Source organism: Bufo gargarizans, chromosome 5, assembly GCF_014858855.1.
Source record: "Bufo gargarizans isolate SCDJY-AF-19 chromosome 5, ASM1485885v1, whole genome shotgun sequence".
Classification (NCBI taxonomy): domain Eukaryota; kingdom Metazoa; phylum Chordata; class Amphibia; order Anura; family Bufonidae; genus Bufo; species Bufo gargarizans.
The window spans coordinates 309,715,929-309,788,017 of record NC_058084.1 but is presented as its reverse complement, the minus strand read 5'-3'; the positions used below and the strand labels follow the sequence as shown (position 1 = coordinate 309,788,017).

General features: G+C 43.1%; 1 protein-coding gene across 3 annotated transcripts; it reads right to left on the bottom strand.

Annotated features, from left to right (window-relative positions):
* Window positions 1-18,666: 18,666 nt before the first annotated feature.
* On the bottom strand, window positions 18,667-71,579 carry LOC122938395 (serpin B6-like). 3 transcript variants are annotated; one of them, XM_044293871.1, is made up of 8 exons: window positions 71,467-71,579; window positions 47,754-47,931; window positions 40,052-40,189; window positions 37,756-37,873; window positions 36,037-36,179; window positions 34,835-35,002; window positions 27,696-27,935; window positions 18,667-19,299 (listed from the first exon to the last, which is right to left on the bottom strand). In XM_044293871.1, exons 2-8 carry the CDS (start codon window positions 47,919-47,921, stop codon window positions 19,135-19,137), a joined length of 1,140 nt encoding a protein of 379 aa, XP_044149806.1. In that variant the 5' UTR covers window positions 47,922-47,931; window positions 71,467-71,579; the 3' UTR covers window positions 18,667-19,134. The 3 variants fall into 3 exon arrangements, with proteins under 3 accessions (XP_044149806.1, XP_044149805.1, XP_044149804.1); XM_044293870.1 differs by lacking the exon at window positions 27,696-27,935 and having other exon boundaries at window positions 18,667-19,539; XM_044293869.1 differs by lacking the exon at window positions 18,667-19,299 and having other exon boundaries at window positions 27,011-27,935.
* Between the last annotated feature and the right edge of the window lie 510 nt (window positions 71,580-72,089).

The following is a 72,089-nucleotide window of genomic DNA, read 5'->3' as shown; positions in this document are numbered from 1 at the left end:
TCCTATATCTTCAGTAGCTCTGATTTTCCGTGTGCATGCTTTGTTAAATTTGTGTCTCTTCTTCTACGTTTTAAAAATATTATATCTTGACAAAATTATCACTTTCTGCAGGGGCGGGCACAGACAGCAGAGGGCCTCTGTGCAAGGAATGTACCTCCCCCCCCCCCCCCAACCACACATACAAATATAAATATATACTGTACGTGCAAATAAAAAAACATCTTGCCCAAAGCATATCTATACACAACCAGTCCCCTTAATGCCCCCACATAATAATTATTCCCCCTTTGTACCTGAACATAGTAGTAATGCCCAGACTGTGCCCACTTTACAGAAGTTATGCCCAGAGATGCCGACTTCACAGCAGTTATGCCCAGATCTGTGCCCATTTCACAGTAGTTATGCTCAGAGATGCCCCCTTCACAGTAGCTATGCCCAGATATATGCCCCTTCACAATAGCTATGTCGAGATATGTGCCCCCTTCGCAATAGTTATGTCCAGATATGTGACCCTTCACAATAGTTATGTCCAGATATGTGCCTGCATTGCTGAGAATTTTTTTTAATTATATGCAAACGGGGGCGTTACTATGATATGGCCAGTTGCGATGACATTTTCGCTGCCATTTCATGTCAAAGTAGACAGGGAGTGGCAGTTGCAAAGAAACCAGAGCCTCTTAGGTGTAATGGTAACGCCTCCATTGCTCCTACAGGCTAATTTGCATTAAAACATCATTTTTCTCAGCAATGCGGGCAAATATTTATATGGGACCAACACAGATGGCTTCAGCTGCCAAGCGCACATGTAACAGGTCAGCCAGTGTCATAGGGACAGAACTGCTGACAGATGCCCTTTAAAGCAGTTGTCCAGGTTCAGAGCTGAACCTGGACATATCCACTTCTCCCCCCCACTCAGCCCCTCTGACATTTCATACTCAGATGCTCTCCCTTGGCCTGTGCTGTAAAGCGTAGGGCAAGGGCTGTTTTGTTTACAGCCCTAGCAGTGTTCCTAGTGACGTCACCGGCACTGATGGGCGGCTTTACAGGCTAAGGCAGCGCTAAAGCCCGTCCACTGTTAGACTCACTGCTAGACGGAAGCCCCCCCCCCATAGTACCCCCACAGTGCCCTCAGTACTAATAAGGCACCCCTAATAGGAATAAGGCCAATCTATACAGCACTCCTATGGATCCCTCACTAGTAATGAATGCCGCTATCACTGCCCATTGTATTGATAATGATCCCTGCAGTGCCCCCTGTAATTATTATTCCCCTTGGAGTTATAATCTTCTCTGTAGTGCCCCCATAAATTATAATGTCTGTCCTCTCCCTCCAGTCTTCTATACAATACAGTCCCATGTAAATAACATCACTCCTCTCCCTCGTCTTCTATACCATGCAGTCCCATGTAAATAACACCAGTCCTCTCCCACAAATCTTTATGATGCAGTCCCATTTAAATAACCTCTCTTCCTTACAGTCTTTCATAACATACAGTCCCATGTAAATAACTTAAATGCCCTCCTTCAGCCCCTCCAATACATAGTCACATGTAAATAACATCACTCCTTACCCTCCAGTCCTCTATAATATCCAGTCCCATGTAAATAACACCAGTCATCTCCCCCAATCTTCTGTAACATACAGTCCCGTGTAAGTAACAGCCATCTCCTCCCTTTAGCCCCTCTAACATACAGTCCCAGTTAAATAACATATTTCCCTCCCACTAAGCAGGGAGGAGGTATAATGAGGAGCACCACATCTCCCAGCATTTATAGAAACATACAATGTGTCGGAAGATAAGAACCATTTGGCCCATCTAGTTTGCCCAATATACTGAATACTATGAATAGCCCCTGGCCCTATCTTATATGAAGGATGGCCTAATGCCTATCCCATGCAAGCTTGAACTCCTTCACTGTATTTGCAGCTACCACTTCTGCAGGAAGGCTAGTCCATGCATCCACTACTCTCTCAGTAAATTAATACTTCCTGATATTACTTTTAAACCTTTGCCCCTCTAATTTAAAACTATGTCCTCTTGTAGCAGTTTTTCTTCTTTTAAATATTCTCTCCTCTTTTATCTGGCACTTACATTTATTCCATCTCCACTGCTGAGCGCTGCCTTTTTCTGCACTGGTCACATGATGATGACCTCATCACAGGTCCTACCACCACTTCCAGTATTTAAAAGATCACATGATCGCAGGTCCTTCAGCTATGGAGTATAGCCAGAACGGGCAGCAGATTCACAGTAAGTCCTAAACAGCCCTCACCCAAACAACCCCCGACCTCTACCCCAAGGCGACCAGGTTACTCTGGCAGAGGAAGGGAGGGAAAAAATAATAAAATAAAAAACACCTCAGCTGGCAGTGGGAAGGCCCCCCCTTCCTCTCTGGGCCCCTGTGCATCTGAACCAGCTGCACAGGCAATATGTCCGCCCCTGACTTTCTGCTTGCATGAAAAATCTCTCTCATTAAAGAGGACTTGTTACCTCTCCTGACATGTATATTTTCATAATTACTTGCATTTCCCATGCAATAACAATTCAGGATCATCTGTTCATATAAATGCATGCTTTTCCTCTATTTTTTCTACTAGAAGTTTAGGAACAAGGATCCTTTCAGACGAGCGAGTGTCACGCTGCGGGTCAGCAGCGCAGCACCCATCCTGAACTTCGAGCACTGGCAGGGTCAACAGAGATGACAAATAGGGGTGGATTGGCCATAGATCCTACAGGGAAATATTCCGGTGGGCCGATGCCTAGTAAGGCCACCCAAGTCCTCCTCACAGCTGCCAGCCTGGTACATAATGATCTGATTCTCTCCTACGCACCTGGCCAGCAGCCACAGGTGTCCTGCTAAATTCAACTGTATCTCTGTCCTCAGTTTAGTGGAGGCGGCAGTATTTTGTGCTGCACTGTGGTTCAGCTGGGGCAGTATATTGCTCTGCACTATGGTATTGCTGGCTCTGCCTACTTTTGTTGGCCCTGCCTAATTATGTTGCCCCTGCCTAATTATGTTTCCCCACCTTCTGTCAGTTTGGACCTAACTACAACATAGAGCCACTTTTATGGGTTTATTTTTTTCAGGGCAACTTTTAGTCCGCAATCCACCCCTGATGACACGTGAGTGGAAAGTTTGCATGTCTTCTGTGTTTTGTACTGACTTCTTTTGGCTTCCAAATTATGAGCATATCCTGATGCAAAAAAGGGACCATGTGATACAGGCCTTACAGATACTCTAAAGACATTGTGTTGTCCTTCTGACAGATCAGCAGAAGGGTAAAATAAATAGTGATGTCAACAACATGACAGCAGAGGCAGCAGGTGTGTGGCATCAGGCGTCTGGGAGCTTCAGAATAGTGGCTGAAGCAGGTGGCCAGAAGAAGCCTGTCTATTTTTAACAAAGTTTTGGTGTGGCATCTTGGATGTGGGGTGGCAGGGTACAGTCCAAGTATGCCACTACTTGCTGATTCAGGTTCTGCTCCATGTCTTGCTGCTGCTGGTGGGTGGTTTCTTCAGTAGGCAGGTGAAGAAAAGTGCTCATTTTAGACTCCAGACTTAAGTTGCTGCTGATTGAACTGGTGCTGTTCCTGCTCCTCTCCTCCAGCAGTCATGCCAGTGGAACATAAGTGCAGAGGGCCCTCCCGGTCAGACCTTCGTGAGGATGGGTATTGGCGCACATAGGCAGCGGCCAACTGACTACATAAGATGTCTCGATAGTAGTTGAGTTCATCCTCTCTTTCAGCAGGTGGAAAAAAGTCCCCCATTTTGGAGCAGTAGCGAGGGTCTAACATGGTGGAGAGCCAGTAGTCATCCCTCTGCCGAATGGTGATAATACGGCTATCACTACGCAAGCAACTCAGCATGCATCTGGCCATTTGCACAAGAGACTCAGGGGGACTATCTGCCTCCATCTCCACTTCATACTGCCGCTGTATGTCAGGGTCATCTATCTGGTCTTCCTCATCGCTTTCTAGCTCCTCCTGCTCCTCTCCTATCACTTGTGTAGAAAAACCACCCATTTCTGTATATATTTCTTGTGCGTGAATGTCCTCCACCCTCTCCTCCAGTTCAGCCCCCACATGGCTCAGGTGGCAATTAGATGTAGGCGCCACATCTCCATTCCCCTGGCCAGCCAGATTTATTAGCATCTGCTCCAGGATGTGAAGGAGTGGAATGACGTTATTCATCCTTTAGTGCTGGCGACTGACAAATAAAGTGGCCTCTTTAAAGGGCCTGAGCAAACGGAAGGTGTCACGCATAAGCTGCCCCCTTGTTCTGAAGAGGGGAGGGTGCCTGGTTCATAGGCAGAAATTGATGGAAACACCACTGAAATGGTTCTGTAACAGCATGGGGAGGATGTCTGGATGCATCTTGGACTCGCAGGTCGCTGCTGGGAACCATGTTGTCCGAATAGTACGCCACTTTTACAGACTGACAATAATACGCACCAAACCAAAGAAAAAAAAATGGATTTTAGAGGAAAAATTGATAGAAACATTCGTTCCTGTATATTTACTTGTATATAAAGTGCAAGTTCAGCCAAAAATGTTGTTGATTTTCTGAACTGGGGCCATGATTAAGAGGGACGGCCGGTCGCATCTGTATTGCGCCGCTATAAGTGAAATTCGTGGACCGGCGCAAGACGAACCACAGTGAAAGAATTTGCCAAGAATGTTTTCATTAATCAACAACGAAAGGTTCGAAGACGATCCGACAGGCGATCCGGCGGCGTTATTCCCATCACCCGCCGAGCAGTTTCCGGGAAACCAAAGTCTGGGTTCCAGGGGGAGTATGGTTGCAAAGCTGAGACTTAAAGTAATTGACGGAAGGGCACCACCAGGAGTGGAGCCAGAGGCTTAATTTGACTCAACACAGCAAACTTCACCCGGCCCAGACACTGAAAGGATTGACAGATTGATAGCTCTTTTTTGATTCTGTGGGTGGTGGGGCATGGCCGTTCTGAGTTGGTGGAATGATTTGTCTGGTTAATTCCGATAACCAATGAGACTCCTCCGCGCTAATTAGTTACGTGACCCCCGTCGGTGAGGTTTGTGTCGACCAGACTCTTATGGGAGTGTGCCTGATGCTTATCTGACCATCAAAAAAAATTAAGTTTGAGGGCCTGCAGGTGACCAGCGAAAACATTACGGGCAAGGGCCTGCTGCTGCTTTGCAGAAGTTATCTGCTCACCATTTAAAAAATGTTGTGGATGAGAGCCACCTGCTGCGTTGACCATTTTAAAAATTGTGTGGACGAGGGCCCGCTGCCGAGCTGACCATCTAAAAAATTTTGTGGGCGAGGGCCTGCTGCTGAGCTGACCATTGAAAAACTTTTGTGAATGAGGGCCTGCTGTCGAGCTGACCATTTAAAAAATTTTGTGGATGAGGGATTGCTACCAAGCTGACCATTTAAAAAATTGTGTGAACGAGGGCCTGCTGCTGAGCTGACCATTTAAAAAAATTTGTGGATGAGAGCCACAGATCAGTCTGGTCCCTTATCCCCTGCCACAGCTTTGCGGCGGTGTGCTGTTTGTAACCTAAGCAAATAAGTTTCAGCTCGGCTTGTTGCCGCTTCCTCACTGCAGTGCTACACTGCTTCCAGCTACTGACCGATGGCTGACTGGTGCTGCAAGATAAAAATTCAGAGCTGGAAGTGGAGGGGGATGCCACCACCGCCAAATGAAAAATTACACTGAATAAATGTCACTGATATTTAGGATGCGCACACGTTATACAGGAGATTTGTCGCTGGTAATGTTGCTGTCACCACCGGCTAAAAAAAAATTGCACTGAATGAATGTAGCTGATATTTCGGATGCACTAACATTATACTGGAGATGTAGTGCAGCTAATGTCACTGTCCGCAGCGGACACAGTCTACGGAAAAAGGACACTAGATGTCAGATATTTTAGGCCCCTTTCCGTGCGGGTGCAATGTGTGATGTGAACGCATTGTGCCCGCACTGAATCCGGACCTATTGATTTCTATAGGGCCGTGCACACGAGCAGTGATTTTCACGCATCACTTATGAAGTGAATGAGGCTGCGTGAAAATAGCAAGCATCCGCAAGCAAGTGCGGATGCGGTGCGGTTTTCACGCACGGTTGCTAGGAGACTATCGGGATGGGGACCCAATCATTATTATTTTCCCTTATAACATGGTTATAAGGGAAAATAATAGCATTATTAATGCAGAATGCATAGTACAATAGGGCTGGAGGGGTTAAAAAAAATATATATAACTCACCTTAATCCACTTGATCGCGCAACCGGGTTTCTCTTCTTCTTCTTTGCTGTGCACAGGAAAAGGACCCTTGATGATGTCACTGCGCTTTTCAAATGGTCTGTCACATGATCCATCACAATGGTGAAAGATCATGTGATGGACCATGTGATGAGCGCAGTGACGTCATCAAAAGGTGCTATTCCTCAAAGAAGAAGACAGAAGAGAAGCCGGGCTGCGCAATCAAGTGGATTAAGGCGAGTTAAATTATTTTATATTTTTTTTAATCCCTCCCCTTAAGAATGCTATTATTTTCCCTTATAACCATGTTATAAGGGAAAATAATAAAATCTACACACCACCTAACCCAAACCCGAAGTTCTGTGAAGTCCAGGTTCAGGTCTGAGTACCAAACATGCCGATTTTTCTCACGCGCGTGCAAAACGCATTACAATGTTTTGCACCTGCGTGGAAAAACCGCAAACATGGAACGCAATCACAGTGAAAAGTGTTTTAGTGTCAAAATCGCACCATTTTCCCTGAACGCACACTTTAAACAGGAGATGTTGCGAGGATAATTTAACTGTCCGCAGCGGACACAGTTTATTAACCACCTCAGATCCCCTAGCTTAAACCCCCTTAATGACCAGACCACTTTTTACAATTCTGCACTACACTACTTTCACGGTTTATTGCTCGGTCATACAACTTACCACCCAAATGAATTTTATCTCCTTTTCTTCTCACTAATAGAGATTTCAATTGGTGGTATTTCATTGCTTCTGACATTTTTACTTTTTTTGATATAAATCGAAATTGACCGAAATTTTAGCAAAAAAATTACATTTTTCACTTTCAGTTGTAAAATTTTTCAAATAAAACTACATTTCTATATACATTTTTCTGTAAATGTATTGTTCTACATGTCTTTGATTAAAAAAAACTGCAATAAGTGTATATTTATTGGTTTGGGTAAAAGCTATAACGTTTACAAAATATGGTACAAAAATGTGAATTTCCGCATTTTGAAGCAGCTCTGACTTTCTGAGCACCTGTCATGTTTCCTGAGGTTCTACAATGCCCAGACAGTAGAAACACCCCACAAATGACCCCATTTCGGAAAGTAGACACCCTAAGGTATTCGGTGATGGGCATAGTGAGTTCATGGAAGTTTTTATTTTTTGTCACAAGTTAGTGGAAAATGTTTTATTTTTCTTACAAAGTCTTATATTCCACTAACTATAAAATTTTACATGAACTCCCCATACCCCTCACGGAATACCTTGGGGTGTCTTCTTTCCAAAATGGGGTCACTTGTGGGGTATTTATACTGCCCTGGCATTTTAGGGGACTAAAGCGTGAGAAGTAGTTTGGAATCCAAATGCGTAAAAAATGCCCTGTGAAATCGTAAAGATACTCTTTGGAATTTGGGCCCCTTTGCGCACCTAGGCTGCAAAAAAGTGTCACACATGTGGTATCGCCGTATTCAGGAGAAGTGGGGAAATGTGTTTTGGGGTGTATTTTTACATATACCCATGCTGGGTGAGAGAAATATCTCTGTAAAAGACAACTTTTCCAAATTTATTTATACAAAGTTGTCATTTTACAGAGATATTTCTCTCACCCAGCATGGGTATATGTAAAAATACACCCCAAAACACATTCCTCTACTTCTCCTGAGTACGGCGATACCACACGTGTGACACTTTTTTGCAGCCTAGGTGCGCAAAGGGGCCCAAATTCCAATGAGTCCCTTTTAGGAGGGCATTTTTAAGCATTTGGATTCCAGACTTCTTCTAACGCTTTAGGGCCCCTAAAATGCCAGGGCAGTATAAATACCCCACATGTGACCCCATTTTGGAAAGAAGACACTCCAAGGTATTCCGTGAGGGGCATGGCGAGTTCATAGAAGATTTCTTTGGGGGCACAAGTTAGCGGAAAATATTTTATTTTTGCTTTTTCTCACAAAGTCTACCTTTCCGCTAACTTGTGACAAAAAGTTCAATCTTTCATGGACTCAATATGCCCCTCAGCGAATACCTTGGGGTGTCTACTTTCCGAAATGGGTCATTTGTGGGGTATTTATACTGCCCTGGAATTTTAGGGGCCCTAAAGCGTGAAAAGAAGTCTGGAATATAAATGTCTAAAAAAATGTTACGCTTTTTGATTCCGTGAGGAGTATGGCGAGTTCATGTGAGATTTTATTTTTTGTCACAAGTTAGTGGAATATGAGACTTTGTAAGAAAAAATTTCCGCTAACTTGTGCCAAAAAAAAATCTTCTATTAACTCGCCATGCCCCTCAAAAGTGATCTTTTTATAGCGCCGCAGCGATTTTACGGTGTTTTTGCAGTGATCAGAAAAAAAAATATTTCTGTCACTGCGGTGGGGCGGACTGAACGCAAGTGTGCGCACAAGATCAGGCCTGGTCGGGCGACCACAGCGTTTTTTGTAGAGCCTATAGAACATGCAATTGCGGACAAGAAAAGGCATTTTCTATATAGTTCTGGCAATCTGCGGATCCGCAAAATGCGCAAAGCACATTGCCGGTGTCTGTGTTTTGCGGATCCGCGGCGTCCGTGGATCCGCAAAACACATACGGACGTCTGAATGGAGCGTGATCAGGGAGTCTATATGGGGTGATCACCCCCCCTGTAAGGCTCCATTCACGTCCGTATGTGTTTTGCGGATCCGCCTGCAGGACGCAATCCTGCGTTAGGCGGTCGGGAGGTGGTTAAAAAATAAAATTTTCTGAAAAGCACACGTCACACAGCACATGTCGGCCAAGTCAGGTCACTGTCAGAAGCGGACACCGTCTACTGAAAAATAAAATTTGATGTCACAAAAAAAATTCTGAAACGCACACATTACACAGCAGATGTGGACCTGGTCAGGTCACTGTCAGAATAGGACAGTCTATAGAAAAATTTTATTTATTGTCACTGAAACAATTTTGAAGCACACACGTTACACAGCAGATGTGTGCCTGGTCAGGTCACTATCAGAAGCGGACACCGTCTATTAAAAAATAAAATTTTATATCACAGAAAAATTTTAGAAACGCACACGTTACACAGCAGATGTGGGCCAGGTCAAGTCACTGTCAGAAGCGGACACAGTCTATGGAAAAAGTGCACTGGATGTCACTGACATTTTTGGGATGCGCACACTTTACACAGGAAATGTGGCGCGTATAATTTAACTGTCCGCAGCCAACACAGTCTACAGAAAATCTGCACTGGATGTCACAAATATTTTAGAGATACGCACAATTTAAACAGGAGATGTGGCGCGGATAATTTACCTGTCTGCAGGGGACAGTCTATGGAAAAACTGCACTGGATGTCACTGATATTTTAGGGATGCGCTCTCACTGCCTGCCCTGTGAGAGATCTGAGAAGATCGGATAGACTTGCAGCACGTGTCTATCTGACAGGTCTTTCTGTGTTTTCTTTCTGGTTGTTGTTGTGGGCAGGATCCCACCTCTCCACTGGTTCTGCTCGTTAGCCGTTTTAGAGGCTCTATTAAAATCTGCCTCTTACTGCTGACTTTGCAGTTGATATTTTCCTTCTGGAGTTCTATTTTGGTTGTTTGTGGATCCTCTACTTCCCGCTTCCCTCAAGCTAAATCCTCCTGTTTTCTCCTTTGTGCGTGTGTTGCCGCTAGGTCTCAGGGAGACGATGGCCCCTTCAATGTGGAAGGTCCAGGCTGTCTCATTGGCCCTAAGTTAGGGTTTGCTACAATGTCAGTAAGGCTTAGGTTCCAGCGTATGAGTTCGTTCACCATCAGGAATTTCTCATACTGTCAGCAGTCAGGGAGAGGCTCAGGGATTGGTAGGTTACCATTCCCTCCTCCCAAGCTTTGGGGCCTAGTCTGTTTACCTATTGCTGTTTGTTTACTTGGTGTTCCTCATATCTCCACTTACCATGAACTGCACACACTTTAAACAGGAGATGTGGCGTGGATAATTTAACTGTCAGCAGCGGCTTATTACACAGTATTTAGCGCAGGATGCGCTAAAAATATATATTGCTGTTGTCACACACAATCCGACTTTTGGGTCTCTGAAAAGTTTTTGTATAAAAATCTTTCTACTACACTCCCTACACTGTCCCTACCTATGCAAAGCTCTCCCTAACACTGAGCAATTTAGCGCAGGTTGCGCTACAAAAATATATTGCTGCTGTCACACACAATAGTCCTTACAAGGACTTTTGGGTATCTGAAACGTTTTTGTACACTTATAATATTCGATTACACTACCTATACTCTCTGTTCCTAACTATCCTCAGCTATCCCTGACTTAGAATGAGCCGAACACGCGTCATCAGGTGCTATATACCACCCGATGACGTGTTCCAGCCAGCCAATCACTGTAATGCCAGTAGCCAACATGTCTACTGGAAATACAGTGAGGGCAGTACTTACCTGCGTGTTTATTGGCTGCTTAGCAGCCGCAAAACGTGCAGGGGGAGACTTGAGCATTGCGCTCGAGCACATGCGGTACTTGGCCGAGTGCCGCCATGTACTGAGCATAGTGATGCATGCTCGCTCAACACTAGTAATCATTAATGGGCAAAGCTACATTGGCTGTCTTGAGTGGTCACCGTCATAATTAGCAATGAGAATACGCATCTGGATCAAATCCTGATATCAAATATTTATATTAAAGGTATGTTCAGGCTATGTGAATAAAATTGTCCAATACAATTTAATTGGAATAAGAAATTCTATGGAATCATAGATTTTAATTACATATTTGATATTAAGCTTTTCATTTCTGTATACCGTACCTTACTAATTCTTCAAATGATATACACATTGTGAGGCAAAAGTCTGGACATACCCTTTTAACTGGTGTAATTTGTAGAAAATTGACATAAAATGTGTTAAAGTATTAATCAGGAGGGAGGCCACATTATTTTGTGGAGGAAAGGTTTTTGAAACCCGCCATATAGTATTCAGTACAGGTTATTCTAATAGATCAGCCTTGACTGGAATCTTCTGGAAGTTTCAGTTTTTACCTATTTTACCTGTTTAGGAGCTAAGGGAGGTCAAAGTAGTGCTTGACATGACGTGATTTAGGTGTCCACCATTCTGCTAGATGCATGGTTAAATGTTTAATCCAGTGTCCATGAACATGCTGAAGAACAAAGGTGGTGCTTCTTCACAGCACTGTAGGATTCGCCATTTTAGTTAAGCCATATTGTGCATTTTTTGAAGAAATATATATTTGAGGACTTTTAATTTTTGTATATGTGTCAGATCAGTGAAGTTAACATTCTGTGGATAGTATATGTAAAAACGTATAAGGTGATAATACCGCTTCAAGTTCATTTAGTGCTCAGCCAGATGAGCTTTGACACTCTGGAGAAGTACAGACTGCGATATGAGTGGAGACATCACATTGCAAAATCATACCCTGTTGTATTCAAAGTAATATGTCACACCTGACTGCATAGACAGATGTACAGGATAAGCATCCATATTCCACCTTTATTGCTAATTTTTGGATTAACGAAGATGGAAAATTGAACATATATGCTGTGGCTACATCTGCTTTTCCTGCACTGATGCAGTGGAAGTAAGGACTATCCTACATATCGTAGACATTCAGATATTCTCAAGTGGTCTATGCTGTCCTAAACTGGTTACCAAGTTGCATATACAGATGTTTTCATTCCTATTCATCTTGCTTTGGAGGAGGGTAAAGCATGGCCTTATACGCTATATAGACAAAAGTACTGGTACACCAACATATTATACTTGCAGGAGCTTTTATTACAGCTCATTAGAAATCCATAAGAATTAATAAGGAATTGGTTCTCCCTTTCTAGGTAAAACATTTTCCAATCTTCTGGGAAGGCTTTCTACGAGATTTTGCAGCGGCCTGTGGGCATTTGTGAGGGCCTGTTTAGCTATCTACATTCTAGTTTATTCCAAAGTTATTGAATGGGATAAGGTCAGGGCTCTGTCTGGGCCAGTCAAGTTCTTCCACACCAACTTCATTCAACTATGCATTTATTGGTTTTGCTTTGTACAGTGGGGCACAGCTGTGTTGGAAAGGAAAAAGGCCTTCCCCGAAAATGTTCCCACAAAGTTGGAAACACACAATTGTCCAAAATCTCTTATGATGAAGCATTAACGGGGTTGTGCAAGAATGAGGTGTTTTTTACCCCCCCCACCCACTTGGCCAGACCTGTAAAGGAAAGATTACTCAACTGTTTCCCGGTGCTGGCTTCCTACTCCTTTTCCTCCAGCCCTGTGATGCTCCACTGGTTTCCTTTAATGTCAGAATTCGGCTTGACATCACTGCAGCCAATCAGTGGCCATGGTGGTGACCAGCTCTCCTTACATCATGGCACATGAGGCCAGGAGATGTGGTCTTTGCTGCAGCCAGTGATTGGCTGCAGCAATGTCAGACATTGAAGGAGCCCGGCGGAGCATCTCAGGCCTGAAGGAGAAGGAGCAGGTTAGTAATCTTTCCTTTACAAGTGGGGGGGTTGCAAAAAAAAAAACAAAAAAAAAAAAAAAACACATTCTTGCACAACCCCATTTAAGATTTCCCTTCACTGATAGTAAGAAGCCTAGGCAATTACCTGACATACAACCCCACACTGTTACGGATATTGGTTGTGGAATTATTGTGAAAACTAACCAGTTTGACTTGATTTTACAGTTGGCACAATGCAGTCAGGCAAGTAATGTTTTCCTGGCATTTGTTCAACACAAACTCATCCAGAGTTCAGTGGCAGCATACTTTACACCGCTCCATCTCACACTTGGTATTGTGCTTGGTGATGAAAGGCATGCATGCAGCTACTCGGCCATGGAAATCCATACCATGAAGCTCCCAACACAATTTTTCAGCTGATGTTAATGATAGAGGAAGTCTGGAGCTCTGCAGTTATTGAGTCAGCAGAGCTTTGACAACTTTTATGCACTATGCACCTCAGGACTCTGCAAACCCGCTCTGTAACTTTACATGGTCTTTGTGGCTGAGTTGCTGTGGTTCCTACACAATTCCACTTTGCAATACCACTCACAGTTGGTTGTGGAATATCTAAGGCTACTTTCACACTTGCGCTTGATCGGATCCGTTCTGAACGGATCCGATCATATTAATGCAGACGGAGGCTCCGTTCAGTACAGATCCGTCTGCATTAATAACTTAGAAAAAATTCGCAAGTGCGCAAGTAGCCTGAGCGGATCCGTTCAGACTTTCAATGTAAAGTCAATGGGGGACGGATCCGCTTGAAGATTGAGCCATATGGGCTCATCTTCAAGCGGATCCGTTCCCATTGACTTACATTGTAAGTCTGAACGGATCCGCACGCCTCCGCACGGCCAGGCGGACAGCTGAACGCTGCAAGCAGCGTTCAGCTGTCCGCCTGTCCGTGCGGAGGCGAGCGGAGCGGAGGCTGAACGCCGCCAGACTGATGCAGTCTGAGCGGATCCGCTCCATTCAGACTGCATCAGGGCTGGACGGAGGAGTCTGGGTCCGCTCGTGAGCTCCTTCAAACGGAGCTCACGAACGGACCCATGAACGCTAGTGTGAAAGTAGCACCCTACACTGTTTTTGTAATGGCATTTTAAGACTTGCCTTGCTTTTTTTTTCATTGCCCTTGCCTAATATATATATATATATCACAGCATGCTCTGGGCATGGGTTCTTTTTCAAATATTTTCCCAGAGACTTATCTATAGGAGGGGGGGGGGGGGGGGGGGGGAACTTATCTATAGGGTGTGGCTAAAGCTTAAAAATATTGTGCAACTAAAAAATATCACCCCATTTGCATGTAGGCGAGTGATACAATGGCTAATACTACAACTTCAATAGGAGATATGTTGAGCAGATCACCATCATTTTCTAGCATCAGTGAAGAAAGTGAGTCTGTAATTCCTTTTGTGGGAAACTGACAATTGCGAAGCATTTATTGTGTTTTATTTAGGTTTTATAAATCAACAGCATAAAATGTTCCGATAATGATATATGGAAAAAAGGCAGCCAAGAAACCCTAAAATACAGTCAAATAAAATATTTTGTAACAGTCTGCCAAATATTACATTTTCTACAAGAGATTTTGAAAACAGGCCATATCATATAATCAATGCCTAAACTGCAATATCTGTGATTTTACTCTTTGCAAGGGAACGCCAATATAAAATATACATGTAAATTGTATGGCAAAACATATTTGAGTATATTGTCGACATAGCATCATCAAAGTTTTCCAGTTTTATAAAAAAAAAAAATATATATATAAGTTTATCCATCATATAATAAAAAGGTCATGCAACTTTCAAATCTGTGTATATCCTTTCCTTACAGTTGTCAAGGTCACTGCTTGCAAGAGATCAGAGCATACAAAGATGTACCACTGGTTTGTACTGCGACATGTCTGTATTATATTATTCTCCTCCTGCACAATATGGAATAATCCACGGCAGATTTCCCAGATAATTCTACAGCTTAATCTTCATGCTTTAAATCTGCTTTTGTTTGCCAATTTGCTGCAGCTTTCTTTCTATGTACGGCAAAGGGTGAAATCCATAATACAAACCTGCACTGCATCTTAAAAGGGATTGTCCCATAAAAATATTCTACAGTTTTCAAACCAGCACCTGGATCTGAATACTTCTAATATTGCAAGTAATTGAAACTTTAGAACACCCAGAGTTATTCAGTGAAATCCATCTGCATGTAAAGGCACCTGCTGTTTGTTAATTTTCTAATTTGTGTCCACCTCATTGCGGTGGACAAACCTGCTTAGTTCCAGTTTTCAACTGCCATCAGGTAAATCAGAAAGCACACCACCCCTGAGCTGCCCGTTTGAAATAAATCTAGCAGACCAATTGGAGGAATTAATAGGGAGATATCTGTATCCATGTGAGGTACAGGGCTGGTTCTAGCCAGTCTTGTTAGAAAGAGATTGTCAAACTATACATCTCAATTTTGATTATTATTTTTACATGAATCATGGGATAATCCCTTTAACCATCTAACGGTTTTTCCCCAGTCCAGCTCTAGCAGTGGGAAAAGTAGCTATCTCCTGAATGGTAGCAACTAGACACATACAACTGGTCTTGTTTGAAAGCTGACATTCTAGGCTTACATACAAGCCCAGCTTTCATACATGACCGCTAAGATCTAAGCAACAGAGGAGAAATCATTGTTAGAAATAGAGTCGGGAATAATCGCGGGTAAGACCTGCTGTTACTTTCTAAGTGATATCTTCCCCTGTCCTGAATGTATTGCTGTCATTCTGGAATTGTCTGAAAGCTAAAACAGCCCTACCCTATCCACTGCTGGAGCTGGACTCCCGAAAAACAGTTACGTGGTTAAGGTACATGCAGATTTTTCCCACAGCCTGTAGATTAGAACGGTTTTAATTTCATCCATTCGGCTACTACAGCATGGGAGTAGCTATAGGGGGTGCAGAGGTAGCAGTCGCTACTGGGCCCAGGAGCCTGAGGGCGCCCAAAGACCCTTGTGCCACATAGGAAGACACACAACACACAGAGAAGGGGGGCCCCAAGCTGAACTCTTGCACCAGGGCCCATGAGCAGTTAGCTATGCCCCTGTACTACAGTAAAGTTTCCTCCCATGAATCTGGGCAGCATTTCCATTACGTGAAAGTAGTCCTTCAACAATGTATGTGGGAAATTGCTATGTAATGTCCTCAGCCAGTGAATGAGTGAGGAAGATTTCTATTAACGGAAGTAGTTTGTATAACTTATTACAAAATACATGTTTTAGTCATACCAAAACCAGAAACAGCCTTTAATGAAAGCTTACATACCTACAAAAATAAAGTTCGGTAACTAACTGCAACATTCCTATGTATTTGAAATAAGGCAATGATTGTTCACTGTAACATGTGGAATCTAGAAAGTCCACTGTTGATAAAATAAGAAAAAAGACAAAGGCAACATTACTAGCAATCAATCAAGCAAGCAAAAGCCAAGTACATACATTTCTAAAAGTATCTTTTGGAAGTAAACTAGAATTATTGCATCCTTATATACAGTCATAAAAGGCACCTCTTTTGTGTTTCATTTGAACGGCTTTTCCCATGAAAACAACCATTAAACCACACTGACATCATACACCAGGGGTCCACTGCTAGGTTAAAGCTGCTCCAGCTCTGGTAGGCTTGGCCTAGCAGAACTGCTCACTCATTGGGGATGAACACATACTACCTTCCCTTGCTGGGGCAACATAAAACTTCCCACTGCAATGATTACAGTTGATTACCTGGGTCTCCAGAAGCTGGACCCCTAGCAAGAATCTGATTGTTGGGGAAGCGGTTTTTAGAAAAGTCTGTGGGTTCTCATTTATCCAGGTCATGGTATATATCTGTAAAGAATAAATCAAGGCAACTGGACATATTGTAGATTTCTTGAAAACGTTTCACTCGTTCTTCCAACGAGCTTTCTCAATTCTGAGTGATTGTACAAAAATTCTGGGAATAAATATGTAACTGAATCCACATCTGGTAATTATACCCAGCATTGGGTCAAAGGTGTTGATTCTATTATCCTAATTGGAGTCAGTAGGTGATAGACTTCCCAGAAAAAGGTGTCAAGACAGCATTGTATGTGGCAGACAATAGCTGTCTAACCATCCCCCCCCCCCCCGCCTCTATTTAAGATTGGCTTCTCCATTTTTACGTAGATGGCCTCCTTCACGCCTCGTTTGTACCAATCGGCCTCCTTATCCAAAACACATACTTGACTGTCTTCAAAGGTGTGACCTGTTCCTTTTAGATGTAAGTACACGGCTGAATCTTGACCAGAGGTTTTGGCTCTTCTATGCTGAGCCATACGCTGATGTAGTTGTTGTTTTGTTTCGCCGATATACAGTTCTGAGCATTCCTCATTGCACTGGACTGCGTACACAATGTTGTCCATCTTGTGTTTAGGCGTTGGGTCTTTGGGGTGAACCAGTTGTTGCCTCAGTGTGTTGCTGGATTTAAAGCAAACAGGAATGTGATTTTTATTAAAAATCCTTTTGAGTTTCTCAGACACCCCAGCTACATATGGGATAACCATATTCTTGCGTCTGTCATGCTTCTCGGCCTCACTGGTAGTCTTGGTGCTCTTTCTTCTCCTTCCTTCTGTTTTGACAAAGTCCCAAACTGGATACCCACAAGTTTTAAGTGCCCCTCTGAGGTGTTTGAGTTCCTTCGCCTTGGCCTCTGTGCTGGTGGGGATTTTCCCTGCCTGGTGGTGTAGAGTCTGGATTGAGGAATCAGTGCAATGGGGACGGCTCAGAACTGTATATCGGCGAAACAAAACAACAACTACATCAGCGTATGGCTCAGCATAGAAGAGCCAAAACCTTTGGTCAAGATTCAGCCGTGTACTTACATCTAAAAGGAACAGGTCACACCTTTAAATTCGATGCAGTGTAGGTTATTATAACAAGTCTGAAAAGGTGTGGAAAGTGGATGTGGCCTAACAGGAATGAGGTGTGCCGCCATTGTGAGCCAATGGGGTAGATTTCTGATAGTACTTTACACTGTCTAAGAATATGAATCACAGTCCTAATATTTTACTATTCTGGCGTATGGATCTTTATACACCTTTGGTGTAGTTTTACTCCAAAAATGTGCCAAACATTTAGGCACATGGATTCACATTTAAGTCACACCCCATTCTTGGGCAGCCAACCTCCTTTCCAAGAAGCCACAAACCTTTTCAGACAAGGAGTAAAAAGCGAAGAAAAGGTTGTAAGACAGTTGGTAATTGTTAGGCAAAGCATTCACATCAGTTAAGGCTACTTTCACACTAGCGTTCGTCGGTCCGCTCGTGAGCTCCGTTTGAAGGGGCTCACGAGCGGACCCGAACGCAGCCGTCCAGCCCTGATGCAGTCTGAATGGATGCGGATCCGCTCAGACTGCATCAGTCTGGCGGCGTTCAGCCTCCGCTCCGCTCGCCTCCGCACGGACAGGCGGACAGCTGAACGCTGCTTGCAGCGTTTGGGTGTCCGCCTGGCCGTGCGGAGGCGTGCGGATCCGTTCAGACTTACAATGTAAGTCAATGGGGACGGATCTGTTTGAAGATGCCACAATATGGCTCAATCTTCAGGCGGATCCGTCCCCCATTGACTTTACATTGAAAGTCTGGACGGATCCGTCCGAGGCTATTTTCACACTTAGCTGTTATATGCTAAAATAATGCAGACGGATCCGTTCTGAACGGAGCCTCCGTCTGCATTATTATGAACGGATCCGATCGAACGCTAGTGTGAAAGTAGCCTAATTGGCACACTTTCAGTAGCAATTCTGCTCTTTTGTCATCCCTTCAGTTCTGCTACGGTCAGTATTGGAAAGGTCTTCAATGTTGGCTTTTACCCTTGCAATGTCACTGTCAATCACAGCCACTGCTATCTTGGATTTCAGAATATAACATTTTGTAGCATATCTAGACAATGAAACACGTACAATATGTAATTTATACAGTTTTGTCATTTACTTTATAGTACAGGAAAAACAATTGTCTGATCCCTGCATAGTGCTGTGGAAATGTCAAAGAAATGTAGGTTAAGGCAGGCTAAAAGATTAAGACCTTGTGGTGAATTAGAGATTTTCAATGAGGAGTCTGCACCCAAAAATTTGGCATACAGCAAAATTCTAATAAAAGGCATTATCGGTCCCATTCATACTCTGTAGAAAAAAAAAAAACACCACACCAGCGAGTTCAGAGCATGCAGTGGATCTTAAAATCCACAACATGCTCGAAGCTGCCAAAGATTAGTTCTGAATTTTTCATGGATTTCACCTACTCTTTATTGAGAAGTAAAACGGACAGTACGTAAACTTGCATGTCAATGTATATTTGGATTTACTATAGATTTATGTAGAGTTGAGCTATAGAGAAGCTCTGCGGTGCGTATATCCAGCCCTAAGGGGAAGTGAATCTACCAAAGAACAGGATGGAGCGGCTTTGCTTGTGTATTATAAAGAATAGGAAAGGATGATCACAAGTGAATCTTGGTACAATACGAGCACATCGCAGCATAATAACGGCTCCTGTGGCAGCAGCCGCCTCTGTGCCCTCCTCATTAACCTCTACAAAAGATTTATGGAATACTTTAGACAGAACTAAATCGCGATCACCAGACATCCCTGCAAGATCACATTTGCCCACGTCAAAGGCGTCAGTCATGCCTAAACCGCCAAGCACAGATTCGAGATCGTAGTAGTTTTCCAGCTTGAATCTAGGCAAAGAGAGTTCCACTTCAGTTCTGTCCATGTTGTCTGGATTTGTCAGATCTGCAAATTTCTCATAAGTGAGTTCCTGTTCAAGCTGGAAATAAAAAAAATGATTAAGTTATTATTAACCAAACGTACACATCAAGTCGACGAGAGGGAGAGAAATAAAAACGCACACTTGATCAAGATTATGGTGATTGGCGTTCAACGATTAACAAATACATCCCAGTTTTATAAGAATTTATAACAAAGCTCTGTTCTCCAGCATCATGGCTTCCCTTCATCAGGGATCCATGACAGCTGAAACAGATCAGTATTGACCTATAAAAAGGCATCAGTCAGGTTTCCATTGGGCTTCTAGTAGTTGTGATGACAAGAACAGCTCTGCAAACTGCAATGCTTGCCATAAAATACCAAAGCCAAAGACAAAAAAATGCAATAAAAGGGAAAAAAATAGACTAGGATGTAGCTGCAAAAGCAAATAAAATTATGAAATTAGATTTCCATAGACAAAATTAAAATTAATTAATTGAAGCAAATAGAAAAATCTATATGTGCCAAGGATTGATTGCAAACGAACTTCCAGAGCGTTACATAAAATTTTTGCAATCTTTCAGGTTTCATTATTAGTCATGCAAGAGATTATATATATATATATATATATATATATATATATATATATATATATATATATATATATATATAAAATTAAAATGCAATAGCTTCACCTACTTGCAAGAAATCTCTTACCAATTTTACTGCATCCATCTTGCAAGATTAATTCTACAAAAAGGACATTGAACTGGGTGGATACAGTACATAATGCATCTGGGGGAAGAACGGTCTTTGGACCCTTTGTTCTCAAATAGTTCAGCATATTGCTCCACTCTTAGGTCTCTAAGACTCCGGCAGCTATACTGAGCTATAAAATTCATTATCTCAGTCTCTTACAGGATACACAAAGAAATTGCTGTGCACCTTCCCATTGTGATGGCTCATCTTGGCTGCTTTATTAGCCCAGCTAGTAGTTGTTGTTATTATAATAATAATAATAATAATAATAATAATAATAATAATAATAATAATAATAATAATAATAATAATAATGTCTTGACCATGCAGCCTCTGAAAAATGCCAGTGGGAACTACTAGGAGAAAGGTGCTTACCTTGGCCTTCACCAGTCAGATACTGATGGTGTAGTAGGTGTAAATACTACATGTGCATATACTTTTGATAATGTTAAAGAACATTAGTCTAACATTTAGTTTAATTTATTTGGTCCCTAAAGTGGAAGAAATTAGCTCAGTTTTTCGTACAGTAATGTGCAGTAATCCCAGTGGTCACCTGTCAAACCACAGTGACGATCGGCAGTGGGCACGAGAAGAAAATTTTCACTTCTTCTCCCATGATGTTGCTTTGATTACTAAAAGATCACACAGTTCCCCAGAAATTTCATCTCAGCAGGATTGTGATATAGTAAAGACTGGAAATGCTCAGTGGGCAATCCCAAGCCAAGCAAGTGCTCAGGCTCTACTCCTGCTCTGTGCACTGACAGCTCCACCATTGTCCTATGTACTGTAACTTTCTTCCACATTGGTAAGGACTGGAATTGTCAAATCAAGGCCCAAAAAAAAAAAAAAAAAAAAAAAAAAAAAAAAAAAAAAAGTGTTGGGCAGGGTTTACTTAAAGGGGTTCTTTCACAAAAATATTCTACCAGCACCTGGATCTGAATACTTTTGTAATTGCATGCAATTAAAAATGTTGTATAGCTACTGAGTTATTCAATAAAATGTATCTGTATTTCTTATTTCTATGACCGGCTCAATAAGAAGGCTGCACATGCTCAGTTTCATCTTTCAACCTCCTCCTGATCTGTGATAGGGAGAGCTGAGACATGACTCCAGAGCTTAAGCAGAAAAAGACATTCAGAAAAGATATCAGTTTGATATAAATCTAGCAGAGCAATGAATGAGGAGATCTTTGGATCCATGCGAGGTACAGGGCCGGTTCTAGCTTTGTTAGAAAGATTGTTATGTACTATATGATGACTGATTTTAATTTTTTATATTATTCGTGGGATAACCCCTTTAACCACCGCCCGACCGCCTAACGCGCCGATGCGTCCGAGAGGTGGTTGATTTGTTCCTCCTGGACGCATCATCTCGCGATACCCGAGATTTCCTGTGAACGCGCGCACGCAGGCGTGCGCGCTCACAGGAACAGAAGGTAAGCGAGTGGATCTCCAGCCTGCCAGCGGCGATCGCTCGCTGGCAGGCTGGAGATGTGATTTTTTTTTAACCCCTAAAAAGGTATATTAGACGCTGTTTTGATAACAGCGTCTAATATACCTACTACCTGGTCCTCTGGTGGTCCCTTTTGTTAGGATCGACCACCAGAGGACACAGGTAGGTCAGTAAAGTCGCACAAAACACTACACTACACCCCCCCCCCCCCCGTCACTTATTAACCCCTCTAAACCCCTGATCACCCCATATAAACTCCCTGATCACCCCCCCGTCATTGATCACCCCCCTGTCATGCTCTGTTCAGACGTCCGTATGATTTTTACGGATCCACAGATACATGGATCGGATCCGCAAAACACATACGGACGTCTGAATGGAGCCTTACAAGGGGGTGATCAATGACAGGCGGGTGATCACCCATATAGATTCCCTGATCACCCCCTGCAAGGCTCCATTCAGACGTCCGTATGATTTTTACGGATCCATGGATCGGATCCGCAAAACACATGCGGACGTCTGAATGGAGCCTTACAAGGGGGTGATCAATGACAGGCGGGTGATCACCCATATAGATTCCCTGATCACCCCCTGTCATTGATCACCCCCCTGCATAGCTCCATTCAGACGTCCGTATGATTTTTACGGATCCATGGATACATGGATCGGATCCGCAAAACACATGCGGACATCTGAATGGAGCCTTACAGGGGGGGTGATCATCCCATATACACTCCCTGATCACCCCCTGTCATTGATCACCCCCCTGTAAGGCTCCATTCAGACGTCCGCATTTGTTTTGCGGATCCGATCCATGTATCCATGGATCCGTAAAAATCATACGGACGTCTGAATGGAGCCTTACAGGGGGGTGATCAATGATGGAGGTGATCAGGGAGTCTATATGGGTGATCACCCCCTGTCATTGATCACCCCCCCTGTCATTGATCACCCCCCCTGTAAGGCTCCATTCAGACATTTTTTTGGCTCAAGTTAGCAGAAATATATATTTTTTTGTTTGTTTTTTCTTACAAAGTCTCATATTCCACTAACTTGTGTCAAAAAATAAAATCTCACATGAACTCGCCATACCCCTCACGGAATCCAAATGCGTAAACATTTTTAGACATTTATATTCCAGACTTCTTCTCACGCTTTAGGGCCCCTAAAAAGCCAGGGCAGTATAAATACCCCACATGTGACCCCATTTCGGAAAGAAGACACCCCAAGGTATTCCGTGAGGGGCATATTGAGTCCATGAAAGATTGAAATTTTTGTCCTAAGTTAGCGGAAAGTGAGACTTTGTGAGAGAAAAAAAAAAAAAAAAAAACTATTTCCGCTAACTTATGCAAAAAATAAATAAAATTTCTATGAACTCGCCAGGCCCCTCATTTAATACCTTGGGGTGTCTTCTTTCCAAAGTGGGGTCACATGTGGGGTATTTATACTGCCCTGGCTTTTTAGGGGCCCTAAAGCGTGAGAAGAAGTCTGGGATCCAAATGTCTAAAAATGCCCTCCTAAAAGGAATTTGGGCACCTTTGCCCACCTTGGCTGCAAAAAAGTGTCACACATCTGGTATCGCCATACTCAGGAGAAGTTGGGGAATGTGTTTTGGGGTGTCATTTTACATATACCCATGCTGGGTGAGAAAAATATCTTGGTCAAATGCCAACTTTGTATAAAAAAATGGGAAAAGTTGTCTTTTGCCAAGATATTTCTCTCACCCAGCATGGCTATATGTAAAATGACACCCCAAAACACATTCCCCAACTTCTCCTGAGTACAGCGATACCAGATGTGTGACACTTTTTTGCAACTAAGGTGGGCAAAGGGGCACATATTCCAAAGTGCACCTTTCGGATTTCGCAGGCCATTTTATTTACACATTTTGATTGCAAAGTTCTTCTCACACATTTGGGCCCCTAAATTGCCAGGGCAGTATAACTACCCCACAAGTGACCCCATTTTGGAAAGAAGACACCCCAAGGTATTCTGTGAGGGGCATGGCGAGTTCCTAGAATTTTTTATTTTTTGTCGCAAGTTAGTGGAATATGAGACTTTGTAAGAAAAAAATAAAATAAAAATCATCATTTTCCGCTAACTTGTGACAAAAAATAAAAAGTTCTATGAACTCACTATGCCCATCAGCAAATACCTTAGGGTGCCTACTTTCCGAAATGGGGTCATTTGTGGGGGTTTTCTACTGTCTGGGCATTGTAGAACCTCAGGAAACATGACAGGTGCTCAGAAAGTCAGAGCTGCTTCAAAAAGCGGAAATTCACATTTTTGTACCATAGTTTGTAAACGCTATAACTTTTACCCAAACCATTTTTTTTTTTTTTTGCCCAAACATTTTTTTTTAATCAAAGACATGTAGAACAATAAATTTAGCGAAAAATTTATATATGGATGTCGTTTTTTTTGCAAAATTTTACAGCTGAAAGTGAAAAATGTCATTTTTTTGCAAAAAAATCGTTACATTTCGATTAATAACAAAAAAAGTAAAAATGTCAGCAGCAATGAAATACCACCAAATGAAAGCTCTATTAGTGAGAAGAAAAGGAGGTAAAATTCATTTGGGTGGTAAGTTGCATGACCGAGCGATAAACGGTGAAAGTAGTGTAGTGCCGAAGTGTAAAAAGTGGCCTGGTCATGAAGGGGGTTTCAGCTAGCGGGGCTGAAGTGGTTAAGGAGAGCCTGAAAACCTCATGGGTTCAAGGACGGCCACTGGACACTTGAAAACTTGTTTAGATACAGTTAGGTCCATATATATTTGTTTTTATTACCTGTTTACTAAAACATATTCTAGTTCTATAATGGACATAAAGTCCAGACTTTTAGCTTTAATTTGAGGGTATCCACATTAATATTAGATGAAAGGTTTAGGAGTTTCAGCTCCTTTACATGTGGCACCCTGTTTTTAAAGGGACCAAAAGCAATTTGACAATTGACTCAATGGCTGTTTCATGGGCAAGTGTGGGCAATTCCTTCATTATTTAAATTCTAAATTAAGCACATGAAAGGCCTGCAGTTGATCTGAGGTGTGGTGCTTGCATTTTGAAGATTTTGCTGAGAAGTAAACATGCGGTCAAAGGAGCTCTCCATGTAGGTGAAACAAGCCATACTTCATCTGTGAAAACAGAAAAAAACCATCCAAGAAATCGCTACAGGAAAAAGGAAAAAGGAAAGAAAGACACTGGTGACCTCATCAATGTAAAAAAGACCTGGACACCCACGGAAGACAACAGTGGTGGATGATTGCAGAATAATTACCATGGTGAAGATAAACCCCTTCACAACAGCCAACCAAGTGACCAACACTTTTCAGGATATAGGCATATCAATATCCAAATCTACAATAAAGAGAAGACTGCATGAAAGTAAATACAGGGGGTTCACTGCACGGTGCAAGCCACTCATAAGCCTCAAGAATAAGAAGGCTAGATTGTACTTTGCTAAAAAAACAAACAAAAAAAAAAAAAAAAAACACCCATCTGAAAAAAAACAGCACACTTCTGGAAGAACATTCTTTGGACAGATGAAACCTCAACCAGAATGATGGAAAGAAAAAAGCATAGCGAAGGCATGGTACAGCTCATGATCCAAAGCACACCACATCATCTGTAAAACACAGCGGAGGCAGCGTGATGGCTTGGGCATGCATGGCTGCCAGTGGCACTGGGTCCCTAGTGTTTATTGATGATGTGACACAGGACAGAAGCAACCGGATAAATTCTGGGGTTTTCAGAGACATGCTGTGTGTTCAAATCCAGCCAAATGCTGCCAAACTGATTGTTTTGGGTCATTGTCTATCTGTATTATGAAATGCCGACCAAAGCCAAAGCAACCCAGGTTTATTAAAGCAAAGAAGTGGAATATTCTTGAATGGCCAAGTCAGTCACCTGATCTGAACCCAATAGAGCATGCATTTCACTTGTTAGAGACTAAACTTCAGACAGAAAGGCCCACAAACAAACAGCAACTGAAAACCGCTGGAGTAAATGCCTGGCAGAGCATTATAAAGGAGCAAACACAGCCTCGGGTGATGTCCACGAGTTGAAGCAGTCATTGTCAGCAAAGGGTTTCAACCAAGTCTTAGAAATTAACATTTTATTTACAATTATTTAATTTGTCCAATTACTTTTGAGCCCCTAAAATGAAGGGATTGAGTTTAAAAAATGCTTTAGTTCCTCACATTTTTATGCAATTATTTTGTTCAACCCACTAAATTAAAGCTGAAAGTCTGAACTTCACCTGCATCTGAATTGTTTTGTTCAAAATCCATTGTGGTAATGTACAGAGCAAAAACAGGACCCAGCTATGTGATAAAAGTTATTTTTCACCAATGAGACATCTCTCCACTGCCACAAAAGGTATGATAGCACACAAGTTTCAGTCCACTACCCAGCTCTGTATTAGTTTACTGGGCAGAGAGCTGGGCTAAAAATGTACAGATGTTAAAAGACCACAATTTTATCTTAAAGAGCAACCAAAACAATGCAACTCATTGTGTGCAACAAATGTCTATTCTAGTTAAGGCCTCTTTCACACTTGCGTTGTCCGGATCCGGCGTGTACTCCACTTGCCGGAATTACACGCCGGATCCGGAAAACCGCAAGTGAACTGAAAGCATTTGAAGACGGATCCGTCTTCAAAATGCTTTCAGTGTTACTATGGCATCCAAGACGCTATTAAAGTTCTGGTTGCCATAGTAGTAGTGGGGAGCGGTATACTTACAGTCCGTGCGGCTCCCGGGGCGCTCCAGAATGACGTCAGAGCGCCCCATGCGCATGCATGACGTGCCATGCGATCACGTGATCCATGCGCTTGGGGCGCCCCGTCGTCCCTCTGGAGCGCCCCGGGAGCCGCACGGACGGTAAGTATGCTGCTCCCCACTAAACTTTACCATGGCTGCCAGGACTTTAGCGTCCCGGCAGCCATGGTAACCATTCAGAAAAAGCTAAACGTCGGATCCGGCAATGCGCCGAAACGACGTTTAGCTTAAGGCCGGATCTGGATCAATGCCTTTCAACGGGCATTAATTCCTTGCGGCAAGTATTCAGGATTTTTGGCCGGAGCAAAAAGCGCAGCATGCTGCGGTATTTTCTCCGGCCAAAAAATGTTCCGGTCCGGAACTGAAGACATCCTGAACGGATTTCTCTCCATTCAGAATGCATTAGGATAAAACTGATCAGGATTCTTCCGGCATAGAGCCCCGACGACGGAACTCTATGCCAGAAGAAAAGAACGCAGGTGTGAAAGAGCCCTAAGGACTCCTGTGAACTATTACACACAAAACAAAACAATAAATAAATTACCCATTATACTACAGAGGAGAATTTATTGTGGCCTTGAGCTGTTACATGTATAAGAACATTACTTATATTAATGAAAATTAGAGGAATAATCATTGCATTTAAGGTGTACCATATGAATAGCAAATGTTAATTGCAGAAATTGTGCAAATTATTCATGAAAAGTAACCAAAAAAATACATTTGGTCTTGCAAATTGTAAAACGGACCTGACAAACATATTCAGTGTGGAGGCCCAACTGTAATGAGTCGTTCTACAATAACTAGATTGCAAACCTTTAGGAGGCCAGACACCGCTTGGAGTCATGTTTTACCCTATGTGAGTACATGCTTTATTCTAGAAATGTATTTTCAATATGCAGCTTTAAATGTTATTTTCCTATGTAAATTAAAAAGATTAAGTATAAAATATAAGGCACATCATAGTTAATTAAACTTGAGTTGTATGTGAGGAGCACTGATAGAAATCATACTTGTGTATAAAAGACTAATTCATCTGAAAACAGTATTGCTTTTATTAGAATTTCTCAGGGTGCCGCATATCTACCAGCAAACAAGATGCTGCGGCTTTGTATGTGAGTGATGAAGAACAGAAAAGGATGGTCACAGAATATCTTTGGCACAATCATTGCACAGCGGAGCATCATAATCCCCGCAGTGGCTGCTGCAGCCTCTGTGCCCTCCTCATTCACTTCCACAAAAGACTTGTGCACTACTTTAGACAGCACTAGTTCATTATGGCTAGACATTCCTGAGAAATCGGAGGAGCCTTGGTCAAAGGCATCAGGCATTCCCATGTCACTAAGTACAGATTTCAGGTCATAATTGTCTTCTAGCTTAAACTTTGGCAAATGCAACTCCATTTCTGTAATGTCCATTCTTTCTGGATCTGTCCATTCCAAAAATTTGCTATATGTTAACTCGTTTTCAAGCTGAAAAGAACAAAACATTACATTACAGTTAAATTATAAAGACTTCTCAGAAATTTAGAAACCAGGCATGTTGAAGGACAACATACCAAGCTAGGCGCTGAGGCTAAATAACAACATACCCTGAAATCTAGAGACAGAGAGCCCAGGACAGGAAAAAAGTGATAGCAAATTCCCAGAATACTATGCTGACCACACATATAGGATTCATTGTTTGGCCAAAAAGCCATGTCCCCTATACAATGTAGCCTGGACCTGCCGATGATGCTGGTTTATTTCCATAAACAGACTGTGCTACATTCCTGCCAGACACTGGTGCCAGCATCTATCAGTCATGGAAACTCCTAGGAAGAAATGGAAGCCATAATGCAGTGCTGGATCCTTTGCATGCCGGACTCTATTGACTTAAGGGGGGGGGGACGGACTGCATGAGTCACTATTGTTCTAGTCAGAAATCTGCAACAGAGGCTCTAAAAGGAGAGATAGGAGCTAACAATCTAAAGGAGATCCACTCGTTCTACAGGTCCTTCTAAAAAAATTAGCATATTGTGATAAAGTTCATTATTTTCTGTAATGCACTGATAAACAGACTTTTCTATTTTAGATTCATTACACACCAACTGAAGTAGTTCAAGCCTTTTATTGTTTTAATATTGATGATTTTGGCATACAGCTCATGAAAACCCAAAATTCCTATCAAAAAAAATTAGCATATCATGAAAAGGTTCACTAAACGAGCTATTAACCTAATCATCTGAATGAACTAATTAACTCTAAACACCTGTAAAAGATTCCTGAGGCTTTTAAAAACTCCCAGCCTGGTTCATTACTCAAAACCGCAATCATGGGTAAGACTGCCGACCTGACTGCTGTCCAGAAGGCCATCATTGACACCCTCAAGCAAGAGGGTAAGACACAGAAAGAAATTTCTGAACGAATAGGCTGTTCCCAGAGTGCTGTATCAAGGCACCTCAGTGGGAAGTCTGTGGGAAGGAAAAAGTGTGGCAGAAAACGCTGCACAACGAGAAGAGGTGACCGGACCCTGAGGAAGATTGTGGAGAAGGACCGATTCCAGACCTTGGGGGACCTGCGGAAGCAGTGGACTGAGTCTGGAGTAGAAACATCCAGAGCCACTGTGTACAGGCGTGTGCAGGAAATGGGCTACAGGTGCCGCATTCCCCAGGTCAAGCCACTTTTGAACCAGAAACAGCGGCAGAAGCGCCTGACCTGGACTACAGAGAAGCAGCACTGGACTGTTGCTCAGTGGTCCAAAGTACTTTTTTCGGATGAAAGCAAATTTTGCATGTCATTCGGAAATCAAGGTGCCAGAGTCTGGAGGAAGACTGGGGAGAGGGAAATGCCAAAATGCCTGAAGTCCAGTGTCAAGTACCCACAGTCAGTGATGGTCTGGGGTGCCATGTCAGCTGCTGGTGTTGGTCCACTGTGTTTTATCAAGGGCAGGGTCAATGCAGCTAGCTATCAGGAGATTTTGGAGCACTTCATGCTTCCATCTGCTGAAAAGCTTTATGGAGATGAAGATTTCATTTTTCAGCACGACCTGGCACCTGCTCACAGTGCCAAAACCACTGGTAAATGGTTTACTGACCATGGTATTACTGTGCTCAATTGGCCTGCCAACTCTCCTGACCTGAACCCCATAGAGAATCTGTGGGATATTGGGAAGAGAAAGTTGAGAGACGCAGGACCCAACACTCTGGATGAGCTTAAGGCCGCTATCGAAGCATCCTGGGCCTCCATAACACCTCAGCAGTGCCACAGGCCGATTGCCTCCATGCCACGCCGCATTGAAGCAGTCATTTCTGCAAAAGGATTCCCGACCAAGTATTGAGTGCATAACTGAACATAATTATTTGAAGGTTGACTTTTTTTTGTATTAAAAACACTTTTCTTTTATTGGTCAGATGAAATATGCTAATTTTTTGAGATAGGAAATTTGGGTTTTCATGAGCTGTATGCCAAAATCATCAATATTAAAACAATAAAAGGCTTGAACTACTTCAGTTGGTGTGTAATGAATCTAAAATATATGAAAGTCTAATGTTTATCAGTACATTACAGAAAATAATGAACTTTATCACAATATGCTAATTTTTTGAGAAGGACCTGTACATACAGGGTGGAATACAGTGCACACTAGCAGGTCAATGTATATACTTAAGAGTTCCCCAATACAATACTTTTACCATGCCAATGTATAAATAAAAGGTAACATATGTGAACCTTTAACAGATACTGCTTTAAAAATACAACTATACAAAATACAACTACAGCTCTAACAAGAGATACCCTTATTAGGTTATATATATATAGATATATATATATATATATATATATATATATATATATATATATATATATATATATATATATATATATATATATATATATATATATATAAAAATAAGGTCTATTCCAAATCCCGATAAAGCCTTCACATGTATGCAGTAATGATGACAATAGTTATACTGGTACTTACATGAATTGTAACCAGTTCCATTTTCCCTAAACCCATCACAGGGCAGTTTTCAGGTCAGTGTCATAAAATTCTTATATCGCTTCTATATACAACACTAGGGGGTTAGACACTGACAGGTAAGAAAGCTGACCCTCCCACTGGCTGAGAAAGGCGGCTGCAATATTTAGCATGAACAAAAACGGTTCAAAACAAATACTGTCACTATTGTATCCATTACTGATAATATTCCTAACAGAGTATACAGTAATTGGGGACCTAGGAATGGTTGTTGCGTTTATTTCCCTTTTAGAACAGGTGTAATACAATTGTGTACAGAAATCTACACCTTATCCATCAAGATACACCTGACCCAAGAGAGAGTCACAAGAACCACCCTATCAATGCACATCCAACAATAACCATATGGTAAAATATATCAAGTTTATTAGACACACCAACAAACATACATTTAAAATTGCATACAAAAAGAACAGCGTGTCAGTATACAAATAAATATGTGTAACTGACACATACAGAGTCCATTGAACGTCCACTGAATAGGGACATGCTATATACAATATGTACCTGTGAACAGCATGGAGAAAAAACATCAGATAAAAGGTAAGGCCACTAATACAGACAGACCAAGGTAGGGTCAAATACCAAGAGCCAAAACCTATATGGACAGCTGGTGCAGTGGACCTGAAGGAGTGAGAAACACCCAACGCGTATCGCCGGCGCAGTCCGGCTTATCCATATACACCTTATCCATATTACTGCTTGATCAGACAAAATACTGTTCCAACAAGCCCTTTAAATCCATAATATAAATACAATAATTATTATATCAGGTGTCTCTGTATGTTAAAGCTACCATCAGGAACAGAGACCCGCCATATCTTACTTACTCAATGACATACACATATGACCAGATTCACCATTTGCTTAGGAAAGGCTAAACATGTAAAATAGACTGGATGGAACCGGCACTCAAAACAATCGGATTGCACGTGGAAGTTGAATAAAAATTTATTAAACAATCAACACTATATACTAGATGCACCAAGGTAAAATTCATATAAAATATATAAAAAAAATATAATAAAAAGCATATATCTCAGTGTTAGCCAAGCGAGTGGAGTTTTCTTAGGGCACAGAGGTCTGAAGTGCTACGCACAGAGGGCTGCATCCGTGTCCCCCCAATTGGGTAGGCTATTGGATCACAGTCGTCCGTGACGGAGCTACACAGAGCTGATTGAATATTGTGCTTGAAATAGTCGCAGGTATTATTCACATATAAATTTCACATAAGCTTAAATGCATGTAGATAAAATCTTGTGCCACCGTATAGGGTAGAGAAAAGGTATTTAAAGGTGAACTGAGTTCAATTATCCATCACCTATAGTGGTCTCAATTTCTGAGTAAACTGGAGGTGAGAAAGTCACTAGTCCAGCACGTCTGATGTCACCGTGCATATGCCGCCTTGCGTACGGCGGTTCAGTATGGTTCCACTTGAGTTAATGTTACTCACTGTTTCCCGTGTGAATTCACTCTGTTAGGTCTGCGTGAGGTTTTCTGTCGTGGCGTCCCACGCTTCAGTCTTTCCCCGCTGTATTGGTGTCGGGTCCGGTTGTCTGTTTGGATCCCGTCTATACTCTCGTGGGAGACCTATGTCAGCTGTTTCACTTACGTGAATTTCACAGCGCTTCTTGGTCTTACGTGAGTAAGTGGATGAACTTTTAGTACATGGCCATGTACCGCTGCGATAGTTCTTTCACAGGTAATACGCCCAGACGCGTTTCGAGATATCCTATCTCTTCCTCAGTCGCAGCGGTACATGGCCATGTACTAAAAGTTCATCCACTACTCACATAAGACCAAGAAGCGCTGTGAAATTCACGTAAGTGAAACAGCTGACATAGGTCTCCCACGAGAGTATAGACGGGATCCAAACAGACAACCGGACCCGACACCAATACAGCGGGGAAAGACTGAAGCGTGGGACGCCACGACAGAAAACCTCCCGCAGACCTAACCGAGTGAATTCACACGGGAAACAGTGAGTAACATTAACTCAAGTGGAACCATACTGAACCGCCGTACGCAAGGCGGCATATGCACGGTGACATCAGACGTGCTGGACTAGTGACTCTCACCTCCAGTTTACTCAGAAATTGAGACCACTATAGGTGATGGATAATTGAACTCAGTTCACCTTTAAATACCTTTTCTCTACCCTATACGGTGGCACAAGATTTTATCTACATGCATTTAAGCTTATGTGAAATTTATATGTGAATAATACCTGCGACTATTTCAAGCACAATATTCAATCAGCTCTGTGTAGCTCCGTCACGGACGACTGTGATCCAATAGCCTACCCAATTGGGGGGACACGGATGCAGCCCTCTGTGCGTAGCACTTCAGACCTCTGTGCCCTAAGAAAACTCCACTCGCTTGGCTAACACTGAGATATATGCTTTTTATTATATTTTTTATATATTTTATATGAATTTTACCTTGGTGCATCTAGTATATAGTGTTGATTGTTTAATAAATTTTTATTCAACTTCCACGTGCAATCCGATTGTTTTGAGTGCCGGTTCCATCCAGTCTATACTACATTGATCAGAATCAGGGGGTTCTTCTTTGAACCTGTGCACCTGTCGTGTCGAATCACAGTGAGCCACCTGCACAGCACCCTTTGTAAACATGTAAAATGTTTGCTGAATCTGATGCTAAAGTAAACTAATAGTAAAATGTGAATAAAGAATTACTGTAGCACAACTGAGAACGATCCACTGATACAGGATGATGTATGAACTTCTGTTGCTATAGATCTACAGTCGTGGCTAAAAGTTTTGAGAATGACACAAATCTTAGTTTTCACAAAGTTTGCTGCTAAACTGCTTTTAGATCTTTGTTTCAGTTGTTTCTGTGATGTAGTGAAATATAATTACACGCACTTCAGACGTTTCAAAGGCTTTTATCGACAATTACATGACATTTATGCAAAGAGTCAGTATTTGCAGTGTTGGCCCTTCTTTTTCAGGAAATCTGCAATTAGACTGGGCATACTCTCAATCAACTTCTGGGCCAATTCCTGACTGATAGCAACCCATTCTTTCATAATCACTTCTTGGAGTTTGTCAGAATTAGTGGGTTTTTGTTTGTCCACCCGTTAGTTATCACTTTTGCCTTATGGCACGGTGCTCCATCGTGCTGGAAAATGCATTGTTCTTCACCAAACTGTTGTTGGATTGTTGAAAGAAGTTGCTGTTGGAGGGTGTTTTGGTACCATTCTTTATTCATGGCTGTGTTTTTGGGCAAGTGAGCCCACTCCCTTGGATGAGAAGCAACCCCACACATGAATGGTCTCAGGATGCTTTACTGTTGGCATGACAGAGGACTGATGGTAGCGCTCATCTTTTCTTCTCCGGACAAACCTTTTTCCTGATGCTCCAAACAATCGGAAAGAGGCTTCATCGGAGAATATGACTTTGCCCCAGTCCTCAGCAGTCCATTCACCATATTTTCTGCAGAAGATCAATTTGTCCCTGATGTTTTTTTTTGGAGAGAAGTGGCTTCTTTGCTGCCCTTCTTGACAGCAGGCCATCTTCCAAAAGTCTTTGCCTCACTGTGCGTGCAGATGCGCTCACACCTGCCTGCTGCCATTCCTGAGCAAGTTCTGCACTGGTGGCACTCCGATCCCGCAGCTCAATCCTCTTTAGGAGACTATCCTGGCGCTTGCTGGACTTTCTTGGACACCCTGAAGCCTTCTTAACAAAAATTAAACCTCTTTCCTTGAAGTTCTTGATTATCCTATAAATTGTTGATTGAGGTGCAATCTTAGTAGCCACAATAACCTTGCCTGTGAAGCCATTTTTATGCAACACAATGATGGCTGCACGCGTTTCTTTGCAGGTCACCATGGTTAACAACGGAAGAACAATTATTTCAACCAATCACCCTCCTTTTAACAGGTCAAGTCTGCCATTTTAACCCAATCAGCCTGACATAATGATCTCCAGCCTTGTGCTAGTCAACATTCTCACCTGAGTTAACAAGATGATTACTGAAATGATCTGAGCAGATCCTTTAATGACAGCAATGAAATGCAGTGGAAAGGTTTTAGGGGGATTAGGTTCATTTTCATGGCACAGAAGGACTATGCAATTCATCTGATCACTCTTCATAACATTCTGGAGTATATGCAAATTGCCATTATAAAAACTTAAGCAGCAACTTTTCCAATATTTATGTAATTCTCAAAACTTTTGGTCACGACTGTACATATGTACACATCACATTCACCAAGAGATGCAGAAGAAGAACTGTGTGTCCCGACCAATGTCTTCTGATAAGAAATGATACATCCATAAAGCATAAGAGCAGAATGAATATGGACATGTGAACAGTTTCTTACCTTTTCAAGCCCAGTGGTTCCATCTTGAATATCATCGGGGAGCATTATGATCATAGACAATGTGTTATTAACATATGGTAACTCAAGGACCTTGGTGAACAACTCCCCAACATAAGTCATTGGATATTTGGCCTTTTTATACATCATCTGCACTGGTTTGGTCTCATTCTGAACAAGAGAGGAGATTTGGATTAGCACTCAAAGCATTGTGTTCACACAACTTCAGAAATGAAATAGAATATGAAAATACAATATTCATTTTAATTCACAGGAATATCAGGAGGTCTAATGTCAACATGAAATTCATTTATGAATACTGATAGCAGCCTATGACTTAACAGGCTGATGTACGTATCATTTCATTTTTTTCATAGAAGATCATGAGGATTTTAAAGACTTTGGGGGTCATTTATTAAACAGAAATACGCCTAAATTAGGGGTATTTCTGGTGCAGATTGTGGTGCAATCTGAGACTTCTCCCCACTCACACCAGGTCTAAAAAAAAAGTGGGTGTGGCGTGGTAGGGGAAGGGGACGGCAGGTCTGTCTCATTTACCATTTTCTACGCCTGTTTCAGCTGTAGAAAATGGTCTAAAATGTAAGACAGCTAGAAATCTGTCTTACACTTAGAACTGGCGGTGGATCTGCTGAAGTTATGAAGAGGCCGGCACCTCTTCATAACTCCAGCGAATCCACCGCCAAGTAGAGGGGTTATTAAGATCAGCATCTAAAACGCCGGTCTTAATAAACGTGCCCCTTCATCTTTACAAGGCAGCTATACTTTTTTTGCATTTTTTAAGTAGGTTGAGAATTCTGGTGGGAAAAGGTCATTGCGTCTTATGGGGCAAATACTAATGAGCGCTTCCATTGAGACATGAAGAAAAAGAGCCGGATCCTAGGAACGGTGGCGTTCCAGAACAGGAGAGGTAAGTTGATTTTCTTTCATTTATTTTATTTGCTCTGTGACATGGGGGTCTGATCGGAGGTCTGAATGAGGGTCATTTACATTGGGGTCTGAGCTGAGGTCTTATTAACATTGGGGGTCAAATTGGTGGTCTAATCAAAAATATTTTTTTCTAATTCTCATCTAAAACCTAGGTGCGTCTTTTAGGGCGAAAAATACTGTAATTTCTTTGTTGCTAGAGGTGTACTGCTTCTCATGCGTGAAAATTAAGTACTAAAATGTAAATACTCAGTACATACCTTATTCAGCCTGAAGGGCATCTCGCGTGTACAATTTCTGTCAAACTGGGAAGCCCAATTTCCTTTGAAATAAATTGCATTGACAAGTACTAATCTGGTGAGGGAATCCACACTGCCACTGGGCAACAGGTCCTGGATCTTACCTGCAATGAAGGTGGAAACATGAATGTACAATGTTTGTATAGTCCGAATTTTTTTTATGAAATAAAGGAGTTTAAAGCTCCTTCAGTCTTGCAATGGTGAAGACGGAAATTGTTTGTAACAACTTCTGCTACCTTTATTGTAGCCGATACAGCTTTCAGTGAATACAGGAAGCAGCAATGCCATAGCCTCTCTTGGGCCTGGCAATCATGATCATATTTAAATAAAAAAAATACAATATATATATATATATATATATATTATCGTAGGTACATTTCAACTGTGGAGACAGATAATTGTACAATTTCTAAATAATTAATTTGCATTTTATTGCATGAAATAAGTAATACAATAGAAAAACTGAATATTTGGTACAGAAACCTTAGTTTGCAATTACAGAGGTCAGACGTTTCCTGTAGTTCTTGACCAAGTTTGCACACACTGCAGCAGAGATTTTAGCCCACTCCCCCATTCAGATCTTCTCCAGGTCTTTCAGATTTCGGGGCTGTCGCTGGGCAACATTGAGTTTCAGCTCACTCCAAAGATATCGCTTGGGTTCAGGTCTGGAGACTGGCTATGCCACTCCAGGACCTTCAAATGCTTCTTACCACTCTATAGTTGCCCTGGTTGTGTTTCGGGTCACGGTCATGCTGTAAGACCCAGCCACGACCCAGCTTCAATGCTCTTACAAAGGGAAGGAGGTTGCTGACCAAAATCTTGCGATACATGGACCCATCCATCCTCCCTTCAATATGGTGCAGTTGTCCTGTCCCTCTGCAGAAAAGCACCCCCAAAGTATGATATTTCCAACCCCGTGCTTCACGGTTGGGATGGTGTTCTTGGGGTTGTACTCATCCTTCTTTCTCCAAATACAGCGAGTGGAGTTGATAACACAAAGTTCTATTTTGGTCTCATCTGACCACATGACATTTTCCCATGCTTCCTCTGGATCATCCAGATGGTCATTGGCAAACTTCAAATGTGCCTGGACATGTGCTGGCGTGAGAAAGGGGACCTTGCGCGCCCTGCAGGATTTTAATCCATGACGGCATAGTGTTTTACTAACGGTACTCTGAGACTGTGGTCCCAGCTCTCTTCAGGTCATTGACTAGGTCCTCCCGTGTAGTTCTGGGCTGATTCCTGACCCTTCTCAGAATCATCCTTACCCCATGAGGCGAGATCTTGCATGGAGCCATAGACCAAGGAAGATTGACAGTCATCTTGTGTTTCTTCCATTTTCTAATAACTGTGCCAATCGTTGTTAGCCCTCTCACCAAGCTGCTTGCCTATTTTAGGTAGGTGATCAAATACTTATTTCATGCAATATAAAAGCAAATACTTCATTTTTGTGTAAATTTACAAATATATGAAACAAAGAACTAGATAAGTAAAGAAGTTCATTTTTGCATCCCTAATAGGAAAAATATATTTCTATGAAAAAAACCAACAGCAGGCACCCGGCGGCTATGGCGCCCGCTGTGCTCATGTGCGAGTGCTATTTTTAAAAGACCATCCTGCTCCATACATGTACAGGCACTGGGCGGGAAAGGGGTAAATAATATCATCCTCTGCCAGCACCTTCTGTCTTCTGCTCCACCCAAGAATTGATCTCCTTTCTGCAATCATCTGCCTTTGTAGAGAAGTCCACAGACTGTAAATCTGCATGGTAGTGTTTCTTAGTGGATCCCAGGAATTCCTGCAAAATTCAAATAGCGCTTTAAATGCTTCAGTCAAGAAATGATATCTACCAGGAAGCCTCACTAAATATGAAAATAAATAATTCTTGGAATCTTGCAGTTTCACATTGGTCACTGAACCACACAATAGACTGACACTTCCTGTTCTGTACAGATCACTTCTCAGCAGTTCTCTCATTATCACATGCAGGATTACAATGATAAGTAATAACATTCTCTTTAAAGTCAATGAGTCATCTGTACACTACAGGGTATTATGGTACATGTGGTGGCTTTTAAGCATCTCTGAACTATTGTTCACACAGCAGAGAATCACTTTAAAAAAACTACAATTAGAAAATAAAAAGATTGGAAAAGAGAACATGTGTCATGTTTTAATTAAAGAAAAGATGAGGCAAGATATTCCCTTTAAAGAGAGATTGTCACCAGCAACCTCCCGGTCCAACTATTTGCATAGACAAATAGAAGTGGTTCCCCTGATTAAAACAGTATTGTTTTTTCTTTGTTGATTTGAGGCTCTGTTCCCAAATTATACTTTTTCCTAATAAGAAAATCAGGCATTTGGTGCAATGAGCACATCACCATTGCTCTTGTTGCACCCAAGCTCTTCTATGGCCAACCCCTCCCTGCTTAGATTGACATGGGCCAGGCAGAGGCAAAGTAGCAAGGAAGACGCTAAACACAAATGAGAGGTGGTTGAGGGCAACAAGAGCAAAAGAATTGCTCTCATTGCACAAAAGGCCTAATTTGCATATTAAGAAAAAGTATAACTCGGGAACAGAGCGAGTTAAAAAAAATAGAAAAAAGGTATTTAAATTTTAATTTCCCTGCTTTTTGAACAGATAGTGATACCTCAAAGTAGTTTTTAATTTACATTCCCTATATGTCTACTTTATGTTGGCATCATTTTCTAAACATCATTTATGGCAACCACCGGCCCTCTGTTATCGCAGCGTGGTGGCTGATGGAGACACAGGGAGCCCCCTCCCTCTGCAAATCACTTACATGCATAGAACAGCATTGATCATGGCATCCAAGGGGTTAATCCGCTGGCATTAGCGTTTTCAGCAAAGATGGCCCCTGTGCTGATGGTGCAAGCTCCAGCATCCCATACTATAATAGCAGAATTCACTTCCTGCTGTGCCGCAATAGTCTGGCGGATGTCGGGAAGAGGATAATCAGGTGAACCACAGCTATGTTTATATTCAAAAAGTTTGGCAGAGAGGTTACTGGTGGCAGATTCCCTTTAAATGAACATGAAATTCTCATATCACTCTTCAGATGGGTAGTTTTCTGAGAGCCTGTATTATCAAAGCCGCAAGCTTCCGGTAATGCTTACGATCCCACGTGTAGCAATCGGAGAAGCCGGAGAGATTTTAAATTGAAAAAAATAATAATTCTAAAGCACCTCCCTTTCCCCAAAATGATAATAAAAATAGAGGAGATCGCACTGCACAATAATGAGCCCTCATACAGTTTCGCACACATAACTACAAAAAAAGTTATAGGGACAGAAATGACAACAAAAGTTTTCATTTATTTTTTTCAGTATCAAAACTCAAGAAAAACTATACATATGTAGTATAGCTGGATTTGTACTGACCTGGATAATGAAGATCACAAAAAAAAAAAAAAGGTAAAAAACTGTGGCAAAATTGCATTTTTTTCACTACACCCTATGCCATATTAAATGGTGGCGTTGGAAAATACAACTTGTCCCACAAAAAACAAGCCCTCATATGGCTATGTGAATGAAGGGGGGGGGGAGTTATGGCTCTGAGAAGGCAGGGAGCACAAAACTAAAATGCAAAGGCGAAAAAACCTCCCGAAAAAGGGTTAAAGAAACGCATCCTTTTTTTCACCAATTACAACCAGATAGACAGAGGTTCTCTGATGTCTAGATGGGAAAGTGTTGTAGGCATGCTCTGTGCAGTGGTTGTATAGTGGTAGATAAGATGTGATAATCACCTATAGTGAATGAGAAGATCCTGTGCTATCGGACATTGTACACCTGCCAGTAATAATAATGAGATGACTGCTAAAAGGTGATCTCTACAGACATGAATTGTCAGCATATTATTAGACTTGATGGTGAGTGTGAAAACAAAGTACGTTTAACATAAAAACTTGGTTTAAATGATAGGGCATTTTCTGATTATACGTTTCCTTTAACTTACATCAAGGAACGTGAATGACTTATCTCCATACAGGCGGTTAGCAGTACTTAAAAAATAATCTGTGCCTGGTTTGTTGATATCAGAGATCAGGGTCTGAAATGCGGCATGGACATCTTTTGCCTTTTCAAACTGAAGAACCTGTAATAAAAGCATTTACATTGCAGTTAATTTAGAGTTAAAAAATATCCTAGTTAAATACATTGTGAGCCCATGTGTCATAATTAGGACTATCTGCAGAGTTCTAGCTTCTTGTTTACTGCAGTATGAGATAATGTATCTAAAAAAATGCAGTCTATCAGATAACTTGGAAAAATAATAATAATATATATATATATATATATATATATATATATATATATATATATATATATATATATATATATATATATATATATATATATATATATATATATATATATACAAAACACAAATAGTGCAGCAGCACAGTCAGAGCCAATGGACTGGGTGCAAATCCCCACAGAGGCAGGCCGCTCCTCCACGGTATACAATAGACGAAAAAACGAGGCAGCACTTCCAGCTTCTGGTGTACGGGTGAAGACCCCAAACTTTAATCCAAGCGACGTTTCGGCCTACTCAATGAGGCCTTTATCAAGCTACATAACAGTGCAAATAACTGGGTATATATACCCACACTACAATTACAAGTGAGTGACAATCAGTGGTTACACCTGTTAACAATCAAATCACATGACCTGAGACTGCATAGTCACATGGTGTTCAAATATAATAAACATAATATTTTTACTCATTTTTGTGCATCAAAAGTGTTCATCTTGTTCATAGAAACATAAGTGATGTGCACAGAAGTTATAGTGCATATACAATACATTTTATATAGAGGATCCAAGCCCCTTTTGTACAATAACCATTATACAGTGCAGTACACAAAGAGTTAAAATCATAAGCTGCAGTTGCAGCTGAACCGGCAGCACGGTGGCTCAGTGGTTAGCACTGTTGCCTTGCAGCACTGGGGTCCTAGGTTTGAATCCGACCAAGGGCAACATCTGCATTGAGTTTGTATGTTCTCCCCGTGTTTGCGTGGGTTTCCTCCGGGCACTCCGGTTTCCTCCCACACTCCAAAGACATACTGATAGGGACCTTAGATTGTGAGCCCCATTGGGGACAGTTGGATGATAATGTCTGTAAAGCGCTGTGGAATTAGTAGCGCTATATAAGTGTGTATAATAAATAAATATAAATAAATAAACCATATTAAAAATTGGAGGGAGCTCACCATCTACACACATTATGCTTGTCCACATCGCCATGCCTTCAACGTTGGCGTCCCCCAGCCGGCAGTGCGCATGCGCCGGACCCGACGGTTCTGGCCGCGCCCCCTACAGCGCTACGCCCCCACGTCACGCTCCAATGGACCGCAGCGTCATCCACCGGAACGCACGCAGGAGCCGCAGCTGCTGGGGGAGGGAGGCCAGACCATGTGGTTCAGCGCACGTCACGTCGCAGGCGGGACCCCGCCGTCACCATGGCGATGTAAACAAGCCTAGACAAGCGAACGAGCCCAGCACGGCCAGAGCAAATACATGCGCACAAATCCAGACTAACAGTATGTTTGGAAATGGCCAAGGGGGAGGAAAATCAAGCCCAGCCATTAGCTCAGGCGATTATATCATCCCCTTTAGCCATCACCAATGACTTCATGTGATGTGGCTGTCATGGGACACACTCCTCCCATCAGCATACACAAATTCAAGATAGCGTGTATGTCAAGTCACTGACCCTCAAATGTGTGGTCAGAGACGCGCATACATCAGCAGTCTATAAGTGCATTATAAAACAGGGTTGGACATATAGTGCAATCATGTACTGATCCCAGGCCGTCTGACGTCGTCCCATATGTGTCCACTTGTAGTTTCAGAATCAGATCCATATCCAAAGGACTAGGGTGGCTCCATCCAATACCAAGATAAAAGTTCATCAAGCTAATCAAAAAATCCTGGAATAGAGAAAATACAGTGTCAGTATATCATATTCGTATATTCAAAGGGCGTGCACTGTTACGTTTCTCCTACACCAGACTCAACGAACAAGAAACCCCCACATTGATGAGCCACACACACGTTTCCTTTATCCATATAGTTCCCATCTACACACAGCATTGAGGCCATCTGGCTTCAGTGTGTGTAGTCTGTGTATCCACAAGATCTCACGTTGTTTCAACAATTTCTCCCTGTTGCCTCCCCTTTTAAGTGGGGGGATGTGGTCTATGACCCTGAATTTAAGATCCTTTTCTTTGTGTCCTGCTTCAACAAAGTGTTTGGGCACCGGGAGGTCTCTCCTCTTCTGACGGATCGAGTACCTGTGATAGTTCATTCTGGTCTTGACCTCGCAAATAGTCTCCCCTACATAAAGAAGATTGCAGGGGCAAGACAAGAGGTATACCACAAATGAACTATCACAGGTAAGAAACTGCCTGATTTCAAACCGGGTATTCAGTACCGGATGTACGAATTTATCCCCTTTCAACATATAGTTGCAGTTAACACAGTTTAGACATGGGTAGCACCCATTTTTCTTGCGGCCTATATAGGTTTGAACTGGGGCCTTACCCCCGGTAACATCTGCTCTCACCAGTTTGTCCCTCAAACTATCCGCTCTCCTGTACGACATCAGGGGGGGCATAGCAAACTCCTTCACCTTTTTGAAGCTATTTAATATCGGCCAATGTTTCTTAATGGCTCCCGCTATCTGGTAGCTACCCTCATTATAGGTGGAAATAAAAGGTACCCTACTCTGTTTGGTAACCTCACTAGTCCTCCTAGTCTCCATCCCATCCAACTGTCTGCATACCAAACTTCTCGGATATCCTCTCTGGATAAATTTGTCTGCCATCTGCAACAACCTTGTCTTACACAATACTGGGTCTTTCACTATGCGTTGCACACGGAGAAACTGACTCCGTGGCAAAGTCTTAACCATGGATCTCGGATGGCAGCTCTCAAATCTCAATAACTTGTTACAGTCAGTGGGCTTTGTATATAAGTCAGTGACCAGTGAGGTACCCTGTTTTCTTACCATGGTATCCAAAAATTGGACCTGCTCGGTGGAGTATACCAGCGTGAACTGGATCTCAGGATCCATATTGTTCAGAAACGTGTGGAACTCAGCCAGCTCATCCTCAGTGCCCTCCCAGATGACAAACACATCATCTATGTATCTCCACCACCCCCGCACTAAGCTGAAGTGGTGGGATACATAGACGTGTTCAGCCTCTAGGGCAGACATGAACATGTTGGCATAAGTAGGCGCCATATTTGAACCCATTGCGGTTCCCCGCTGTTGTAGGTAATAACCATCCTGAAATGCAAAATAATTGTATCTTAAGACTACACCGAGCAGGTCCAATATGAACTCCCTACATTCATCAGTGTATGGGGATTGAGCCAGAAACCTTCTGACTGCCTCCACACCTCTATCATGATTGATAGAGGTGTAGGAGTCCATAACTGTGGGAGGTCTCAGACATCCTAATATGACGTCTGCGGAGATGTGTGCGTTGGGTGAACTTTGCAACAACGGCTCCCTCACGGTCAAACCGGCCGATAAGGGGGGAGCCGTGGTTGTGATGGACACCCAATGGTACATCTCTGAGATATTGAGACAATTAGGAGACTCCCTGGTATATAGGAGACTCAATCATGACCCCAAGTTTGAGGTTATTAAAGTCATCACAGGATTATTGGATGGAGCCCTATCAAGGGGTCTGATTGATGAAGCCCTGTACAAATATCTACTGATCACACAGCCCAAGACACCATTGATATATGTGTTACCTAAAATTCATAAAAGCTTACAGAATCCCCCTGGGAGACCCATAGTGTCCGGGAGGGAGTCAGTGTTCTCAAATTTGGCCATCTTCTTAGATAAGATATTGAGATGTTATGCTGTTGGGGCAAAATCATATGTACGAGACACTGGTGATTTTCTGAATAAGATTGCCAATGTGCAAGTGACGGCACATACGCTGCTGGCTTCTTTTGATGTGGTGAGCCTCTACACCTCTATCAATCATGATAGAGGTGTGGAGGCAGTCAGAAGGTTTCTGGCTCAATCCCCATACACTGATGAATGTAGGGAGTTCATATTGGACCTGCTCGGTGTAGTCTTAAGATACAATTATTTTGCATTTCAGGATGGTTATTACCTACAACAGCGGGGAACCGCAATGGGTTCAAATATGGCGCCTACTTATGCCAACATGTTCATGTCTGCCCTAGAGGCTGAACACGTCTATGTATCCCACCACTTCAGCTTAGTGCGGGGGTGGTGGAGATACATAGATGATGTGTTTGTCATCTGGGAGGGCACTGAGGATGAGCTGGCTGAGTTCCACACGTTTCTGAACAATATGGATCCTGAGATCCAGTTCACGCTGGTATACTCCACCGAGCAGGTCCAATTTTTGGATACCATGGTAAGAAAACAGGGTACCTCACTGGTCACTGACTTATATACAAAGCCCACTGACTGTAACAAGTTATTGAGATTTGAGAGCTGCCATCCGAGATCCATGGTTAAGACTTTGCCACGGAGTCAGTTTCTCCGTGTGCAACGCATAGTGAAAGACCCAGTATTGTGTAAGACAAGGTTGTTGCAGATGGCAGACAAATTTATCCAGAGAGGATATCCGAGAAGTTTGGTATGCAGACAGTTGGATGGGATGGAGACTAGGAGGACTAGTGAGGTTACCAAACAGAGTAGGGTACCTTTTATTTCCACCTATAATGAGGGTAGCTACCAGATAGCGGGAGCCATTAAGAAACATTGGCCGATATTAAACAATAGCTTCAAAAAGGTGAAGGAGTTTGCTATGCCCCCCCTGATGTCGTACAGGAGAGCGGATAGTTTGAGGGACAAACTGGTGAGAGCAGATGTTACCGGGGGTAAGGCCCCAGTTCAAACCTATATAGGCCGCAAGAAAAATGGGTGCTACCCATGTCTAAACTGTGTTAACTGCAACTATATGTTGAAAGGGGATAAATTCGTACATCCGGTACTGAATACCCGGTTTGAAATCAGGCAGTTTCTTACCTGTGATAGTTCATTTGTGGTATACCTCTTGTCTTGCCCCTGCAATCTTCTTTATGTAGGGGAGACTATTTGCGAGGTCAAGACCAGAATGAACTATCACAGGTACTCGATCCGTCAGAAGAGGAGAGACCTCCCGGTGCCCAAACACTTTGTTGAAGCAGGACACAAAGAAAAGGATCTTAAATTCAGGGTCATAGACCACATCCCCCCACTTAAAAGGGGAGGCAACAGGGAGAAATTGTTGAAACAACGTGAGATCTTGTGGATACACAGACTACACACACTGAAGCCAGATGGCCTCAATGCTGTGTGTAGATGGGAACTATATGGATAAAGGAAACGTGTGTGTGGCTCATCAATGTGGGGGTTTCCTGTTCGTTGAGTCTGGTGTAGGAGAAACGTAACAGTGCACGCCCTTTGAATATACGAATATGATATACTGACACTGTATTTTCTCTATTCCAGGATTTTTTGATTAGCTTGATGAACTTTTATCTTGGTATTGGATGGAGCCACCCTAGTCCTTTGGATATGGATCTGATTCTGAAACTACAAGTGGACACATATGGGACGACGTCAGACGGCCAGGGATCAGTACATGATTGCACTATATGTCCAACCCTGTTTTATAATGCACTTATAGACTGCTGATGTATGCGCGTCTCTGACCACACATTTGAGGGTCAGTGACTTGACATACACGCTATCTTGAATTTGTGTATGCTGATGGGAGGAGTGTGTCCCCATGACAGCCACATCACATGAAGTCATTGGTGATGGCTAAAGGGGATGATATAATCGCCTGAGCTAATGGCTGGGCTTGATTTTCCTCCCCCTTGGCCATTTCCAAACATACTGTTAGTCTGGATTTGTGCGCATGTATTTGCTCTGGCCGTGCTGGGCTCGTTCGCTTGTCTAGGCTTGTTTACATCGCCATGGTGACGGCGGGGTCCCGCCTGCGACGTGACGTGCGCTGAACCACATGGTCTGGCCTCCCTCCCCCAGCAGCTGCGGCTCCTGCGTGCGTTCCGGTGGATGACGCTGCGGTCCATTGGAGCGTGACGTGGGGGCGTAGCGCTGTAGGGGGCGCGGCCAGAACCGTCGGGTCCGGCGCATGCGCACTGCCGGCTGGGGGACGCCAACGTTGAAGGCATGGCGATGTGGACAAGCATAATGTGTGTAGATGGTGAGCTCCCTCCAATTTTTAATATGGTTCAGCTGCAACTGCAGCTTATGATTTTAACTCTTTGTGTACTGCACTGTATAATGGTTATTGTACAAAAGGGGCTTGGATCCTCTATATAAAATGTATTGTATATGCACTATAACTTCTGTGCACATCACTTATGTTTCTATGAACAAGATGAACACTTTTGATGCACAAAAATGAGTAAAAATATTATTTTTATTATATTTGAACACCATGTGACTATGCAGTCTCAGGTCATGTGATTTGATTGTTAACAGGTGTAACCACTGATTGTCACTCACTTGTAATTGTAGTGTGGGTATATATACCCAGTTATTTGCACTGTTATGTAGCTTGATAAAGGCCTCATTGAGTAGGCCGAAACGTCGCTTGGATTAAAGTTTGGGGTCTTCACCCGTACACCAGAAGCTGGAAGTGCTATCTGGTGACCACCTTGTTTCTTCCATGTCAGCTCTCCTGGCAAAGGATCAGCTGAAGCACTGTCAGTCTGAGGTTCTACACAACAGACAGATTTTTAAAAAAAAAGTATGACAAGAGTTTTGGGTTTTATCTAGGGTTGACCTTCATTAGCATGTGGTCCTATTTTCTAGGACCTTATATCAAATGGGGTCGTTCCAGAACGACAACTTTTTATCTATACAAGCGTCTCATCGGTGAGGTTTCAAATGCTGAGACCCACACCTATCATCAGAATGGAGATCCTATGAACCCAGAGTAGTGGTCAAGCATGTGAACTGCTGCTGCTCCATTTAAAGTATGTGGGACTGTCAAAGATAGTGGATTACAGTGCTTGGTGGAAATGGAATGAAGCAGCAGTCTGAATGCTTGATCAAACGGAAGACAACCACCATTCTCACGATTGTGGGGATTGCGGCAGTTGGACCAACACCAATTAGGTACTTATTGCCTATCCTGTGGCTAGATGAGAAGCTGTCTTTTTGGGACGACCTTAGCAGGGAGGAACAGTTAGTGATCACCATACTACTGCTGCTGTAGAGGAACTTCGTGATAGGAGGTGGCCAGAGAGCCACAATAAAATGCAGATCCTTGTGAGGGCAATAAAAGGATGACATGCCTATTCAGTTTTCTACTTCCAGAAACTAGTAGTTGCTGTTAGTGGTAGGAGTTCCTGTATTTGAAGGGAAAAATGACGCAACATATTGGAAAAAGGTTTAAGGAAACCTCAATTAACCCTCCATACTCATGAGCAGAGCTGTTTATAATTACACTTTTTTTAAAATAAATTTTATCTTTTCTTCGAAACACAAAAGCAAGACCTGCCTCCCTGGGCAATTGTGGCCAACTGTACCTCACTGGTGAAAATATAGCATTCCACAAGTCCCAAAAAAGAGAAGTCTCAAACCAATGTCTTTCAAGAGACAGGTCACAGTCAGTCACTGCTGCTGTCGTTTCAGTACCCACCTTTGACATCTGAGCAGCAGTATTTCCTTTGGCTCCCAAGTAAATCATTGCTAGAGCGGAGGAGATGCTTAATGGGGAGAAGAACAAGTTGCATTTGTTATCGCTTTCTGTGAGCTTCTTAAACAGATTAATAGCAAAGGTTCCATTGGCTGCACTGAGGGAATCCATTGTTCAGAGCCTGCAAGATTAATGAGAAATCACCGGTCATTAACATACTTGGAGAAAACCTAATATCACTGCACAGAGGACACCATACTATCTGTGGACATGGAAGAAACTGCAAAGGTATACATTTCAAAAAACAAAAGTCACATAGAAAATCAATAGGAAGAAACGTGATCAGAAATTGTGAGCTAGACGCTTCAACTCTTCCTAGAAGAAGCAGTGGCCATGGACTACGATTTATGCTGCCGTTTGTTCTCAGACATTACTTGAAACATGTGCATGCGGCCAACTTTCTTATATATGGTGGGTATCTTGGGGGAGAGGGGGGGGGGAGGGGTGTTTGTCAGTTAGGCATTTGCACACTCTAGGCTGCAGTGGTACGTGGACTGGTAGATAAAATAAACTGTGGAAGCTTTCAAATTGTTAAACATTTTGAATTTTGTTTTATGTTCATCTTCAAAATCTCTCTTATCATCAAACCAGGAATAAAAATAGATTCTTACTGTTCTTAAGAACGTAACTGACCATGTGGCAGTTCTGAGTCATGTTGCCCAAAGCAAAAAAGAGAATTAACCAAGGAGTGGTTTTCTCTTGAAGACAGCCTGATAACTGCAATGTCATATTCACGAGCTTAAACTTCTCTAACCAGCTAAACAAAGTGTATTTTCAAATTTGAACTTAAAAGGGTTCTGCGGAAAATCAAGAAAATGAAAGTACCTAAATATTACTTTATTATAAATATATTCCCAAATATATCTTTCATTAGTTAAAGGCTCGTTTTGTTTGGGGAGCAATCAATAGGAGAAATAAAATGGCTGCTGTCCTATTAGTGCACACAAAACCTGTCCTAATCACATAGCAGGACACAGCCACATCCCCACCTTCTCTCTGTACTTAGTCTCCTCATGAACTCCTCATTCCTACTGAGATTCAGCTGAAGATCATATTAAACAGTATTCAGGGCCATAACCCCTGACAAGCAGAGCAGAGAGGAGGATGTGGCAGCTCTTTACCTCAGTGCTCTGAAGTAATTTGTCCTCCTGTGTGATTAGGCACCCGAGGATAGATCATCAGTTTAAACAAACTGCAGAACCCCTTTAAGATCACGACTCAGGAATGTCCAGTCCACACCACGTTTTTATGGTTCTTGCTTTGTGCAGCAGGACTCAGACTTGCTTGAGCACAGAAGAGCAGGGGTCAGCAACGTTCAGCACTCCAGATGTGGTGGAACTACAACTCCTAGCATGCAAATATGCTCGGCTGTTCTTCTAACACCCACAGAAGTGAATGAAGCATTCAGAGAGTTGTAGTTTCTGAACAGCTGGAGTGCCGGAGGTTGCTGATCCCTGCAATAGAGCCTTTCTTAAAGTGTTCCCACAAAGCTAGAATCGTGTGAGTGTCCAAAATGCCTTGGTCTGCTGAAGCATTTCCTTTAACTGGAACTAAGGGGCCTTGGCAAACTCCTGAAAAGCAACCCCATAGCATAATCCCTTATCCACTAAACATTAAAGTTCGCACAATGCGGGCGGGCGTGGCCTGACAGAGCTTGATGGCGGCTGCTTGTTAGCAGAGCTCTCACCACCAGGACCCAACTTAGCCTCTACAATAGCACTATCCTACTAACGGCATGAAGATTCAGTCAAAGGACTGCATGCAGAACTCATCAGGGCACAAGGAAGACCCCAGCCCAAGCCAGGATATGGATAAATATCTTATCAAACCGAGCTCACAGCCGCCGGCGAGGAACTCCAAAATGGCGCCGAAACATGGAGCGGCCGCAGATGATCCCGCTTCTTCTCAGGCACTAAGCATCGGGTGGGGAGAGGTCCGATATAACCAGAGAGTTTCTGGAGGGAGCTTTGCAGAGAGCGCTGGCTCCGTTAGCTGCAGATCTGGTCTCCATAAAGGCAGATGTCCACCATATAGGGGACAGTGTTGAGACACTGGAACAAACTCAAGATGCAGTGCTTAATTTCAACTCAGCGGTGAAAGAGTCTCTTCTCTCCCACTAGGGCAATGAATACACTCCTGCTCCAAATGGAAGATCAGGAGAACAGAAACAGGAGGAGGAATATTAGGCTTAGAGGCTTGCCTGAAGCTGAAGATAAAGAGGACTTGTTTCAAGTCATGGACTCCTTATTCACTATGTTAATTGGCCCTGAACAGGCAGTACATGTCACGGTGGAGAGGGTACACAGAGCCCTGAAACCAAAGCCGGCGTCCCGTGAAAATCCGAGGGACATTATCTGTGGGATCCTAAGCTATAGAGACACTGAATTGATCTTGCAGGCAGCAAGAAAAAAAGGGAGATATAAAGCTCCAAGGAGTTAGTGTCCAGATATATCAGGATTTAGCGGCCTCCACACTACAAAAACGGAGATTAATTAAGCCACTTACAGACCTGTTGCGGTCAGCCAAGTTTCCATATCGGTGGCTCTTTCCGTTTGGAATTCAAATCACAGCAGAGAACCGCCGTATAACCGTTAGAACGCCTGATGAGCTCCAACCGGTTTGGGAAGCGCTAAAACAACCGCCAGTTGAGATTCCCTCCTGGCTGCCTGTCCCGCATATGGAGGACTTGCCACCAATCCCCTCAGCGTCGAGATGGCTGAAATCTAAACCCCAAAGATCCGGGAAGAATAGGAGTGCGTGGTCTCAAGGAGCCCCTGACTGAGGGTTTGCAACTAATGCCATCTTTTTTCCTCTCTGGCAGTTAACATGGTTTATTCTCTCTTTCCCTTCTTTGCCAGGGACAGATGCTGCTTGAAAAATTGCTGCATATTTCTGACATAATGCAAATGAATATTAATATGTACCTTTCTTTAATATCTCTATTTGCTCATCAGATGATGTTTGCCAGGATAGTATTCTCAGTTTATTGTTCAAAAATGATGAGGCTAAGGGTTTATGGGGTTCTGGGCTGGTCGGGATACACATGTTGTTTCACATGTGCACTTACTTCACCTCCCCCAGCAGCAAAATTCCAGATTCATTTGGAATCACTTTTAAGTTATGGTTCCAGGTTGTTGTGTACATCCTTGATACTTGGTTGGTTATATGATTTTAAATCGCAAAATGACACCTAGCTAAGATGGCTCCACTAAATATAGGTTTATCCACTTTTAATGTACATGGTTGCAACAACCCTATGAAGCGTAGCAGAATTTTCCAAGTCCTCAAGAAAATTGGCTCAGAAATAGTACTCCTCCAGGAGACTCACTTCTCTCACACCCATGTTCCTAAACTCAGCAACTCTCACTTTAATGTATGGTTCCATGCCACCTCTAGCAGTTCTGCGGCCAGGGGAGTCAGTATAGGATTCAAACGAGGCACTCCTTTTACATTACATTCTGAGGTGAAAGATCCTGAGGGGAGATACCCATTATTAAAAGGGGAAATAGGCCATCTCACTGTCACGATTTGTAATCTATACGCGCCCAATGTGAAACCGGTTAGTTGGCTAAAAGATGTACTGGGAAAAATGTATACATTTGCGGCAGGTATACTGCTAGTAGGGGGGGACCTTAACCTCACCCTGAATCCTCTGCTTGACTCCTCTACCCAGAAATCGGCGGTGTCTTTCCGTGCTCTCAAATCAGTTCAGGCTCACCTCAGAAAATTACACCTTAGTGACGTTTGGAGGTCGGCGCATGGTGACAGGCGTGATTACACGTTCTACTCCAACCCACATAGAACATATCAGAGGTTAGATTACCTCTTCGTACAAGATAAGCTTTTGAAAAACATTAAGTCCTCCACTCTCCACAACATCACGGTCTCTGACCATGCGCCGGTCTCCTCAGTTATCTGCTTCCCGGAAATGTGTGGTAGGGAATGGACCTGGAGGTTGAACCACACTCTTAGACTCACAGACTCGGGTTGATTCTATATCACAAAAACTGCATGCATATTTCACTACTAATGCAACTCCCAATATGTCTAATGCGATAATATGGGAGGCGCATAAGGCAGTAATTAGGGGGGAGTTTGTCGCTCTGGGATCATACATTAATAAGAATAGAGCGAAAAAATTGACGGAACTTATATCCCGTATCGCTATAGTGGAGTCATTGCATAAACGCTCTCAGGCGCTTAAAGATCTAGAAGAATTAAAAGTCGCGAGACGAGAGTTGCAGGAGTTGCTAAACATCAGGGCGTCCAAAGGCTACTTGAAGGTTAAACAGAAACACTACGTGCACGGAAACAGAGGTGGCAAGATAATGTCTGTCCTTATAAAAAAAACGGGAGGATCAGGTCTTTATTAAACGCATGAGGTCGCAAGAGGGATCCCTTGAAACGGATACTCAAAAGATATCTAAGATTTTTAGAGATTACTATCAGGATTTATATAATCTTAGGAGTTAGGAACAGAATGATGTACAGGCAGCACGTAAGGGGAAAATAGATAGCTTCCTGGGGACATTGAATTTGCCGGTTATTAGTGACAACTCTAGAGCATCTCTGATGGCCCCTGTCACTTTAGCTGAGGTAAAAAAAGGTCCTAAACACGACGCCATCTGGCAAGAGCCCGGGACCTGACGGACTCACTGTGGCTTACTACAAAAAAAAAAAATTCTCTTTAACTAGTGAATTTCTTCAATGCCCTGCTGAATGGCACACCTTTAAAGGGGTTGTCCGGGTTCAGAGCTGAACCCGGACATACCCTTATTTTCACCCCGGCAGCCCTCCTGAGCCTGGCATCGGAGCATCTCATGCTCCGATGCGCTCCCGTGCCCTGCGCTAGATCGCACAGGGCACGGGCTCTTGTGTTTTCAATAACACACTGCCGGGCGGTAACTTCCGCCCAGCAGTGTGTTCGGTGACGTCACCGGCTCTGAGGGGCGGGCTTTAGCTCTGCCCTAGCCGTTTTACTGGCTAGGGCAGAGCCAAATCCCGCCCATCAGTGCCGGTGACGTCACCGGGCTGCCTGTCAGCCCCATAGAGAGCCCGGTATGTCACCGGAACTCAGAAAAATGCCTTTGCCCTGCGCGATTTAGCGCAGGGCAAAGGAGAGCATCGGAGCATGAACTGCTCCGATGCTCATGTCAGGGGGGCTGCTGGGGTGAAAATGGAGGGATGTCCAGGTTCAGCTCTGAACCTGGACAACCCCTTTAACTAGACAGGCTCTGGAGGCACACATACTTGTGCTACCGAAGCCGGGCAAAGACATTGAGACCCCCTCTAGTTTCAGACCAATATCTCTGCTAAACGCAGACGTGAAATTGTGGGCTAAACTTCTAGCTAGTAGGCTATCCCCTTATCTGCCAGGAATAAAATATTCTGAGAAGTCTGGCTTTGTGGGGGGCAGGGAGTGCAGAGACAGCACCTTCAGAACCTTGCAGGCCCAGCAATTTGCCTTGAGAAAAGGAAAGAAGCTAGTGCTACTCAGCACTGATGTTGAAAAGGCATTTGACAGAGTTGACTGGGAATATATGAAAGCCACACTGCTGAAATTTGGGCTTCCCCCTCAGTTCGTGGGGGCGGTGCTGTCTCTGTATTCTAACCCCTCCGCAAGAGTACAGGTAAATGGAGTTCTATCACCCCCCTTTGTGATTTTAAATGGGACACGTCAGGGTTGCCCACTTTCGCCTTAGGTGGTTTATTCTGTTCTAAGTGTTCCTCACATCCTTTAGATGCGGGTATTATCAGTATTTGTAATTATTATACACCTATAACTGTAACCCTCTAGCCATCGCAAGTTGTTCATGGCAAATATATATGTGTCATTGTGCGAACATATGCAAGTGCGAATGTATATGCAAACGTATTTCTGGCAAACTGAAATTATGCATCATGAGCACCAAGTATCACACGGTGGATGTACTCCTTTATTTGTCATTTCCTTTTCTGTTAATAAGGATTTGATCGTTGTCTTTAAAAATGCTGAAAATCTTAAATAAAGATTTGTTAAAAAAAAAAAAAAAAAAAAAAAAAAAAAGTTTGCACAATGCTATTTCGCAAAACCCAGACTCCTTCATCAGACTGCCAGATAGAAAAGCGTGATTCACCATTCCATAGAACTCATTTCCACTGCTCCAGGCGCACAGTTTTTGCATTAGTTAACCTCACTCTGTAACTTTACATGGTCTCCACTCCATGGCTGAGTGTTCCGTGCTTAGCTATGTGCTGGACCTGTGGCAATCAGATTTAAAGAGAATCTGTCACCCCAATATTAGACCGTTATCTACAGTAATACATGTGTAGTACTGCAGGTAAGGAATCCAGATCACTATATTTTTTTAATTTTCCTACTGGCCCCGGTTCCTCTGCTGTCAGCTCTCAAAGCTGCACTGAAATAGACAGTCTGTATGGCTGTGCAGTTCTAGGATAATGGCGAGGACTCCTGCGTACATACATGGCAGTCCTGTCAGTGTATTTCAGTGCAGCGCTGAGCGCTGACAGCGGGAAAATGAGGCGCAGTAGGAAAATAAAAAATAGTGATCTGGACTCCTTATCTGCAGTACTACTCGTGTATTACTGTACATAATGGTCCAAAATCAGAGTAGCAGATTCCCTTTAAGACATTTGTGTGTGTGAGATATGAACATATATTTAAAGCACTAATATATAGAATTAGAAACTTAAACACACATATACTTAGACAATGACACGCAAATTTATAATGTACCATATTTTTCGCCCCATAACACATTTTTTGGGGGAAATGCCCCAGCGTCTTATGGGGCGAATACTAATAAGTATTCGCCCCTATCCTCTGGATAGACACCCGCATATCAGCTGTTTGAGAAGGCAGCGGTGCTCCAGGAGCGCCGCGGCCTTCTCGCTGTTTACCACTGGCCTAGTGACGTCACGACTAGTATCAATGGCTTGGGCAGGGCTAAGCTCTGTTCACTGGAATGGAGCTCAGCTCCGACCATGCCAGTTGATACTAGTCGTGACGTCACTGGGCCAGCGGTAAACAGTAAGAAGGCCATAGCGCTCCTGGAGCGCCGCTGCCTTCTCAAACAGCTGATCAACGGGGGTCCCGGGTGTCGCACCCCTGCTGATCAGATGCTGATGATCTATTTAGAGGATAGATCATCAGTTTAAACAAACTGCAGAACCCCTTTAATCTATCAACAGCCAGTCAGGCCCTCTTGTCTACCATCAGTGTCACAAATGCTCTTCTGGATGAATGGACATGTCAGAAAAACTCTTGTAGATGTAACGTGTACATGTTGCAATACTTTTGTCCAAATAGTGTCTATATATGTACCTATAAGTGCATATATGTTCGTATATACTGTATATAGTAACAGATGCCAGCTCTGTCCATTACACAATGGATGAAGCTGGGTAGTTCTGGCACTGGAGCTAGTGAGTGCCAGCTGATTGTTGGAAGCGCAGTGTGCTGGATCAGATTGATGGCCTATCCTGAGACTAGGCCATCAAAATTAAAGTCCTGGACAACCCCTTTAAGGTTGCAGTATGCTCACTTCTGTATAGTTATTGCCGTTATAGCAACAGAACAATGGTAATCCCAGATCTGTCATAAGACAGACCGCAATGGTGCTCAACAGACTGTAACTTGGTCCGCCGGGTTTCCTTCATGGTATCAGTCATTCTGCTGTGCTATTTTTCCAGCATTTTGATGGAGCCTCCAACAGAGATGTGAGCAAAGCCTAATAATGTCAAGACTCAAATGGTTCTATTAATTGTGGAGACACAGGTTCTCTGAATTACTGTACATAACAGATATGTATTTTTATGTCAGGTAGGTACCTCACCAATTTCATGATCCTGGTGACATTCACAAATTCTTATTTTGCATGGCTTGAAATATACGGTGACATCTGGATTAGCTTGTTCTCCAGGCTTGTTCTCTCAGGATAGGTCATCAATATCAGATCCGCGGGGGTTCGACACCTGGCACCCCCGCTGATCAGCTGTATCAGGAGACTGTGCACACGTACCGTCTCCTTTCTCTCTTCCTGCTGCTGCTGTGTCTATGGCAAAGCAGCGGTGAACAGGAAGAGAGAAGGGAGACGGCACAAGCACACTGCGCGCACCGTCTCCTCATACAGCTGATCGGGGAAGGGGGGTGCTGAGTGTCAGACCCCCGCCGATCTGATATTGATGACTTATCCTGAGGATAGGTCATCAATATTAAAAGCCTGGACAGCCCCTTTGAAGAGGTACTGTCAGCATGATCAAACCTAACTAGACATACAGCCTATTAGGGATCATGCTGATTAAAATAATACCTTTCTTTTGTCTTTATGGTAAACAGATGCAGCGATATCTGCATTTTATTCATATGCAAATGAGTACTTTGGAGCACCAGGGGGGTGTGGCTGAATTTTTAGAGCACTGCTTTTATAACACCTCTCGTACACTGCACCCCCCACCCCCAGATTGATAGGGCTAGACATCAACGGCACTTTAATCATGTGAACTACAGCTATATCTCTATGCAAACATTTGGACAGGGAGGTCGCTGGTGACAAATTGAGGACAATGCACTCCACACTTCCTATGCACAAATGATCCTATTCTTTCCTATACACATTTACATGGCAATTAGGGGCAGGCTTAGGCTACTCTCACACTCGCGTTTGGTGCGGATCCGTCATGGATCTGCACAAACGCATCAGTTCAGATAATATAACCGCATGCATCCGTTCAGAACGGATCCGTTTGTATTATATTTAACATAGCCAAAACTGATCCGTCTTGAACACCATTGAAAGTCAATGGGGGACGGATCAGTTTTCTATTGTGCCATATTGGGTCAGTGAAAACGGATCCATCCCCATTGACTTACATTGTGTGTCAGGACGGATTCGTCTGGCTCAGTTTCGTCAGACGGACATGTGAGCTGAGATTTCGAGTGAGCACGTTCACAGCGATGAGCAGCTGAGAAGTTGAACTACAGCCTACCAGCGATGATCATTCGCTGGCAGGCTGTAGATACGATTTTTTTTTTTTTACATCAGAAAGGTATATTAGACGCTGTTTTGTTAACAGCGTCTGATATACCCGCTACCTGGTCCTCTGGTGGTCCCTTTTGCTTCGATCAACCACCAGAGGACACAGGCAGCTCTGTAAGTAGCACCAATCACCACACTACCCTACACCCCCCCTGTCACATTTTAACCCCTTATTAACCGCCTCCGGACCGCCTAACGCAGATGTGCGGTCCGGAGGCGGCAGCCCTGCGCAGAGTGACGCATATAAGCGTCATCTCGCGAGAGCCGATTTCACAGGAACTGAAGGTAAGCGAGTGGATCTCCAGCATGCCAGCGGCGATCGCTCGCTGGCAGGCTGGAGATGTGATTTTTTTTTAACCCCTAACAGGTATATTAGACGCTGTTTTGATAAAATAAAAAATAAATAAAAATAATTTCCGCTAACTTGGGCCCAAAAAAATGTCTGAATGGAGCCTTACATAGGTGCGGAACAGAATTGCGGACGTGTGAATGGGGCCTAAGGGTCCCTTATCACCGCCAGTTAGCTACTTGTTAGGTAGTTAGAGCCCAGCCCACCGCACCGTAGTCACTGATTAGAGTCATCGCTGTCGCTAATCAGCACCAGTACTATATAGTATCTGTAAGTGATCAAGACTGATCGCAATCAGATCTATATCAGTACATTAGGGTCACCTTAGGCTCTACAAAAAAAACCGCAGTGTTCGCCCGATCAGGCCTGATCTTGTGTGCACACTTGCGATTAGTCCGCCCCACCGCAGTGACAGAATTCTTTTTTTTCTGATCACTGCAAAAACACCGTAAAATCGCTGCGGCGTTATAAAGATCACTTTTGAGGGGCATGACTTTTGGCACAAGTTAGCGGAAATTTATTATTTTTTTTTTTTTTTTTCTCATATTCCACTAACTTGTGACAAAATATAAAAAATCAAAACATGAACTCACCATACCCCTCACGGAATCCAAATGCGTAAAAATGCCCTGTGAAATCCTAAAGGTACTCATTGCAATTTGGGCCCCTTTGCGCATCTTGGCTGCAAAAAAGTGGCACACGTGGTGTCGCCGTACCCATGCTGGGTGAGAGAAATATCTCTGTATGACAACTTTTCCTTTTTTTTTTTTTTTTTCATTTATTTTTTTATACAAAGGAAAAGTTGTCATTTTACAGAGATATTTCTCAAACACACACACACACACACACAAGATGGGTATGTGTGAAAAGACACCCCAAAACACATTGCCCTACTTCTCCCGAGTACGGCGATACCACAGGTGACACTTTTTTGCAGCCTAGGTGCGCAAAGGGGCCCAAATTCCAATGAGTACCTTTTAGGAGGGCATTTTTAGACATTTGGATTCCAGACTTCTTCTCACGCTTTAGGGCCCCTAAAATGCCAGGGCAGTATAAATACCCCACATGTGAAGCCATTTTGGAAAGAAGACACCCCAAGGTATTCCGTGAGGGGTATGGTGAGTTCATAGATTTAATTTTTTGTCACAAGTTAGTGGAATAATATATATCTCTATCTATCCATCTATATCTATATCTATATATCTATCTATCATTTTCCGCTAACTTGTGTTTTTTTTGGGCACTTCTATGAACTCGCCATGCCCCTCACGGAATACCTTGGGGTGTCTTCTTTCCAAAATGGAGTCACTTGTGGGGTATTTATACTGCCCTGGCATTTTAGGGGCCCTAAAGCGCGAGAAGTAGTTTGGAATCCAAATGCGTAAAAATGCCCTGTGAAATCCTAAAGGTACTCATTAGCATTTGGGACCCTTTGAGCACCTAGGCTGCAAAAAAGTGTCACACATGTGGTATCGCTGTACTCAGAAGAAGTAGGGCAATGTGTTTTAGGGTGTATTTTTACATATACCCATACTGTGTGTGAGAAATCTCTCTGTAAATGACAACTTTTTAATTTATTTTTATACAAAATACACCCTAAAACACATTGCCCTACTTCTTCTGAGTACGGCGATACCACATGTGTGAGACTTTTTTGCAGCCTAGGTGCGTAAAGGGGCCGAAAGTCCAACGAGTACCTTTAGGCCCCTTTTTACACGAGTATTTCGTGCGGATGCGATGCGCGAGTTGAACGCATTGCACCCGCACTGAATCCCGACCCATTCATTTCTATGGGGCTGTTCACATGAGCGGTGATTTTCACGCATCACTTGTGAATTGCGTAAAAATAGCAGCATGCTCTATATTCTGCGTTTTTCACGTAGCGCAGGCCCCATAGAAATGAACGGGGTTGCGTGAAAATCACAAGCATCCACAAGAAAGTGCGGATGCGGTGCGATTTTCACGCACGGTTGCTAGGAGACGATCGGGATGGAGACTTAAAACGTGGTTATAAGGGAAAATAATAGCATTCTGAATACAGAATGCATAGTAAAATAAAAAGCGTTAAAAAATAAATAAATAAAACTCCCCTTAATCCACTTGATCGCGCAGCCGGCATCTCCTTCTGTCTTCATCTTAGCTGTGTGCAGTAACAGGACATGTGGTGACGTCACTCCGGTCATCACATGATCCATCACCATGGTAAAAGATCATGTGATGACTGGAGTGACGTTACCACAGGTCCTGTTACTGCACACACAGCTAAGATGAAGACAGAAGGAGTGGATTAAGGCGAGTTAAATTATTATTATTATTTTTAACCCCTCCAGCGCCATTGTACTATGCATTCTGTATTCAGAATGTATTATTTTCCCTTATAACATGGTTATAAGGGAAAATAATAGCAATCTACAGAACACCGATCCCAAGCCCGAACTTCTGTTTAGAAGTTCGGGTACCAAACATGTGCGATTTTTCTATTTTGGATTAACATCAGAAAAACTAAAAATCTCATCAGCAATCAAATACCACCAAAAGAAAGCTGTATTTGGGAGAAGAAAAGGAGGTAAAAAATTCATTTGGGTGCCAAGTTGCATGACCGAGCAATAAACCGTTGCGAAGTGCCGATTTGTAAAAAAGGGCCTGGTCACTAGGGGGGTATAAACCTGTGGTCCTTAAGTGGTTAATCCATTTTTTTCAGTAGCAAAGCAAGGGTTAACAGCCAAATAAGACTCAATAGTTATTACCCTGATTCTGCAGTTTACAGAAACACCCCACATGTGCTCGTAAACTGCTGTACAGGCATACGGAATTGCGCAGAAGGAAAGGAACTCCATATGGTTTTTGGAAGGCAAATTTAGCTGAACTGGTTTTTAGATGCCATGTCCCATTTGAAGCCCCCCTGATGCACCCCTACAGTAGAAACCCAAAAAAGTGACCACATTTGGGGAAACTACGGGATAAGGTGCCAGATTTATTGCTGCTATTTTGGGGTGCATAGAGCAATTAAAAATCATATATTATGTTTTTTGTGAGGCAAGGTAACAAAAAAAAAAAAAGGTTTTGGCACAGTTTTTGATTAGGTCATGTGACTTTTTTATAGAGCAGATCGTTACGCATGTGGCAATACCAAATATGTATTTTTCTTATTTATTTAGCTTTTACACAATAATGGCATTTTTGAAACCAAAATAATGATATTTTAGTGTCACCATAGTCTGTCAGTTGAATGGTTATAGGTCATGTGATATTTTTATAGAGCTGGTTGTTACGGATGTGGCGATACCTAATATGTATATATTTTTTAAATGTATTTCACTTTAGCACAAAAAATAAATAAACGTAATTAGACTTACCGGTAATTCTGTTTCCTTGAGTCCACCATGACGGCTATACTATGAGAATGTGTTCCTGCCCCTACAGAGGTCAAGGGTCAGAGTTTAAAAGGCCACCACCCACTCTCACCCTCAGTGCTTTCCAAATTACCAAGTGGGTGCAGCCTTAATTTAGAATAGATATATATATAGAATCAATGCCACGTAGAATTAAGGCAGTTCTGAAGGTAAAAGGGGGTCCAACACCGTATTAGTATGGTGTTCCTAATAATTCTTTGAGTGTGTGTGTATATATATATATATATATATATATATATATATATATATATATATATATATATTTTTTTTTTTATTATATAAACACACATACATACAGTCATGTGAAAAAATTAGGACACCCTTTGAAAGCATGTGGTTTTTTGTAACATTTTTAATAAAAGGTTATTTCATCTCCGTTTCAACAATACAGAGAGATTAAAGTAATCCAACTAAACAAAGAAAACTGAAGAAAAGTCTTTTCAAGATCTTCTGTAAATGTCATTCTACAAAAATGCCTATTCTAACTGAGGAAAAAGATAGGACACCCTCACATGTATTCCCTCTTAAATTGGCTCAGATCTCACACAGGTATATCACACCAGGTGCACATAATTAGTAGATCGTTACTCTGCATGTTGAATGAGGCTTGCCCTATTTAAACCTCAGACATTTAGTTTGGTGTGCTCCTGACTGTTGAAGTGAGAGTGAGCACCATGGTGAGAGCAAAAGAGCTGTCAGAGGACTTCAGAAAAAAGATTGTAGCAGCCTATGAGTCTGGGAAGGGATTTAAAAAGATCTCAAAAGATTTTGAAATCAGCCATTCCACTGTCCGGAAGATAGTCTACAAGTGGAGGGCTTTCAAAACAACTGCCAACATGCCCAGGACTGGTCGCCCCAGCAAGTTCACCCCAAGAGCAGACCGCAAGATGCTAAAAGAGGTCTCCAAAAACCCTAAAGTGTCATCTCGAGAACTACAGCAGGCTCTGGCTACTGTTGATGTAGAAGTACATGCCTCTACAATCAGAAAGAGACTGTACAAGTTTAACTTGCATGGGAGGTGTGCAAGGAGGAAACCTTTGCTTTCCAAGAGAAACATCGAGGCCAGACTGACATTTGCCAGAGATAAAGTTGACAAAGACCAGGACTTCTGGAATAATGTTCTTTGGACAGATGAGTCCAAAATTGAATTATTTGGACACAACAGCAGAGGACATGTTTGGCGTAAACCAAACACAGCATTCCAAGAAAAGAACCTCATACCAACTGTGAAGCATGGAGGTGGAAGTGTCATGGTTTGGAGCTGCTTTGCTGCAGCAGGACCTGGTCAGCTCACCATCATAGAATCCACGATGAATTCTACTGTGTATCAGAAGGTGCTTGAAGAACATGTGAGACCATCAGTTAGAAAATTAAAGCTGAAGCGGAACTGGACCATGCAACATGACAATGACCCAAAACATACTAGTAAATCAACCAAAGATTGGCTGAAAAAGAAGAAATGGAGAGTCCTGGAATGGCCAAGTCAAAGTCCAGATTTGAATCCCATTGAGATGCTGTGGGGTGACTTGAAAAGGGCTGTACGTGCAAGAAACCCCTCAAACATCTCACAGCTGAAAAAGTTCTGCATTGAGGAGTGGGGTAAAATTTCCTCAGACCGATGTCGAAGACTGGTAGATGGCTACGAGAACCGTCTCACTGCAGTTATTTCAGCCAAAAGGAGGTAACACTCGCTATTAGGGGCAAGGGTGTCCTATCTTTTTCCTCAGTTAGAATAGGCATTTTTGTAGAATGACATTTACAGAAGATCTTGAAAAGACTTTTCTTCAGTTTTCTTTGTTTAGTTGGATTACTTTAATCTCTCTGTATTGTTGAAACGGAGATGAAATAACCTTTTATTAAAAATGTTACAAAAAAACCACATGCTTTCAAAGGGTGTCCTAATTTTTTCACATGACTGTACACTCACCTAAAGAATTATATATATCTCTCTATCCCTCCTTAAATCTCGGGGGGGGGGATCTGGGCCGTCATGGTGGACTCAAGGAAACAGAATTACTGGCAAGTCTAATTACGGTTTTTCCCTTTCGTTCACCGTGACGGCTATACTATGAGAACTACCAGATTATTAACTAGGGAGGGCCACTGCTTGCAGAACCCTCTGACCGAAGGTTAAGTCCGCAGAAGCCGAAACATTGATTCGGTAATGTTTGATAAAAGGTATTTATACTCGACCAGGTGGCCGCTCTACAAATTTTGTCTAAGGAGACACCGCCTTTCTCTGCACACGAAGAAGCCATAGCTCTTGTAGAGTGAGCTTTTATATATTTGTGGGGCTGTTTAGACCCGACTTCTGATAGCAACAAATAAATGGTAGATCTGATCCATCTTCCAATGGTGGCTTTGGATGCTTTTTTACCCTTGTTTGGACCTGCGTATTGAACAAAAAGATTATCAGCCTTCCTAAATTATTTTATTGAATCTAGGTACTGTATGATAGTATCCCGAACATCCAGGAGCTGGAACTGATCTTGTGATGGACAATCTTTGGGAAAGGATGGAAGGATAATTTCCTGATCTCTGTGAAAGTCCGACACCACCTTCGGGAGGAAACCCGGATCCAAAACGTAAAACTATTCTGTCTGGGAAGATAGTAAGGTATGGTTCCCTGCAGGACAGTGTCTGGATTTCGCCCAGTCGTCTGCCTGAAGTAATGGCCACTAGGAAAGCTGCTTTTAATGTTAGGTGTTTGAGTGAGATATCCTGGATAGGAGAGAATGGTGAACTTGTAAGACTTCTCAGGACCAAGTTTAAGTCCCATTGAGGCATCCTAGGGGTTAGGGATGGCCTTAACCTGGAGGCAGCTCTTATAAATCTCCTTATCCACCTATGGCTGGCTAGGTCCGTATCATAGCAAGCCCCCAAGGCCGAGACCTGTACTTTAAGAATACTTGGCCTGAGGCCCAGATCTAAACCTTGTTGGAGAAAATCTAGTACTTTCTCAATATTTGGGGAAGAGTTTACCAGAGGACTCTGGCCCAGCCAACTACAGTATTTCTTCCATATTTTAAGATATATCGCAGAGGTGACTTCTTTCCTGCTAGATTTAAGGGTGTTATAACCTTCTCTAATAGCCCCCTGCTTTTTAGGACCTCGCGTTCAGGATCCAGGCTGATAATTTGAACAGACATGAACTCTGGTGAAGAATTGGGCCCTAGGAAATAATGTTCTCCTGTGGGGGGATTCTCCAGGGCTCTTCCAGAGCTAGCTCCTTTAGTACTGGGAACCAATTTATTTTTGTCCAGTATGGGACAACCAGTATTACTGTTACTGGGTCCGACCTTATTTTCTGCAGCACTCTGGGTATTAGCGGCCAAGGAGGAAAGGCGTAGGCTAGATCCCAAGTACACCTGATTGAGAATGCATCTGTTGCCCAAGGGTTGTCCCTTGGGTTCAGGGAGCAGAGAGGATGAACCTTTGCGTTTTTCCTTGACGCAAATAGGTCTATCTGGGGGGTCCCCCATCTCCGGGTGATCTGATGGAATACGTCCAGGTTTAGGGCCCATTCTCCCGGATCTAGCAGAATTGGTGAAGGCCGCATCCTTAGCGGCGAACCTCACTGACTCTGCCGAGGCATCCGCCAAAAAGGCCGTGACAGATCTGAGGAGTGGGATAAAGTTTAATATTTCCTCTCTAGGGGTTTTGTTTTTGATACGTTCCTCGAACTCGTTCAGCCCAAAACACATAGATCTAGCAACCGACATTGCGGCTATGTTGGTTTTAACCCCAAACATAGATGCCTCCCAGGATTTTTTTAGGAGAGAGTCGGCCTTCCTTTCCGTTGGGTCCTGTAGCTGTGAGGAGTCCTCAAATGGGAGGGAAGTCTTTTTAACTACTTTTGCTACCTGGATGTCAATTTTGGGGGTTTCGTTAAATAGTTTGACGTCCGCTGGATCGAATAACAGCCTATTTCTAAATTCTCTGGATACCCCCAGTCTTCTCTTGGGGTCGGTCCATTCATCCAGTATCATATCTTTTAGGTTCTCATTCATTGGGAAAACTTTCAATATTTTGGCTCCGAGTCCCCCAAACATTTCATCCAGGATGGATCTTGGTTTTTTCACCTCCTCAATCTCCATGGTTGCTCTAAATGCTCCCAATAGCTCCTCCATATCCTCGGAAGAAAATAAGTATTTTTTTTACTATCTTCCATGATTTCACCCTCTAACAGAGCGTCAAGATCAACATTCTGTCTAGAGGTGGAGGCCTCCTCGTCCGTATCCTCTGAAATAGAGGATGGAACCGACAATCTAGGTTTTTTTGCCGCAGGTGTAGGCGGGATTGATCTGAGGGAGGCCAGAGAAGACAATTTCATTTTTAATTAGTGATTTGACCTCTGACAAAATAGACGGTTGCTCCTCTTTTATAAGATCATTTATGCAACCCTGGCAGAGCTTCTTTTTATAATTCTCAGGAAGCCTCTTGCTACAGAATTATCAGAATTACAGTCGCACATCTCTGAACTTTAGTTCTTGTTCTGGGCTCTTTAACTCCCTATAGAAGAGGAGCAGCCAGGTATCAATAGACAAAGGTAATTAAGAAAGTCAAGAAAGAATGATACAACATTTGTCTTTTCCCCACAGGGGAACTCACTGTTGGAGTAGCCGAGGGGGCTTCAGATTCCATCCGGACTGCATCAGGGGCTTCGGGGGCAGACATCTGTGTGTGTATGCTCCAGGAGACAGATCGGTGTGTGCCACTGTTAGTTTGAAATTGCCGCTTCAAATGGTCAGCCCGGCGTCTGACGTCATCACAGTGCGCTCCGATCCAAGCTCCGCCCCTTCCACCGGCCCAGAGCAGAGTGTAGTGCTGCGGCTTCCTACAGGAGTCGGCGTGCAGCATGCTTCTGCTTTCGCACGGTCAGCTTACTCAATTTAGGGAAGGGGGACAGACACTGTGGGAGAGATACAGGCTCCTGCAGACAGGAACGAGATCGGCTCCACATGTGTCCTCTGCCCAGCTTTGGACAGGACCGCAGGAGGGCAGAGGAAGAGGCTGCAAATCCTCAGGTATTTTTTAAAATAACAAAAACGTTCTTCACCTCCACCAGGAGGGCTCTCTGTGAGTTTGACCCCGTAGGGACAGGAAACACTGAGGGTGAGAGTGGGTGGTGGCCTTTTAAACTCTGTGTGTTCCTGCCCCTACAAAGGTCAATCTCATAGTATAGCCGTCATGGTGGATGAAATGTAAATAGCAGTTTTGAAACACAAAAAAAATAAATAAAAATGTTTTAGTGTCTCCATGTTCTGAGAGCTATATCGTTTTTTGGGCGATTCTCTTAGGTAGGGTCTAAATTTTTGCGGGATGAGGTGACGGTTTTATTGATACCATTTTGTGGGACATACGCCTTTTTCATCGCTTGGTGTTGTACTTTTTGTGATGTAAGGTGACAAAAATAGCTTTTTTTTTTACACCGTTTTTATTTTTTAGGGGGTTTATCAGACAGGGTGGATCATGTGATATATTTATATAGCCGGTCATTACGGACGCGGCGGTACGTAATGTGTGCGTTATGTTTTTTTCTGTTTTGAAATTTTCACTACCCCCGGAAAACCTGTCCGGGAGAACCACCTTCAGTTCAGGACAGCCTGTGGACTCTGAATCTGCAAGACAGTTGCGTGGAGGTCTGCTACCTCCAAAGTCAGATTCTGCAGCTGTTCGACCAGTGCAGACATAGTATCCATAGCTGCACAGATCAGAACAAAAATGGTGGTATTGGCTTGGGATAATGTCACGGATGTAGTAGGGAGAACACCAAAAGACAACAAGGAGGAAGGGGAAAGACACTAGGCCTCACCGCTAGGGACAGAAAAGGGTCACCACCTATAAAACCCTGCTCCTGGCCCTAACTCCTATCCGTATGGGCACCTCTCAATGGTAGAGATACCCATACACAGGAACCTAGAAAACCCTGGTGACCCTTGGATGCCCTAAAGATAATGACAGGGAAGAGACCACCTGTTCCTTCCCTGGTGAATACAAAACACAACAAGCGGACCACTTAACTTCTGAGGATGATTGATGAACAGGACTCCAACAAGAACCACACTCCCGCTCTTCCAAAACCAAATTAAGCTATCTCAAGCAAGGGGCGATGGGTAAAGTCAGACTAAATAGGGCGAGGTAAAGGTCACATGATCCACACCTGAACAGGAGGTGTGGACATACCAGCAACACACAGACAAAGTGAAACCAAAAGAGGCTGTCAGATCACTAATGCGTAGATACTCTTTCAGACCTTCTCAAACCTGTCACAGATGTGACACCGGGTCCTTCAGCTAGTTATAAATATATTCTCAAATACCTTAAATTATTTATAATGGCTCCTTTTGTCAGGGGAGCAATTATCAGGGGAAACAAAATGTCAGCTGTCCCATTAGTTCACATATGAGGAGAAGTTACTTTACAACACTGAGGTAAAGAGCTGCCTTATCCTCCTTTCTACCTGTCAGGGATTATGATCCTGAATACAGATGATAAGAACTTTAGCTGAATCTCTGGGGAATTTAGTTCATGAGGAGACATGAAGTACAGAGAGGACAGACAGGACAGACTGTGGTAATGGAGACTAAACAAGTGCTGCTGCTCATTATCCACACCTCACCCTCCTCTCATGTCTCCTCATCATCTCCATTCCCACAGAGATTCACCTGTATTCAGGACCATGATTCCTGACAAGCAGAGCAGAGAGGAGGATGAGGCAGTACTATGGGGTGGCCAACCCGTGGCTCTTGAGCCGCATGCGGTATCTTTGCTAGTGCAGCTCTAGCTGTGGAGCCGGGAAGCAGTCAGGCTGCTCACTCTTCACCCCATGCTCAGATCTCTTTTCCTGCTACTTTGCAGCTCCAGCTCACTCTCCACTACATCCTTATGCACACAGTGTGAGAACATAGTATGTGAAGACACGGACTATGACCTGAGCCATGGGGGGCAAGGTCTGAGCATGGGTTGGTTAGGTCCGAGCCTGGGTGCGGGGCAGGGGGGGGCCAGAAATCATGTCTGAGCCTGGGTGCAGGGGGGGGAAATCATGTCCGAGCATGGGTTGGTTAGGTCTGTGCATGGGGGGGGGGGGGTCAGATCTGAGCACTGAGGGTCCGACACTGGGAGTCTGATTTGTGTTGTCTGATCAGAGCATTGGGGTCTTATTTATTTGGAGGTCTGATGAGGATCTGATTTAGGAGTCTGATCTAAGGTCTGATGAAAAATATATTTATTTATTTTTCTCCGCTAATGAAAAATAATAAAAATATATTTATCAGACCTCAGATCAGATGAAAAATATTTTTATTCTCTTAGTTTTCTTTATGAAAACCTAGGTGCATCTTGTAGGGGCGAAAAATACGGTGACTCGTGTGTAAGTGTATAGCTTGTGGCTCCTGGTAGTCACACTATTTTTTTTGTTGGGCTCTTTGTGTCTATAAGGTTGACCACCCCTGGTATATAGTAACAGGTGCCAGCTCTGTCCATTACAAAATAGATGAAGCAGTGCAGTTTTGGCACTACTACTAGTGCCACCTGATTGTTGGAAGCGCAGCTCATCATGGCAGCCAGGGCTTCAGTAGCATCCTGGCTGCCATGATAACCGATCGGAGCCCCACGATTACACTGCTGGGGCGCCGATCAGAACTGCCACAAATTAAATTACTTAGATTGGGGGGGGGGGGGGGGACCGTTGTGTGTTTTGCGGTCCGATCCACAAAACACGGATGGCGTCCGTGTGCGTTCCGCAATTTGCGAAACAGCACGGACAGCCATTAATATAACTGCCTATTCTTGTCCGCAAAACGGATCAAGAATAGGACAGATTATATATATTTTTTTGCGGACCACGGAACGGAGCAACGGATGCGGACAGCACACAGAGTGTTGTCCGCATCTTTTGCGGCCCCATTGAAGTGAATGGGTCCACATCCAAGCCTAAAAAAACTGCAGCTCGGATGTGGACCAAAATAACGGTCGTGTGAATGTAGCCTTACTCTGCTATTTTTGTAACTTCCCCTAGAAGTGAAAGGAGGACTCTGGGAGTTGTAGTTTCAGAACAGCTGGAGTGTCGGAGGTTGATGATCCCTGTCTTAGAGGCTTTATGCAATGTAATATAATATAATATGGTGGAAATGAACTACAGGAAACAGTACAAGAAAAAATCATATTTAGCATGGCTGGATCTTAATAAGGTTCCAAGTAGAGCTTCAACATGTAACAAGAAGAAATGGGAGTGAGAAAACATTTTTTTTAGCATTCAATGAAGACAACGAATAAACTGAAACAGGCTGTTTTTCAGCTGATCAAAAGTTTAGGACCACACCTAAAAAAAAAAAAAAAAAAAAAAAAAAAAAAAAACACTAACCCCCCAAAATAGAAATCCTTCCAAACATGAACTCTGTGAAGAGTAGATCCGCCGTTATTGTTTGTCACTTCAAAAATGTGTTTCGGCATGCTTGATGCAAGAGTTTCCATGAGGTGAATGGGAACATTTCTCCAAGTGGTGAAGAAGGCCATCTACTGTCTGGAACTGTTGTCCATTTTTGTAAACTTCCCTTGCCATCCATCCCCAAAGGTTCTCAATTGGATTTAGATCAGGGGAACACGCAGCATAGGCCAAAAGAGTGATGTTATTCTCCTGCAGGCATTGTGTACTGTAGCGTTGTCCTGTTGAAAAACCCAGTCGTTACCACACAGACGAGGGTCCTCAGTCATAAGGCATGCTCTCTGCAACATCTGGACATAGCCAGCGGCCGTTTGACGCCCCTGCACTTCCTGAAGCTCCACTGTTCCACTGAAGAAAAAAGCCCCTCAGACCATTATGATGCCCCCTCCACTGTGGCGCGTAGAAAACATCTCAGATGGGATCTGCTTAACATGCCAGTAACGTTGGAAACCATCAAGGTTACATTTTTACTCATCAGAGAATAAAAATTTCTTCCACCTTTGAATGTCCCATGTTTGGTGCTCTCTTGGAAAGTCCAAACGAGCAGTTCTGTGGCGTTCAAGGAGACGAGGTCTTTGAAGGTCTTTTTTTTGTTTTTGAAGCCCTTCAGTCTCAGATGCCGTCTGATGGTTATGGGGCTGCAGTCAGCACCAGTAAGGGCCTTAATTTGGGTCAAGGATCGTCCAGTGTCTTGACGGACAGCAAATTGGATCCTCCGGCTCAGTGCTGGTGACATTTTTTTGGGTCTTCCACTTGACTTTTTTGTTCCATAACCCTCAGGATCATTTAAGAAATTCCAAACGACTGTCTTACTGCGTCCCACCTCAGCAGCGATGGCGCGCTGTGAGAGACCCTGCTTATGCAGTTCAACAACCCGACCACGTTCAATAAAGGGGCAGTTTTTTTGCCTTTGCCATCACAGCGTGTGACTACCTGACAGAGAATGACAATGAATCCACATCTTTGCACAGATTTGGCCTTTTAAAGGCATGTGGTCCTAAACTTTTGATCAGCTGAAAAACAGCCTGTTTCAGTTTATTCGTTATTTTCAATTAATTGAATGCTCAAAAAATGTTTTGTCTCACCCTCATTTCTTCTTGTTGCATGTTGAAGCTCTACTTGGATGTAAAATATGATTTTTTGCCATTTTTCAAGTGGTCTTACACTTATGATCAGGACTGTATATCAGTAGGATCTGTGCAAATGCATTCCTACACAGACCAGCCCATGGAGAGACCTGACATGTGTGGGGCTCTGACATACATACATACATACATACATACATACATACATAATACACGCGCGGGGCTCTGACATACATGCATGCATAATACATGTGCGGGGCTCTGACATACATGCATAATACATGTAATACATGTGCGGGGCTCTGACATACATACATACATAATACATGCACGGGGCTCTGACATACAGACATACATACATAATACATGCACGGGGCTCTGCCATACATAATACATGTGCAGGGCTCTGACATACATACATAATACATGCACGGGGCTCTGCCATACATAATACATGTGCAGGGCTCTGACATACATGCATACATGTGCAGGGCTCTGACATACATACATAATACATGTGCGGGGCTCTGACATACATACATAATACATGTGCGGGGCTCTGACATACATGCATACTACATGTGCGGGGCTCTGACATACAGACATACATACATACATACATACATAATACATGCACGGGGCTCTGCCATACATAATACATGTGCGGGGCTCTGACATACATAATACATGTGCGGGGCTCTGACATACATAATACATGTAATACATGCGCGGGTCTCTGACATACATACATACATACATACATAATACATGCACGGGGCTCTGCCATACATAATACATGTGCGGGGCTCTGACATACATAATACATGTGCGGGGCTCTGACATACATAATACATGTAATACATGCGCGGGTCTCTGACATACATGCATGGGTCTCTGACATACATACATAATAAATGTAATACATGCGCGGGGCTCTGACATACATGCATAATACATGTGCGGGGCTCTGACATACATAATACATGTGCGGGGCTCTGACATACATAATACATGTGCGGGGCTCTGACATACATAATACATGTGCGGGGCTCTGACATACATAATACATGTGCGGGGCTCTGACATACATAATACATGTGCGGGGCTCTGACATACTTTTTATATTTTGAATTAGCCTTTCTGACAACAACTGTTCATCCATCAAACTTAATCCAGACCTGATTTTTAGCACTTGTCACCAATACGTATTGATTGGACGCAGCATGGTATATATTACACAGGGGGTAGATTAGACAGACACAGCAGAAAGACAGATAATAATGACACTGCAGCATGCGTAACGCAGAGCCGGGCTCATAACTCACCTGCGGTACCGCTGGGAGAGAATGGGAGTGCCGCTGCTTCCAGTCCCGTCCGCTATTGAGTGCTGGTATCTCCTCCACGCCCAGAGTAGAGGGTTTGGCAGATTATGTGCTGACGTCATGATCATGTGACACATGCATCACTCGTATAGCTGAAGCTGACAGATGCCGGAAGTGTTGGCCACGTGAGACATCAGTTTCTTTGGAGCGGGTAGCCTTTAGGAAAGCATTGTGTGCGGTCTGACGTGCCAGTACAGGAGGAGGTGATTGTGTGCATTCCTCATGTTGTGTAGGTTTTTATAAGCATAGTAAGTACAGCAGAGCATAGCCAGATATACAGTGTGTGTGGAGTGCGTACACCAGAGCTGTGTGTGTTGTGTACCTCATAGCAGTTGATTGTTGCCCAGGGTTGTGCCATCTTTCCCAACAAAAAATACTGGCCAAGCTAAGCCGTACCCAAGGTGGGGGGGGGGGGGGGATTGTCATACTGTATCTCCCAATAATATTAGTGCCCCCCAGCATTAATAATCCCCCATTAGCGCCCCCCAGAATTAATACTGTCACCATTAGTGCACCCAGTTATACTAAAGGGCTTATCCAATCCTATAAAATGTCCCCCCATATGC

Excerpts from the sequence above, each read along its gene's own strand:
- LOC122938395 (XM_044293871.1), bottom strand. The coding sequence starts at position 47,921 with ATGGATTCCCTCAGTGCAGCCAATGGAACCTTTGCTATTAATCTGTTT. Across the intron at positions 36,180-37,755 it reads GGTGGAGCAGAAGACAGAAG|GTAAGATCCAGGACCTGTTG; the intron begins GTGCTGGCAGAG and ends CCTTCATTGCAG. Across the intron at positions 19,300-27,695 it reads TGCACAAGTCTTTTGTGGAA|GTTAATGAGGAGGGCACAGA; the intron begins GTGAATGAGGAG and ends TCTTTTGTAGAG.